We start from the raw sequence: 72089 nt of genomic DNA, 5'->3' as shown, positions 1-72089 counted from the left end.
TGGTTTCTCTGAATCTGTTCCATTAAGTGTTGGGCTAACAATTTTGCATATAGCAATTTTTAATAAAGGCTGAATATTGATGGAACAAAAATCTGAATCTTTGAGTAATTCTATATAATAATTGTCTTTATTATGTTCTTATTTTTTTCTACCATCAAAAAGGTTTCCTTGGGAAAAGAGGATAAAGTTCCACTGTCAGTTCAGATTCATACGTAGTTGACTCTTCAGAAAGATCCCTGAAGTTTTTACAGAAACTTAAGTTGCTTTTGAGATAGGTTTTTATATGAGCTAATTACCAGTTTTATGGTTAACTTATTTACCTAATTTTAAAGTGATTATAGTATATTTTGTTCCTAAATTTCAAAATATATTGCTAAAGTAACATGCTAACAGTTTCAGCAGTTGGAGCTGTCCATATATAGGAGGTGCTGTCTAGAAATATAATGGTGGGTTTTCCGTGATTAGGATGACACTTTGTCATGATAGAGAGACTTTGTAGGGAGCATTTCTGATTGACTTTTATGTTCTTATCCTTCTCTGGGATTCTTTATACTTTTAATCACTTGTGGAAGCTCCTAGTGCATGGATTAAGTGCTTAATAATTACAAGTGCACATTAATATGAACTTCCTTAAGAGAGGTGGGTAAATAATTCATTAAAAATCAGAATCAAACAAATGGAAATGAATGACTTGAAGAGACACCAAGAATCAGTCAAGCAAAACTAAAAAAAAAAAATTAAAAAATAGAAGATAAGTGGGTAAGAGTCTTTCCTCTTGCTATTTTAGAGATGTCCAGGTAAAATTAGTGACCAGATGTTCAGTCAATGTCACAGTATAAACTAGAATCTATCACTTATATCATTAACTCAATGGATTCAGTCCTCCAGGCTTGCAGTTCTACTGCTATAACAGTGTCTCTTTCCTAGGGCTGATGGAAGAAACAATTCTATTAGGAATTCTCTGGATAAAAGTATGTTATTGTAGACCATTTACAAAGAATGTCCTATAGAAAAATTCAACTCGGGATGAGCAAGAGTGGCAGGAAACAAGTGATTGGAATTGAATTCCAAGGTGATTTGCTTACAACAAAGGGATAGAACTAAGTTTTTGTGATGTCTGCACTCTTATTTCCATAATTTAATATAAAGGCCTGTTGTTATCAGAGAGCTCCTATTGTTATCAGAGAGGCTTACCTTTATGGTAAGAAGCCGGACCTCTGGTAGTTCCATTCTCAATCATCTTTTTTGAATTTCATTATCCCATGGACACATTTAGAAATTTGAATTGTAAAGGGATGATGCATTACTCTACTAGGGATTAGTTTTTGTAAGGCTATTCATTTTAGAAAGTCATTCATATTCCTGGGGCAACTTTTCTCTCACCCCATGAAAAGCAGTATTGGGACTGATTTAACAAGATTGTGTCAGCTAAGCTCGACTGATCTGGCTGCTTGTCAATCATTTGCTTTGGCAGTACAGGGCAGTAACTAGGTTAGAGTAAGACTTCAATTCAACAAATATTTATCAAGTGCCTAGTATGTGCCTGACACAAAGCCAAGCACTGGATATACAGTGTGAGCCTTATTGAAAAATCAATGTCACATGTGACCTTGAGATGATTTTTGAAGGAACTGAGGGATTCTGGGAAGTAAAGAGAAAGAACATATAATGGATGGCTGAGACCCTTTTCAAAGGCATGGAGATGGGAGATTGTCATACTGGGAACATCAAATAGTGAGGCTCTATTAAAGAGAGATCAATTCAGTCACAAGCTTTGAGCTCTGGTAACAGCACTGTCTTTTAGTAGCTGGGCCATGTTGGATAACACACTTAAGCTCTCTGATCCTCAGTTTCCTCATCTAGAAAGACTAAGAAACATACAACCAAAGAGGAGAAAGGTAAGTATACAAATAACTTATGTCAGAACTGTTATGAGGCAATCATTTTACAAGCCAGTAAGCTCTATATAAATCAGAGCTATTCTCAATCTTTTTTTTTTTTTAGATGCTGAGATGCTCTTACAATGTATAATCAATTCTATAGCAAACCATATATTAAACACCAAATTTGTGCAAGGCACTGAGCCAGGTCCTGGGTAGACAAAGATAAAAAATGACATAATGTATGTCCTAAAGCAGCTAAGATTTTCCTCCAAGGGTAGATGGGAGGTGGAGGTTGATGAGGAATCATCTTTTAAAAGGCAACATTTTCCCAAATCAAGACTTTCTAAATTGAGTGCTCCACTGCACCATCTTAGAACCAATCTGTAAAGCTCTGAAATAGTCTGACTTTCCCCAAAAGTCCTGTAACCTTGTGCGGTATGCTTAGATTTTCCAAAAATGGTTAAGAGAAAATAGCTTTAAGAAGCCATTGTCATACTTTATTTAAACTAGGTCCATTCCCTTACTGTCATTTTGTTTTGTAAGAGTAAATGCTACCTGAAGCATTCATAGGATCATGGATAGGCAAGCTGGAAGGGAGCTCTGAACTTATCTGGGCCAACCTTCCACTTGATAGTAAAAGCTTAAGTGATGTGCCCAGTATTGAAATAGGAGAGTAAAAATCTGCAGCTAGCATTTCTAACCCCAAACTCAGTGTTCTTTTTACCTCATCACATCACCTACTTTGTTGAATCGATTTAGTTCCAGTGTTTTGTAATATTTAGAAGATGAATATGAAGATACCTTAAAAATACAAGTTGAAAACCTCCCTGTGATGATTTCTTTTTTGGCCCGGAAAGCTGATTTTTCTTCTGAGCAAGCCCTCTAGCCTTCATGTCCCAAAATACTGCAGGAGAGCAGGAGGATTAAGTCGTTTTCTCACCAGTGGTGATGATTCACACTGGATTTGCCATACTCTCTTCCGCCTGGGAGCAAGGGCCCAGATTTGCAAAGTTGCCTGGCCCAGGGCTAAGTGTGCAGTCTGTGGGCCTTGGAACACAGTTCAATTAGCTGGCTGAACTCATGAACTTGGCTTCATTAGTATCCTGTTCTCCCCAGCCACTTCCTTCACAGAAATAGAATCCAATTCAGAGCAGAAAAGCAGAGGGGGACCATGGAGCCAAATCTTTCATTTTACACATGAAGGGATGATAGCCTGGATCGGTGAGGAGACTTATCTGTACCTTCTTAGGGAGTGAGAGAAAGAGCTAAACAACCAACGCTTATTAAGAACCTACTATGTGTCAGGTGTGACTTGTAGTAGAGTACTCCAGGTTACCACCCAGGGCAAGCGAGAACAAATTGTTCCAACAGCCATGAAGGTGGCCAAAGTCTTGCAGTGAGATGCTAAGAGCATCATCAGACATCAAGGGCTCCAAGGTCATCTCCTGTATCCCAGGCCATCACCAGTCATCTTGACTTAGGTCTTGCTACCAGGTTTCAAGGGCTCTTTGTGCTATTCTGCTCAGATCCAATTCATGTGTTGGTCGGGACTACTCAGTGATGTCTCTGAAAATGAAGGACAAACAAATAATTGGAACCACTCAGGTCAGGCAGGTGTTTGTAACTAAGCCCTCTCCAGTCCAGAACTCCAGGAGCCAAGAGGGAACTTTTATTCTAAAAGCAGACAAAGACGGTGCAGCTTCCCTTTCAGACCTTGTCCCTGCACTGTGATTCCTTTCCAGCCCCAACTGTGTTGGTATTAGACTGAGTTTTGCTATTTTGTCATAATTCCATGGCATAAAAATAAAAGCTAGATCTCAAGAGATGATAACATAAGGGGAGGACCCCTATATTTATAATAATCCAGAATAGGATCTTTGGGGTACAAAAATGCTCACTCCTTCTCTGGTATACCTGACAGCTTGGTTGCTTAGCTGGGAGCAATTGTGGAAGAGTTACAAAGCCCATGAAGGATCCTGACATGGTGCCCTCTCGATGCTTTGAGTCAAGTTGATGACAAATGATTTTGAAATATTCATAGAATCTATATCTGTGTGTGTTCTTGGTGAAGAATTCAGTTTTGGATCTCCCACTGAGTTTCACATTAGGATAACGAAACTAAAAAATTTGGTTCGGGTTCCCATATTCTGCTGAATAGCAGATGTGTGAAATGTATCACACATAAAGAGTGAAGCTTATTTAGAGATATGGAATATAAAGATAGTTCATTTAAGTTCAACAAATAATTGTTAAGCTTGTATCATTTCCCCAGTACTTAGCACGGTATCTGACTAAGTGCCTGGTAAATGTCCACTTATTCATTCATTTGCTGAATTAAATGCTAGGGATTTGAGGATCCATCAATTAATTAATCGATAATTATTAAGTGTCCACCATGTGTCAGAACTGTGCTAGGTTCTGGGAATACAAGTATAAAGAATGAAGAGTTTATAATTTGGGAGAGATGGCTGAAAAGAATATTCTGTCATTGCTTTTAATGGGATATTGAGGACTGGATAGAGGTGACTAAGCAGGGCAGCAGCCGAGTAGAAAGGTAAGCTGGTATTTTCGGGCTGCAGAGATGAGGATATGTCTGACTTTGAACTAGATACAGATGTTTATAAGGAAGAGATTAAAGAAAGCAGCTGGTCACTGCAGTTTTCAGAGCTGGAACAGAGGTAGCTTTTGGAGATGATGGCCTCTTTAAGAGGCAGGGGTATTTCTTATATCCATTTTCATGGAGCCCCCTGGGAGAGCTCGAACGTCTCCAGGATATGGGCTCCAGAAACTGCATGAAAGAAAGACAGTGAAGAAGGGAGATAGAAACCGTGTTATACTGAGGAAAAAGGAGTTTGCCATCCTGGTATCGACAAGAAGCTAATTCAATTCTGCTCAGCCTGTGAGCTTGGCAACAATTATCTCAAGGATATGTTTAACCCACATGAGGGATCCGATGACTCATAGTCTAAGCACCAGCAAAAGCAGAGAAGATTGAAAGGGTTCAGTTGGAAAAGGCCAAAAAAGAGCAAAGAGAAATTGAGTTTCTGACAAAAACCAAGAAGAGCACACAACCAATGTTGCTGTTGTCAATGCTATTGTAGCCAGTCCAGCAGTTCCAGATGCTGAAGAAACTGAAAGTATCCCATTGACGGTGATTGTCCAGCTTTCTATCTTCTTTTTTATATTTATGTATTCAAAACTAAATACAAAATAAGAAAAAGCAAAAATAGAAAAACAAAAAAGGAAATATATATACCCATCAGAATATCAGGGAAGAGTCAAAAATATATAACAATAAATTTCCATTTCAAGAAAGCACATATAATGATAAAAAAATTATATTTATAGCTGTCCGTTTTTTCTTTGCCTCCTTGTAGTTATTCTTTTATTCTCTGTTTTATACTTTTCACTTTGGTTTTCCCTCTTTCATTGTCCCTCAACTTCTCCAAGCAGATTACAGTTAAGAACAGATATATTTATGTATATGTATATACATATAAATATCCATATGTATATACACATATATACATACATCGAAAACAAAATTAATATAGCTTAGATATAATATACATCTCTCTCTTGATTAAATCTTTAAATTTGACTTTGAGATTAGTGTTTATTAGCCTTACTTTTTTTTCTCATAAATTCTACTCCTGATTCTTGTTACTGTGTTTGTATGTTTCCTATCCCTGATAACCCTTCTACTTTAGTTCTATTCCTTAATTTTCTTTTTTTTAATTTATTTATTTTAATACACATTATGAATCATGTTGGGAGAAAAATCAGAGCAAAAAGGAGAAACATAGGAGAGATAAAAAAAAAAAAAAAAGGAAGTGAATGTAGCATGTATTGATTTACATTCAGTGTCCATAGTTCTTTTTCTGGATGCCAGCTTTCTACCTTCTACCGTAGCCGTTCTCCTTCAGCAGGTGTCACAGACATGACTCAGGCTGGTGGCTTTGAGACCACAGTTTCTTTAATCAAAGGCATTTTCCCAAAGGAAGCCAAGCAGGGATGTGAGATAGACCTGGTTCAGGGTGGGACATACTTCTCATTTGGGATAGGAAATGATATCCTAGGACTTTGGACCAACTGTGATTCAAATCTGTGCACATCCAATGGGAGTAGCACCCTCATGCACTCACAGTATTAAGATTTCCTCTAGTGAAGGGAGAGCTTATTCTTGTCCAATCTGACAGAACGTTCTCTCCCTAATCCAAGTGAGAGAGTCTATTGCCCCTTAGCCAAAAGGAGCTTTTTTGAATATTGGGATGGCAAAAAGCACTTACAGCCATGTTTTTTGATCTCCATTACTCTATTAAAAGTGCTATATTGATGCAAAAGACACTTTTAATATAAAAGTTGGGGCAGAGATAACGATAGGGAAAATATACCATACAGATCCAAACATCAATTCAAATAACATTTCTTTGTATGCATTTCTCTTGAAGTTTAATTGGAAAACAAGTTAGTATATAATTGCTTTATGCAAGGCACTATTCTAAGCACTGAAGATATAAAAATATACATGACAGAGACCTTGCACTCAGGAAATTAACAAGGGAATGGTAAGAGGGAGAGAAGGAGGAAGAACTAGTGGTGGAGGGATGTAGAACGTGGCCTTAACCAGGACTAATAATGTTCTTGACTGGAGTGGAGAATCTCATGAAAATAACAACAAGGGATGTGTGGCTAGATTGGATTAGGAAAAAGGATACGAAGGATACTTTTGATGGCAGACATAAAGGTCTTACCAGTTGTTCAAGATGGCAGTTGGAGAGAAGGGAGTGTTTTATTGTTGTCTTTGTATCCCAGAACTTAGTATGATCTCAACAAAACACTTATTGATTAATTCTGGTTGTGACAACAACTTTGGCCAGGCTTAATTGGGACTTTTGACCCTTAACTCTGACCACATACCTTTTCTCTAAGAGTTTGAAATTGTTAGTTTAAAGCTATTCAATATGCATTTATTGTAAAAGGCACTATTCTGGGCAGCAAGGGCAGGAAATGGGGAAAAATCGTTAGTATACATCAACCGAAAGACTAGAGGCTAGTGGGAAGACAGAAAAAAAAAATGGCAATATGGTAGGATGTGATAAGAACAAAGCTAAAGTCCAGAGTGTCTTAGGAAAATATGAGGAAGGAGAAATGACTTCCAGCTGGCTTTATGGGAGAAGAAGTGTCCTGGCTTGGGTCTTAACAGAAGAGAAACAGCTCAAGCTTTAGGAATGGGGAGGGGGGCATTTTCAACTTGTGAAAATGCATGGGGGAGGAGAGTTCAGGCTGAAGAGTTAGTTTGGCTCATGTAAGGCTGCAAAGGTGGCTTGGAGCTCAGTTGTAGAGGGCCTACCTTCTAGATTAAGTCATTTGGGAGCCATCATAGGTTCTTGTATGGGAGGTTGACATGATTCCTTATTTCAGCAGGAGTATGAAGAAGCATGGGTCGGGAAGAGAATCTAAAGAGGTCCCTTGTAATGGAAGATGTGTGTGTGTGTGTGTGTGTGTGTGTGTGTGTGTGTGTGTGTGTTATGCAGGATACAGTGGATTTCTTCCCAGACTGCTTTGCTTGATAAGGAGACATTATACCATCATCACAGCCCTTATAATGGGATTGTGGAATATATCTTCACCAGAAAGAATGAGGAGGATAATGGCAGACATGAACCAAACCTACCAGATGGTAGCTGGGTAGCCTAGTGAGCAGGATACTGAACTCGGACTCAGGAAGAATGAATTTAAATTCGGTGGGATCTGCTTATCAGTTATAGGACTCTAAGTTGTCTCAGCCTCAGTTCCCTCATCTATAAAATGGAGGTAATAGCATCTACCTCACAAGGTCATTGAGAGGTAATCACTGTCAAATAGTTTCCCAATTTTAAATCATGAGAGAAATTATAGCTATTATTGTCAGTATTGAAAGTATATAGATTCCCTGGTAATTAAAAAGTCAGGGCAATGGCCTGCTAGGAAGGATGGAAAGTGTGTGAAAGTGGAAAAAAATGATGATTTTTCGATGGAGATTCCTAATCAAGTGAAAGGGAGGCCAGGCAAGCAAAGCTCCGGAGATGAAACTTCAATTCCTTTTCTTCTCCTGAAGTGACAGTAGTTAGGTATATTAAAAAAAAAAAAAAAAATCAAACTTGCTAAAAGTTACGGAAGAGGAAGTAAAAGTGGGAGCTGGTGTTTTAGCCCAAGTAACCTGGAGATTTCTGAATCTGTTCCATTGTTACTCTGGAAAGCATCCTCAACTGGCAGCCTTAGTATAGGGACAAACCTTCAGAGAAAAACTGTTTCCTCTTCCTTTGCTTTTGAGAGAGAAGTTCAAGCGACCCAGATCCTGAGCGGGCTGACAAAGCGGGGAGCTGAATTAGGAGGCAGTCGAGACACTTGACACACCATTTCTAAAAGAAGAGGCAGCCTTTGAGTTCCGGGAGCTCCGTCAGCGTTGCATGGCAACCGCCGACAAAGATGCTGCCAGGACCAGCAGTCGGTGTTTCTCACCTGTGAACGTGGACACTTCCATGAGGGGCGGGCAGGGAACAAAGGAGCCTGGGCGAACCTCTGCTTCAGTCTGTCTGCTCCCAGCAGCCCCAGAAGTGCCAAGAACCAAGCAGAAAAACACTTAGAAGCTGGAAAGCCTTAAGTCACAATCCAAACTTTTCTTGAAGCTTGAGATCTCCTCTCGGAATAAATCAGCCATTTAGCAATATTTGGGGGATTTACGCCCTAGTTAAAGGGGGAGGTGGTGTAGCATGGAGTAATGACCTGGGAGCTGGGAAAGCTCTGATTCCTCTCCCATCCCTGGTACTCACTTGCTGATGATTCCAGGTAAATCACCTCTCTGAGCTCTGGGAATCTCTATGCTTTTACATGATAGAGTAGATATCATGCCCCAAAATCATTTTCCACAGCAAGGAAAGTTGTCGCTGCCAATATTTATCTCTTATGCTGTTGTATATGTACTTCAGCTGATTCTCTCTGACTTTCTCACCTCTACCCCACTGGCTGTCCTTCCAACTGGTAAATTCCCCCCTCCTCACCTACCTCCCAGCTTGCCATCAAGTTCTCATCTGTGGAAGTACTCCTGCCAGCTATGGCCATTTGTAGTTTGACCCAGATCCTCTCTTTCTCTGGACTGCTTTTCCACATTTGGGAGAGGGAGGGGAACTGGAGAGGGTCCTGCCCCTTTCTGTTCCCTTTTTTTCCTTTTCTTTTTCCATTGGGATGCAAGCCTTTTGATGACAGGTACTCTTTATTTCTGTTTCCATTTGTGTTCCCAATGCTTAACACAGTGTCTGACACACAGAAGGCACTAAATTAATGCCTTATCTAACCTAAAGCAGAATTTGAAAATGTATGAACAAATTGAGCACATAATAATAAAAGATAATACTAATAACAAAAGCATAAAAGAACATTAAATTTTGACAAAGTGCTTTTCTTTCACTCTCTCACTGGATCCTTAAAACAACCCTGTGGAAAAGTCAAAAGGGGAGAAGAGGAAAAAAAAATGAGCAATTATGAAGCACCTACTCTATGCCAAGGGTTCTGCAGAGCACTTTATGAATGCTGTCTCATTTGAGCCTTTGAATGAGACAGACCTTATCACCTCCTTTATTTATTTATTTACCTATCTATCTAGCTATCAATTTATTTGCCTTTTTTTTATTCACAAAGAAGGAAACCAAAAAAAAAAAAAAAAAAAAAAAGACAAAGGGGTTTGCTTATGGAAGTGCTAAAAGTGGGATTCTAAGAACTCTTTCTTTACTTACATAAAGCCCCCCAATGCCTAGTCCATCAGACTTAAGAAGCAATCGAGCCTGAAACATCCTGTCCTGAGAGGATGGTAGACCCAATAGCTGCCTCAGTAACACTTAGTAACAGGGAGTCACCAAAGAAAGCTGGAAGGGCTCTCAAAGACCATTTAGTTCAACCACTACATTTTACAAATCAGGAAACTGAGGCTCAAGCTGACCGTCCAAGGTTCTTCGGCTAAGTGTCAGTAAGGGAATATGAACCTGGTTCTTACTTTAGAGTCAGTGCCTTTTCCCTTGTACCACGGACCTTCCTTTTCCCCTCCTCTTCCTCTGGATGCTCTCTCTCTCTTTCACACATAATGTGACCTGTACATTCACATGCTCATTGGTCCTTGGAGTGCAAATTCCAAATTGTCTATCCAAATTCCCTACATTTGGAAAGAGTTTTGTTTTTGTTTCATAGTTATTCATTTATTTGTCTTCTGTGTCACGTTTTTCCATCTTTGAACCTCCTGACAGAAGGTCAGGATTGTCCTTTGCAGCTGGTGAAGCAGCGAATAGGTCTGGGGTCAGGAAGACCCGAATTTAAATCTGCCCTCAGATACGTAATAAATATAAGACCATGGATAAATCACTAAACTTGCCTGCCTCAGTTTCCTCAACTGTAAAAGTTGGATGGTAGCACTTCCTACCAGATTTATTATGGGGATCAAATGTAATAATGTTTCTAAAGTGGTTGGCAGAGTGCCTGGCACAGAGTAGGCACTTAAATGCTTCTTCTCTTCCCTTCCCCTCGGCTTCTTGAGGTTTTCTCCTTTGTTTTTACATTGGAATAGGAACCAGACTTGTGATTTTGCTGATACAATGAATTGGTGTAGATAAATAAACTCCGCTACTCCCTTATCTGCAATTTAGGAAATATAATCTGCATGGGTAATATGGGATCAGAAGTTCCTCTTGAAAAGGAAGTAGGGAAGTGCGGTTTAGGGGACGCTTAATTGTTCCTATAAAACAGTAATAGTAGCTTCAGGGAATATGGATATGGGATTGGGAATGGGAATAGGAAGTGAGGATGATGATGATAGGATCAAGGAATCATGGAGATCAGGGAAAAGGTAACAGGAACCTGCACCTTACAATCTATTTTTGCCTGGAAATTTGTGGTTTTCCCATAAGTCTCAGAGCATATGGTCTTCTCTCCTCTGAGGTCAGCTCTCTCTCCACTACACCAGGGCTACTTCTGGAGTAACACTTTTATATTAAAGGATTTTTTTTTAACTTTTATAGAATCACCTCATTCTCCCTGATCACCTGGTAAAGGGGGGAAAAATTACTCTTGTCTCCCTTCAATCCCAAGAGGGAGACCTGCCCTCACATGGATAACAATTATATGAGCATGTCTGAAAACCAAACATCTGACACTCTCTGCGGGTCGCTGCGAAGCTCTCCCTGGTCTCCATTCTTGCTAGGAGGGAGATACCTCCCCTCAGCCTTGTAATGTAGTGTCTGTAGTCCTAGATCAGCCTGAAGAATAAAGCAAAGGGAGATATTCATCTTCCCCTTTATGCTGTTTTCAATCTAAAATAGCCCTTTGTCAAAGGGAACACTTTGAACTTGGACTATGAAGCTTCTCTCCAACTGACTCCAGGCCTTTCTGCTTTTCAATACCCAGCCTGGGCTTTTCTTTCCTAGAGATTGGAAAGTGACTCTAAAGAGTTGGCTGGAAAGTCAAAGATCCTTTCATATATTATCTGGGCTAACCAGCTGGGTGTGAGGAAAATCTCCCTAAGAAGGAGCAGCTTGGTTTCCCTCCAGGGACAGCAGACTCCCTGTCATGAAAAGTCCTCAGGTCAAAGCTATTTGACCAACTGTTTCTCAGGTGTGCTGATGACAGAATTCTGCTCAAATCTAGACTGGAGAAGATGGTTTCTGAATTCTCTGAGCCCTTGGGACAATGATGAACTTATCCACCTTCACCTCCCATTTCTGCTTCCTTTCCCTGCTCTCAGCAGTACCCTTTCCCCAGTTCCCTGGACCAGGATCGTTGTCTTGTGTTTCCTCATCTGTGGCTCTTACAGTTCATCAATAGTGACGTCATGACGAAATTTCCGTCGACTGGCTCAATAATTGATGCAGTTACATAACTCTCTAGTCTCCTTTTCAAGGGATCCCATATAACACAGAATCCATGGAGAATCAGAGGAGGAGCATAAAGTACAAGTTCAAATCTGGCCTCAGAGACTTGATGACCGTGTGTCCTCAGTTTCCTCATCTGTAAAATGAGCTGGGAAGGAAATGGCAAACCACTTCAGTATCTTTGCCAAGAAAACCCCAAGTGGGGTCATGAAGACTGAAATTATTCAAGAATAAACATCACTCGTCTCATTTACACTCCCCATATCTCTCCAGTCTAGTTATTTTAACATCAACTCTGTATCCCCATGCCTTATTTTCTTCTCTCACTGAGATTGCCCTGGTCCGTTAATCCAGACCATCATCATCATCATCTCTTCCCCTCCCTATTCCTGACTCTACATCCATATTCTACGAGTGTACTACTATTGTATAGCAGGAATAATTAGGTGTCCCAGACTATACCCCATAACTTGTGTCCATTCATGTTATATTTCCTAGTACGCCTGTGACAGGGACTTCTTTGGTGGCCAGGATGCTTCCCTAATTCTCCATCAGGGAACAAAGGATCTGATAAACTATTCTCACTCAGATTTATGACCTTGTACTATCGGCTCCCAGAAACCTTTGCATCTTGAAAGGGGAATAGGCAATACTTAACACAAAGTCACAGCTCTCACATTTCTTTTTATGAAATGAGAACCTTGAACTCAGTAGCCTCTGGGGTCCTTTCCAGCTCCAGAGTTCTGACTATAACTAGGTAGCCTTTCAGATACTTCCGGCTCCAGGTCCCAAAGAAGCTAGAGGATGTTCTACATTTCTACAGGATGTCAAGGCTCCACGGTGATTTTCAGCTATGTTAGAAGCTCATTACAGCACAGTTGCTCATTATATAGATCCAAAGATACTACAGGTCAAAATGGGAACTTTGAAACAGGGCTACTTATATTCAATAAAACCTGCTGAAAAAAAAATGGCTATCTTTGAGCACAGGCCCTTCCTGACACCCAGATGGAACCCTCAAAAGAGTTTAATTTTCATCCATTATGTGTTTCCTTAAATCTCTCTCCCTTCCCCCATCTGACTGGAAGGAGTTCGTTAACAATTGAGCAGCAATAATTTACATAAAATCATGATATTATTGTTTATAAACAGGACTAGAGGTCAGCCTTTTGCACTTCCTTCTGAGAAATGTGAGGAGCCAGCTGAACAAAGCCAGATCCTGGAAAGGGAGGTAATCTTGGGGAGTGGGAGGGGTTGCCTACAGTGAATGGACTTAACTTATTCAGTGGCCTGAATAATTCCTCAATTATAATATCCCAGGGCTTAAATACCACCTGATTATTACTTGCTTCTAATTGAGCACCAGAATCCTGGAGCAGCCCACAGTTAAAAAAAATATATATATATTCTAATACCATGGCAACATGGCCAGTCTGTGTGAAGCTGGTGAAGATTTTTCTTTTTTAAGTGCTTGGACTTCATATTCTGTAAACTCCAGTCAAGTCATTATCCTAAAAGCCCTCCTTCCTTCCCTTACAGAACACCGGAACTGCCTGGTGGGAAAGGGTGCAGCAAGGAGAAATCATGGTAGAAAGCCCACAGACTTAAAGACTGGCTTTCAAATCATCCCTCTTGTTGGCCATGTGACAATGGATGATGAAGTCGTTTAATCTCTATAAGACTCAGTTTCCATATCTATAAAGTGGGTATAACAATATTTCCATTATCTCCCTTTCTAGATTGAGCTGAGAAAAACTCCTTATAAAGCTAAAATGCTATAGAAATGTCAACTATAAATATATATTTTGCTTTATAGATGGAAGCTTCTCCCCCTTGAACCTTATTCCCTCTCTCCCCATAATCATCCTAATTCTAGAGCTTCAGGATATCTAAGAGTTTAAGCCATATAAGGCAAGCATTCTTCACCGATTTGGTGTGCTGGAGGGGTCTACTGATCCATTTTACCTATAATGTTTTTAAATGTATGAAACAAAATACATAGGGTTATAATAAAAAATGTTGAAATGCAGTTATCAAAATATTATTTAAAAAAAAAAAAGTTCAAGGATGTGAAGTAAAGTCAAGATGAGATCTTGACCCAAGTGGATGTGTGCTGGTTTGGAGGCTCCCTGAAAAGTCAACTTAGAACTTAGACTGTTCCAGATGATTCTCCCATGCAATCTTGCCCCTATGGCTTTGATTTCTTTCAGAGAAACTGCCTGTAGATCCTTCATACTTTGGAGTACCCAATTATTCTACATACTCTATTTGGAAAGATTATAATCCTCTAGAGGGTTCTGGGATTTCTCTGGCTTGAGATAGCCATTATATTTCATATGTAAGCCTACAATCCCTTAAAGGCCTTTGTTAGACAAGGGAAAGTCTGATGGCATTGAAAAGCTTACTTCAATCCTTTCTATATTTCTTGTAATTTTCAAGAATAATGAGTAGCATCATGGAGCTGGTGATCCTCAGGATAGTCATTTCAATGATCAGAGATCAGGGAGAGTATCTGGGTGCTAGTCCCAGGTAATTACTGATAGATTGCCTTGGCTCTTTGTGAAAAAAGGAGATTTTCAAAGCTGGTCTTATTGGCCTGCGCCATTGGACATTCCCAATTTAGCTGGAAGAATGACCTCAACTCAAGTGGGTGGAAGATGGAGATTTTACGCGTCTCCAAGGAGTCTCACAGTGTGAGATAAGGGAAGCAGAAGAAATTCATGAGATAGCCCCTGTGCTTGAGGTGTTGACAGGCTAAGATACAGCCCCCAAATCTGCATTTGTATAGTCTGATCTTTCAGCTTTCCTGGGGCTATGATATACTGTAAAGGTTATTAGCATGCAGCTTTTGTCACTTCTTCTCTCTGTTGTTCACTGGGCTCTGTCTGAATGGAAATCATTTGCATAACTAAATCTCCCCTTTTTTCTATTTCTTGAAGCCTGGCTTCTTTTGGGGAATTACTGTGTAAGGTAAATTATCCTAATGAAGTCAGTATGTATGAAAAATTAACAGATGTTTCTGAAAGTCTAAACCTATTTTGCATTGTTTAAAGTTGTGATTTAAACTCATCTGTCTTTGAATAGCTCTAAATGATTCAGATAAATAACTAGTCATCCACAGAGTGTGGATGTAACACACAGAGTGTGTTACTAGGGGAATACGCTACCCAGAGAAAGTGTGCGATACCAAATTATATTTTAATTTTTCAGGAAAATAGATTATTTTTGTTGTTTGACTCATTTACCATTTAGGAGCTAAGTTTTTCAGTGCTTTCGAGCATATATAGAAAATGAATACGCCAGAGAGATTTTTTTTTTTTTTTTGGAAGGGTGTTGAGAAATTTTCTTTTGAGAAATGGGATCATCTATTTCAGGGTAAGTGGACAGCACCCATATGTGAAGAAACATTTAAAATGCCATTTCTCTGAGACTCAGTTTCCTCATTTCTAGAATTAGGTGGGAGTAAACTCGATGACTTCTAAGATCTTTTTCCAATTCTAAATTTATGATCCTTTCTGAATTTAAGTATCAAATTAGCTCTGATTTGAGTTAATAGAATAATGGAACAATGACCCAATGCTTATGAGTATTACTTTTTTTTTTTTTAAACTAGGATACATTGAGACTTTTTTTTGAGACTAGTTTCTACTTAAGACAAATGAAAAGGTAGCACTTTTTTTAACTAAACCTTTTTTTTTATTTTCAAAACATATGCATGGATAATTTTCAACATTCACCCTTGCAAAACCTTGTCTTCCAAATTTTTTCTCTCCCTTTCTCCCACCCCCTCCGCAGTCTAGGGAGCCAATATGTTAAACATGTGCAATTCTGCAATAAATGTTTCCATAATTATGATATACAAGAAAAATCAGATCAAAAAGGGAAAAAAAATAAAAAAAATGCAAGCAAAGAACAAAAAGTGAAAACTACGTTGTGATTCATACTCAGGCCCTACAGTGTCTCTCTGGATTCAGATGGCTCTCTCTATCACAAGATCATTGGAAGTGGCCTGAATCACCTCTTTGTTGAGAAGAGCCATGTCCATCAGTATTGATCATCGTATAATCTTCTTGTTGCTGTGCACAATGATCTCCTGGTTCTGCTCACTTCACTTAGTATCAGTTCATGTTTCTCCAGATCTCTCCGAAATCCTCCTGCTGGTCGTTTCTTATAGAACAATAATATTCCATAACATTGATATACCATAACTCATTCAGCCATTCTCCAGCTGATGGGCACCCATTCAGTTTCCAGTTTCTGGCCACTACAAAAAGGGCTGCCAGAAACATTTTGGTACATGTAGGTCCCTTTCCCTCCTTTATGATCTCTTTGGGATATAAGCCCAGTAGAAACACTGCTGGATCAAAGGGTATGGACAGATTGATAACCCTTTGGACATAGTTCCATAGCACTCTCCAGAATGGTTGGATCACTTCACAAATCCACCAACAATGTATCAGTGTCCCAGTTTTCCCACATCCCCTCTTTTATCATTATCTTTTCCTGTCATCTTAGCTAATCTGAAAAGTGTGTAGTGGTATCTCAGAGTTGCTTAATTTGCATTTCTCTGACCATTAGTGATTTAGAGCACCTTTTCATAAAAATAGAAATTTCTTTCAATTTCTTCATCTGAAAATTGTCTGTTCATATTCTTTGACCACTTATCAGTTGGAGAATGGCTTGAATTCATATAAATTTGAGTAAGTTCTCTATATATTTTTAAAAATGATAAAGGTATCAATTAAGTCAATCCATCATCTACTTACATTTGAGGGTCTAGGGAGCCAATAAATCCATTTTTATAATGTAATTTGTTTATTCCACATGCCTCAAGTCAGAGAAAAATTGACAGTTTTATTAATAAAACTCTCTCAAAGAAAATGATTTTTCAGTTGGTTTTGAAACATTTTGGACTTGGCAAAGCCTATCTGGTAATTGCATTTATCTCTAGATGGACAGATATTCAAATATTTGTTTATTTTGCATAAGTAGGATCCAAACTCCTGATATTGTTAGCAATATTATCTTAATAATCCTAATATTGTCAGCTAGGTGCTGCTAAGGATAGTGCTGCAACTGGAATTGAAAAGACAGGAATGTAAATCTGGCTTCTGATGCTTCCTAAGGTGTGACTCTAGGCAAGTCACTTACATCTGCCTGTTTCAATTTGTCAACTGCAAAAGGTGAAAAATAATAGCACCCACTTCCCAGGAGCAAATGAAATAACATGCACAAAGTACTTAGCACAGGATCTGATATATATATATATATATACAGAGAGAGAGACAGAGAGAGAGAGAGAAAGTAGATACTTAATAAACAATACTTAATAAACATTAATTATCCCCCAGGACACATACATTGTATGTCATATGTTGTTATAGCACTATATATAATATAATTTATTCTAGTATATAATATACCATAGTTTATATATATTTAATAGCATCAGCATTTTATTGATATTATTGATAATTATATATACATATAGAAGTGTATAGATATGTGTATATGTATGTATACATGTGAGTGTACATATGCATAGGTATATTTGTAAATATATATATGTATGTTATATGTATGTATACATATGTGATGCAATAACAGGGCAACTATGTAATACAGTAAATAAAGTTCTAAACTTGGAATCAGGAAGATTCCTCTTGAGTTCAAATATGGCTTCAGACACTGGACAAGTCATTTAACCCTCTTTGTCTCAGTTTCCTCACTTATAAAATAAGCTGGAGAAGGAAATGACAAACCACTCCAGTATCTTTGCCAAGAAAACTCCAAAAAGTGGTCACAGCATTATGGACAAATGGGCATAAATTCATATACTGTGATTTAGGTAGTAGATATCATTATGTAAAATTAATTCTGTGACATCTATTCCAACCTAACCATCTTTCAAGGATTCTAATATCTGTCCAGCCTCTCAGGTTTTTACCTTGACCTCCTTCGACTTCCCAGTCCCACAAATCTTAGTTGACAGATCTTGGAGATTCTACCATCACATTTCTTGAATCTATATCCTTCTCTCTATTCACCACCCTAATTCACCTGCATAACCCTTCCCCTAGATTCTTGAAGTATGCTTCTAACTGCTCCCCTTGCCTCTTCTCTTCCAGTTCTGCTGTATCTTCCATACATCTGGCAATGTCATTTCCCTAGCATACAGATTTAGATCATGGTCCTGCTTATAAATTCCAGTGGCTCCCTAATAGAATTAAGGATCATTCAATATCATTTTATTTGGATCTCATCCTTTTCAATTTGTTTTGCACAAGTTCACTCAAGTACATAATTATATATAATGGCAATAGCAGAATAAATCTGTAACAATGCTAATAAACAATAAACCATATACATGTATATGTTTTATAGTTAGGTCAGTAACTATACACATATTAGGAGTATGCACTCAAGTGTTTTTTACCAAAAGGTAGATGCAATAAAAAAAATTTACTCTAGACAAGAAACACTTAGTTGTTGAATAATGGCTGATTTGTTTTGGTAAGCATAATTTTCTCACCAGTGGTTACATACGCAGATGAAATAATAGATCATGTTCTTTTAATCTTCATAGTGTGTGTGTGTGTGTGTGTGTGTGTGTGTGTGTGTGTGTGTGTATAAGTGTGTGTAAATCTGACTTTCTTACTAATTGTCTGACTGGAATTTGAAACCTGGCTTTCTGGCTTTAAGACTAATCAGTTTTCACTTACACGAACTGATGCTGAGTGAAATGAACAGAACCAGGAAATCGTGGTACACAGCAACAAGAAGACTATATAATGATCAATTCTGATCGACGTGGCTCTCTTCAACAGTGAGATGATTCAACTACTTCCATTTGTTCAGTGACGAAGAGAGCCATCTGCACTCAGAGAGAGGATTGTGGGAACTGAATTTGCTTTACAACATAGCATTTCCACTCTTTTAATTGTTGCTTGCTTGCATTTTATTCTGCTGCTGCTGCTGCTGCTGCTGCTTCTTTTTTTTTTTTTTTTTTTAACTGGTTTGATGTGATTTTTCTTGTGCAGCACAATGATTGTATAAATATGTATGCATGTATTGGATTTAACATATTTCTATCAAGTTTAACATGTATTGGACTACTTGCCATCTAGAAGAGGTCTTGGGGGAAGGGAGGGAAAATTGGAACACAAGGCTTTGCAAGGGCTAATGTTGAAGAATTGTCCATGCATATGTTTTGAAAAATAAAAAGCTTTCATTTAAAAAGGAGGAAAAAGAGAATCGTAATAAAAACCAATACTTCCATTGGCTCTGGAATTAAAAGAAAAAAAGATTAATCATCTCTCCATGAAAACCCAAAAAGGGAAACTGGATCTGACACAGGGATCACTGGATTGGAAGTTAAATCATTTGAGTAGGGGTTCTAGCTCTGCTGCTTATTACTCTTGTGTTCTGGAGCAAATGCTTTCTCCTTTCTGAGAGTTTGGTTCTTCATCTGGAGAATGGGCAAAATCACAAGAGAAACTCTTTCCTATTTTATAGGATTGCTGTGAAAAATTGAATTCAGAAGAGCAATAGTATAGAGGGAGACCATTAGGTGCAATGACTGAATAGTACAGAAGCTTTTATTGAGTGCTTAGTCTGTGCTGAGCTAAAGGCAGGAAATCCTTGGGGTTCCCAAGGGGCTCACATTCTCTTGGGGAGATGATGTACAAATGGTTGTCCTTTGTTCTCCAGGAGGATCAAAGTGACTTAATTATGTTCAAGTTGAGTTGTAGGGAGTCCCATTCACCGCTCTGAATCTCCAGGCTGGACCCAAACATCCCTAGGAACATTTGGGCATTTGGGAGCTTCTCCAACTTTGTGCACTTCCTGTTTACTTAGGCTAATTCAATTCCGCCTTGCTTATAGAGCACAGCATCTTCTCTGTGAGGGCCCGCCATAAATTATAAAGTCCTTAAGAGACACCTTGAGAGTGTCAAACAAAAGAAGTTGGAGTTAATGAGAGGAGGGAAATGAGTGACATCAGGGAGGACAAGGAAAGGTTTCTTCCAGATGCTTGAACTCAGGCTTGAAGGAATAGGGGGCAGCCAGGAGGCGGGGGTGACGGCAGTCCAGGTGTGGCAGCCAGCCCCAGAAAACGCAGTAAGAGCCAAGGCGAGGGATGCTCCAGAAGCAGCAAGACCGATTACACTGGAGCGTGTGGGAGGGAAGAATGTAGAGGAGGCTGCAAGGGGACCAAGGCGTCAGATAAAGCCAGAGGATTGCACAGTGCATCCCCGGGGAGATCAGGAAGCCACTGGAGTGTACAGAATGGCCAGGGGGGCTGACCCTGTCAGACACATACCTCAGGGAGATCAAAGTGACGACTGATGCAAGACAGATTGGAATGGGCAGAGAGTGTAAGTGGAGAGACTGGCGGGAATCAAGACCTGTAGGACTTGGAGTTCAGAAAAACTCATTTCTTGAACTGGACTCTGAATAATTTGGGGAAATTCCCAGACTCCTCATCTGTCTTTACCGGATGGTGATTTGCTGCTACTGAGGCCATTCCCAAAATAAGTGTGCTGCAGTGTTTGAAAGTTACTTATATTCTATTCTTTCTCATGCCCTTTTCCCTTCTTTGGCTTCTCTATATTATAGAAAGAAGCCATATTTGGAGTCTGATGGAATTTCCTGGTTTCCCACCCTACCATCCCCATTCATGGCCCTCTCCTATTTCCCCAGCAGAAAGACACTCTCCTAATCCCCTTCTACTACAATACCACAACTACTATTGATTAATGCCCTTTTCTGCCCCTCTGCCTCCAGCCATATTGGGGGGGGGGATCCTAGTACAACTTTACCCAATAGTCTTCTGCAATTTTCTTCACTCCAGGGAAACATGAGAGTTCCCACATATAGTACATATCATTTAACCTTTTGTTTAGAGTTTCTTTTTCTCCTGAGGAGGATATGCAATAATAATAAAATGCCCCATTGTTCTCTAGTCCCTTCTACCTTCTAGAGGGCTATGTTTTTAAGCAGACATCGAGAAACCAAGATACTATAAATATATTATTTGCATTTGTACTATAACTGAGGAAGCTTGCTGATAATTCTACTCCTCCTCATATCACATCATATATTTATCTACATAGGGCACGGTAACAATTTCATGTGTACAAAACAGTTGAAAATCCTGTGATGAAAGGTTTGGTATCATGGGTTCTTATTATAAGGTGCACTGAACTTTCATGATTTTTCTTTCAGTTGCTCTGCTGTGGTCTGAGGCCCTGGTAGGAACAGAAACCAAGGTCACTTAACCCTTCCTCACACCAATGATCACCTAAAAGATGGCTACCCTATATTGCCTGATTTTAAACCCGACCATGATGTCTTTCAGGCCACCTGCTATTTTTTTGATGAAAATTCTTGCACATCCTGAGACAAGTATGCTGTCCTTTTGAATTTTCCTTTAGAAACTCAAATAATTCATAAGCATAATGACATTAAACCCTTTCATTTCCTTCCTTGGTAAAATCAAATTTCCATTAAAGTTATGAAATTCCAGTTTCAGTAGAATTCTTTGTATTAACTTAAAATATTAAATGGAGCTGATTTCTGAGTGAAAGCTTAAGAAACTCCATATTTTAAGTTTAAAAAAAGACTTCTAGGAACTTTTCGATTTTATTGTTAATAGTAAATGAACCAAATATTAAAATATAATATTATTTATTTGACTCTTATCCTAACAGGCCTCTTTTTATAACAAGGATTTATATTTAATAGATTAATTTTTCTTTTGTATAGTTCAAAGCACTAAATAAAGAATTATAGTTTCCCAGAGTTGGAAGGGACCTTATAGGCCATAGATAACCAACTTTACTTGACCAGTAATTCCTCCGATGACATACATGGTGAGTGAGCATTGAGCTATTCAATGAAGATCATTAGTAAGGGAGAAAACTACTCCCTCAAGATGAAAACCAATTTATTTCTGCAGAGTTTTAGCTAGTTAGAAAGTTCTTTCTTGACAGCAAATCTAAATTGATTTCTTTGCAACTTTTAGCCACTATTCCCAGTTATCTCTACAGGGAACTAGGCAAAAAAAAAAAAAAAAAAATCCCTCCTTCACATGGCAGTTCTTCAAATACTTGAAGACGTTTATCACATTTCCTTTGGAATCTTCTTTTCTTCTGTTCCTTTAAGTGATCCTCACAGGACATGAAGTTGGGACTATTTACCACCATGATTGCTCTTTTCTGGATGCTCTTCAAGTTATCATTTCTTTTTTAAAAAATAGCCCTCAGAAGAGAATATAATATTCCCAATGAGCCTGACTAATGCATAATAGTAGACCAAATTGTTGACTATTTAGTCTTGGAAACCATGCTTTTCTAAATGCAGTCTATATTATCATTACTTTTTTGGTTCCTATTGGGTTGTATTCACATATTACATTTATAATACCCTAAAGTTCTTGTTTTCTTCTCAAACTCTTGTCTAGCCAATAATTTCCATCTTTTCCTTGTGAAGCTGATTTTTTAACCCAAATATAAGACTTTTCATATACCTCCACCAAACTGAATTTTCTCAGATTTCATCCAGTATTATAATTTGCTGAACTATTGTTGGTTCCTGGGTGTGTTTCCAACATGTTGGCCATCAAACCAAATTTGCACCATCTTTAAATCTGATAAGCAAAAAAATTATCTTATATCTTTCTCTAATATTTTGACAAAAAAATGTTCAACTTGTGCTCAAGGACAGCTGGAGACAGAGCATTCTGCTAGAGATCATTCAACTTGACATCAAATCATTAATAGTTAATATCTCTGGGTCCAGACTGACAATTCATTCTAATTCATTTGATCATTGTATGGCAAGTATCTCTCCATCTTTTTCTAAGAATGCCACGAGGGACAGTGTCAAATGTTTTGCTAAAACCTAGGCAACCATTTATAATATTTCTCCAATCAATCGGTCTATTAACTTTACTGAAAAAGAAAATGAGAGTAATCTGGCATGACCTGCCATCTTGGCTTTTCCTGATGATCCAGCCTCTGACATACTGGCTATATCATCCTCATTGAGTCATAGAACCTCCGGAATCTTGGTATCTTTTAATATTATATTGTTAGTTGTAAGGAAAGTACTGACTTTGGTGGAGGGACTTTCTATGGGAATTTCCTACAGCAGTGAAATCATAAGCCTAGTTCCTGTTAGAGCCTATAACTGATGGAAACAGAGTTCATTTCTTTTATTTCCAGGTAATAGTGTAGACAAAGCTAAGTATAGCATCGAGAAGAACCCGAGTTCCAATGTTACTCTGATACATACTATCTGCGTGATCATAGGCAAGCATACTCTGACACTTTTTATTCAACTTAAAAAATGGAAATCATAATAATATCTACTTCCAGGATTGTTCTGAAGATTAAATGAGATAATACTTGTGAAGCACTTAGTGTAGCACCTGGCATCCAGTAGGTCTTAGTAAATGCTTATTTCTCCCCAAATCCCAATATTACTCTGTATCCAAGCTTCATTAATAAATACTGTTAACCAAATAACTAAAGACCTTTAACAACTAGCTTCTTAATCCATTAAATTTACCAAATACGAACTCTAGGTTGTGATTTCCCCCTAAAGACAAGATTCAGTCCAATTCAATAAACACATATTAAGTACCTGCTGTGCTCAACAAGAAACCTGAGGTGGCAAAACATAGAGGCAGGAGGTATATATAGGTTTGGATTAACACCTTGTTTGGTTTTTGACTAGACTCTAGACTTCAAGAGATATAGGAAAAGAGAGAAAAAATGGGGAACCTTAAGTGTCATGCAAGGGAAGTAAGTTCTATGGGTAGTGGGGAGCTCCTAAAAGGTTTTATTTTTTATTATTATTATTAGTTTAAATATAAGTCCAAAATAGAAAAAGAAAATTACATTGCTATGTGCACAGCAGAACATAAGAGAAGATTAAAATTATAAAGCAATAATTTCCCATTTCTAGAAAGTCTAGAGAATGAGTACTACACATTGTTTTCAGAGCTGTCCAGCTTTTCTTTGCTCCCTTGAAGGTTTTCTTTTGTTCTCTGCTGGACACTTTTTATTTTATTCTTTTTTTCCCATTCCTCCCAGTCACAAGGCTACCATTAAGTACACACAACCACACATGCATGTACACACATCCACATACAGATATACATACATAGTCACATATACATACAAACATATATTCATACAAATATACACATATATATGCAAAGATCTCTATAATCATACAAATAGATACACATACACATTTGTATGCATTTGTATAAAGCTGTACAATGCTTGTTTCCTCTACTTTTCTCTGAAGGTGGATAATGTCTTCCTTTATAAGTTCAAATCTTTCCATATTTTTCTAACTCCACCATCTCATCATTCCAAGTTTATATTGTCTAGCTATTCTATATACTAATGCAGTATTGGTTACTGAAAGGTTTTGAGAAGGGGAGTGATAAAAACAGATCAGATTATAGAGAAACACCCAAAGAAGTAAGCATGCTTGAACTGACATATCACTTCAAATAATTTAAGCAATTGTCTTCTTGGTCTAATCAACTTGGGGAGGGAAGTGAAGGGAAGGAGTGAATCCTATTTTCTAACGCTAGAAAAGGACTTAAATCTTGCTTAGGCAGGACATTCCCCATGCCCCTCCCCAAAAGAAAACCTAAACTAAACTGGAAGGTCTAATCAATCCCTTGACTTCTCTTGTTGTCAGGCATTCAGAACGAGACTGTGTTTTTAGCCGGTGGATAGTAAGTAACCTATGTTGTGGTCCTCCATTAAAAAAACACACAATAACAACAACAACAACAACAAAAAAAAAAAAAAAAAAAAAAAAAAAAACCCTTCACTTTTTCTTTTTTCACAGAGAATCCAAGACTTCAGTCTTTAATCATCTGAATTCCCTTTTATATTGGCTCAAAATCATTCGTACACAAACCCAGAAAGGATCTGGGGAATTTCTAACGCTAAATCCGGATAGTGGTCTGGAGCAAAGGACTCCAATCTCAGCCTTAGAACTGGAAGTTAAGAAAAGACTTAAAACAAGCCTGGAGACATTCATTCAGCCTTGCTTTTGTTGGTCCTGGGTACAGTGATTTTTAGCCACTGATTATTACAGAAGGTTGTCCTTCTGACCTTCTCAAGGAGAGATTACCTACTTTAAATGAGATGATAATTATAAAGCACTTTGCACAATGCCCGGCACACAGTAAATGCTATTTCAATATTAGTTATGGTTATTAAGTCTCATTACCTACCACATCTTGGCTGACTAAAATTGAGATGCAAGCGGATAGCCTGGATTATATTAGATCTGGAAGCTGGTATCCAGGTATAGTTATTTCCCAGCAGAGGCGACAGGGCCTCCAAAGTGATATGCCACAGTGATATAGAGCAGAGAAGTCCATCAGAGCGCTTGGTGGGCAGCAGGGACAAGGGTCACCATGGGAGAGCAGCAGATAGATTTCATCACCTTCAGGCCCAGAAAAGGGAGTGTAATGACATTTCCAAGAGTGGGAGTGACCTTGCATCATAGAAGTCATCACTCGTCCCTCTGTGTGGGATCCTGCCTCTTGTTCGCTCCTCCCTTGAAACAGAATGGGTTAGTAAGTTTATGGTGGTAGTTGTGGGGGGGTGTTCCATCGCTCCTCTGAGTGATAATATTTGCTTGGATCCATTTGACTTCTGGCTGACAAGGAAAACTGATCACTTCAGTAGAGCTTCATCTGCTATAATAGGGGGTGGATACAGATCCATAGAGAACCTTGTATACAAACTAGGAGATGTCTCAAATGTTTTATCTAGAATATAGAGAATGAGAGTTGGAAGGTACCTTTTAAATCATTTAGTCTCGGTCCTTTTTTTACAGATCAAACTGAGGTCCAAGACCTAATTCCTGTGGAGGGTCAATGAGACAGGGCCACAACATCTTGTATTCTGCAATGTTTTCTATATCTGTTTTCCATATTTCTATATCCTTTTCAGTCTATTTAATAAAAAATGTTTATTTCTCTATCATCTTTCTCTCTCTCTTTCTCTCTCTCTCTCTCTTTCTTTCTCTCTCTCTCTCTCTCTCTCTCTCTCTCTCTCTCTTTCTCTCTCTCTCTCTCTTCCTTCATCCATATATCTATGTCTCTCTTTCATTTATCCATTCAAGTATCTATCTATCTCTCATCTATTTATCTGTGCCTCTGTCTATGTAGATAGACATACACACAATCTATCCACCTATCTTTCTTTCTATCTATCTATCTTTAGCTATGTATCTATACCATTTTGCTTCTTGGAATTCTATAATTTCATGTGCTCTTAGTTTGAGGAAATCAAATTAATCAGAAGTTCTTGCTATTTAATAAATATATATATGTGTGTGTGTGTGTGTGTGTGTGTGTGTGTGTGAATGCATATATTTATACATAGCTATATTAATAAGACATTTACCTCCTTCTTAGGAATCCTGAGTATTGGAAGTATGTTCTCCAGTCTCTCCCTGGGAAGAATCTGTCAGCATTCATACTTGGAAATCCAAGAAGGAGAAAACAATTATATAGACATTCCCCCATTATTCTAAAAACCCTTCTGTGCCCCACTATAATGTTCTTGGTTGGGTTTTCTGGAAGTTTTGGAGCAGCCTTCATTTCAGCAGATTAATCATCACAAGAATAACCAGATGTTAAAGTCCAAATCCCTTATTATCTCCTTCACAATCTAGTTCCCTTGACTGGGGCCCAGCTAGCTTTCTTGAGAGCCTTTCAGGAGTCTTGGTTCAGTGAGGGAAGTGCAGGAGGACAGGCCACCAGGAGCCTGACTGAAGATGAAATGAATCTCTCTCATTGGCTCCGAGAGCTTGAGCTCCCACCTCCAGTTCTCTGTCTTCTCTGGTTCTCTCTCCGAGCCTCTCGATCCCCCAGGAGAGCCATCAGTCACCTGACTGAAGATGGCTGTTATATACTCCATTATCATAGGTGTGAATCTTGTGGAACTATATTAAGTACTAAGTACATGTACTGAACTAGAGAACTATTAAGCACCATGCTAAACTAGATAACCATTGTCTCCTCAATTCCACTGACTTAATACCTTGTAAGAATCCTTGTTTCAAGTTACCAGAGTTCTGGCCCATAACACCTCACCTTATCCTTTGCCACTCTTCCTCTTTTTTCTGTTTCCTATTAATCTATATATCTTGGTCCATTGCTGTAAATCTGTAGACTTTTTGTATATGCTATCAATGATAGATAGATAGATAGATTTATTTTTCTTATGTATGTGCCATGTTTGTTTGTTTTTTTCATTCTTTATATTTTGTTTTATTATTCTTGCTCTCTAATGCTTCATTGGCTTCCCCTTGCCCAATTCTAATTTTCAAAGAATTATTTTCTTCTTTAAGACTCTGAATCTCCTTTTCTAGTTGGTTGACTTTCTTTTCATAATTATCTTGTTTTTTTCCTGGAGGGTTCTAAAGTTATTTTAGTTTAGTTTAGTTTTAGTTTTCCCTCAATCTCTCTCATTTGATTTTTGAAGTCTTTTTTGAATTCTTCTGTAAATTCTCTCTGGGCATATAATGTTATTATATTTTGGGGCAGAAGAAGCTCTTGGTCTTTTCATGTCCTCCTCTGAAGATGAATCCCAGTATTCCTTGTTACCATGGTAAGTTTATATGGTTGGGGTCTTTCTTGGATCCTTTGCCTGCTCAGTTTTTTAAAAAAATAAAAACCATTAGGATAAGCACCTCTAATCATGGGTTTGGCTGATGGTGCCTCTAGTTTCCCTTCAGCTTCCCCCTCTGAGTGGTAACTGCAAACCAAAAGCTCCCCACTCCTCCAAGTATCTGCAGCGCCCCCTCCCCACCCCCCCGGCCTTCTGCCCTCCTGGTATGCTGGTTCCATCTGGCCAGGGCTGGTTTCTACAGCACAGATGGACTGGAGATCCTCATCAGCAGAAATTCCCTCAGTCTCCACACAGACTCAGACTTAGACTCTACATGTGGTTAGGCTGATGCTCCCTGGGACCCCAGGGATTCCCCCCTCCAGCGTTTCTGCAAAGCTAACCTGGGCTTGTTTGTGCTGTACACCCAATTAATCCTCCTCCAGGGTCTTTCTTCAGATCTTATCAGGTTGTCCCAGGAGGACCCTGGTTCTGCCCCATTCTTGTTTGTTTTCATCTGATGATGTTTAACCTGGGGCATCATTTTGTTCCATCTGTGAGGAAATCTGAGGCACATGGACTATTCCCACCTGCCCGGCCATCTTCCCAGAATCCTCCTGCAATACAAGGAGCCCTTTGATTCCTTACTTGGGAGGATAACTCCAGAATCCTGGCCCCTTCCAGATAATTGGCCTGTATCTCATAAGTTTTCAGTATCTCTTATTTTATTTGCCTGTTTATTTTGCTTTTACCCCTAAAACAAGTTGAGACATTGGCCTCTTAATTTTCTCAAAAAGTTTCCATTTGGGTCCATGTAGCCTCAAAGAATCCAGAGCCCTCACTCCACTTGCTGCAAAAAGGTGCCTTAATTTAATATCAGAAATGGCAAGATTTGGGGGGTAACTTTCTCCCGGGAAAAAGGGCAAGTCCTGGTTTAACATCAGAGACTCCTTTGCCTTGCCTTTGGTTGACATTTTTATCTGTGAACTTTTCCCAAACTTCTTGCTGCTCATTGTCAATGAATGTTGGTATGGACAGAACTGGATTTCTGGGTAATGACTCAGTGCCTGGTAGAAATCAAAGGAAGGACTAAAATTGGGAACCCAGGAATAAGACCTGCCTCTGGGCTGAAAGATTCCCTCCGCCTTGTTTTCTGAGCACCTTTTGTTCTGCACCTGACTTCCTTTTAGGAGGTAGTCCTTACTTTAGTGGAAATAATCCTATTATCTCAAAGCTCCTTCTTTGTGATCAGATATTATGATTTCCCACAACTTCCTTTGACCCTGATGTGGTTTGCCATGAGTTATGTAAGTGTTCCTTCTATTGGCCTGAACTTAGAACCCAATGATAGGGGACAGGAATTGACTTCTGAAGGAAGTTACTTTTCTAGCTAGCATTAATTTGAACTAAGCTATCCTATCAAAGGAGCTTGGTACTTCACTTCTACCCTTGAGCAGGAATTTAATAATCTTTTTTGTTTTTTTAGCTGTTTCTTGTGTCCCCATTGGGGGTTTTCTTGATAAATATATTGGAATGTTTTGCCATTTCCTTTTCCAGCTCATTTTACAAATGAAAAACCAGCAAATGGGGGTAAATGACGTGGGTCACATGGCTAGTGTCTGGCTAGATTTGAACTCTTTCTGATTCCAGAATTAGCCCTCTTTCTATTGCCCCATCAAGAGGTTTTGGAGATTTTCTCTAGGTGAATGTTAGAATTGGCAGGCAGTCAGATTTCCCAAAACTACTCAGTCTGTATTGATATATGTTGCCAGGTAATTTCTTGTATCAATTAAGAAAAATAGGTCTGGGACACATCTATGTATGAAATCTTATCTGTGCCTCCATTAATAGAGCTTCAGATATCCAGTGATACATGGAACAAATGGGAATACTTGAGCCATACCAGGAGCAAATGTTCATTTCCAAATATTCACATTTTTCTTTCCAGTTTCTGAGCCTGGGAGGGAGAAAAAGCTAACCTTAGGTATTGCAGAAGAAAGAAAAAAAAAAAAAAGAATAGAACAATCTTCTCCAGTCTGCTTAAAATAAATCTTAACTCTATGCAATTGAAAAAAGTTCGAACAACCCTAAATTTATTGCTTTGATACTATCAAGATAAAAATTGGAATGTTGAAATAAACACAAAGGATAATCACCATTCCCCACCTCCTCTCTCAGAAGGAAGAGAAAATGAGTCTCAGCAGAGTTAGTTTTATTGGTGCAACACTAGGAATGAGGGTTTCTAAGGTGTCATGAGTTTAAAAATGAGGAAATTCAAACAGTTCCTCTTGATAGTCAATCAGTTAATCAATAGACATTTATTAAGTACCTACCATTGCTAAGAATTGTTATAAACATTGGGGATACAAGCAAAAGAAAAGACAGACTTTGTTTCCATCTAGAAAGGGGAGGCAACTATATAGAAAGTCTATGGCCAGGAGAAATAATTATCTGAAAGAAGGCAATATAATTAAGAAGAATTTGAAAAGGCTTCCAATAGGAAATGGGATTTTATCTGGGGCTTGAAGGAAACCAGAAGGTAAAGGTGTCATCCTGAGTCTGGAGGTGGAGTATCTTCATTTGGTGATTAATGCATCTCCAAGTGATTGATTAGGCAGGAATTTGAGTTGTCTACACATAGGAAGGGAAATGAAATTTCCTTGCATGAGATTTCTATGTCCAAAGAGATTTGTTAAAGGGTATCCTTTACAGCCAGTTGGAGATGGAAATGGGATGCTCCTACAGGTCTCCAAATCCTTGTCCAGGGCAGGATGATGGAGTGGCTATTTCCTGGATTAGGGCCATGGATCCATGTTGAGATTTACATTTATATTTTCCTACAGGTAAATATCATCTATGATATACTAGGGATGCTCACTGCTTCTGAGGGGTTTCAAGATGGCGACTTGGGCAGGGGGAGAGTAAGGTATTATTTGGGCAGTCAAGGAATGCCATAGTGCACAGAACACCAAACCTGGACTCATCAGAAAGATTTATGTTCCTGAATTCAAGTCCAGCCTCAGACACCTACTAGTTGTGTGACCCTGTCTAACTCCTTTTGCCCCAGTTTTCTCATCTGTGAAAAAGAACTAGAAAAGGAAATGGCAAACCTGTCCGGTATATTTGTCAAGAAAACCCCTATGAGATCATGAAGAATTGGACAGGGCTGAAACAATTATAAGCCACTGAAAAAAGTGTGATCTGCTTCCTTCATTTCAATATCTATGAGATCTTTTAGCAGAATAACCCCTGGAGAGAGAGATGAAAGTATGAGAGAGGAGTGCTTCCTGATTTACCCAAGGTTAATTAGCAAAGTGAATATGGAGGACCTTATCTGTGATTTCAGGTGCCAGGAGGCCATTGGGGCTCCAGTGTGTGCTTTATCTTTGAGATTCCAGAGTAAAGAAGAATATCACTGGCAATTACAAAGATTTGAGAAGGAAAACCATATCCTGACACACAGAATAACAAAGAAAAGAATAATTATAAAGGGCTGGCACTACAGAAAGCATTGTAGCAGTGAAAGCTTTGCTGGTTCTGCCCCAGCCAATGGAGTGAAAACAGAGTTTTTCTTCCTGCGGAGTATTCGTCAATGCCATCTGGAAAGGGCAGGGAGAAGGAGCCTTGCGGCAATCCAAGAGACACATTGGAAAGAAACGGGGATAAATGCAGCACTTTCTGATGAGGGGGCACCTTCATCGCCAAAACAAGGGGATTAAAACCAAAGCCTTAGATGGAAGTACCACTTATGTAGCTGTGATATTTCTGTGGCCATGTAGGACCTGAAAGCAGCTTCTATAGAATCTCTGCTGGACAGTTCTGAGGAGAGTTCATTGGAGGACCTACAGTACCTCCAAAAAAATGGGCCTTGGCGAGTGGGGTGGGAGTGGGAAGAGCGAGACAGTAGAAATAGGCAGAACCTAGGAGCAGCAAGAAGCCAGAGAGGGGGTTTTTTCCTTCCATCTCTTCAAGACATTGTAAGTTAAATTATATCTATCTGGTCTAGAAGCATCATTTTGTTCAGAACAAAAGCCCATTTCCTGATCTCTCTCAAAGATATGGGCAGATGAGGATAGGAGACAGTTCTCCTATGTCCACAAAGGTGCTCCCTTCCCACCAAACACTGGTTATACAAAAGACCACCTCAGATAGAGAAGAGTGAGAAGATCCATTTATCCATGAAATTAGAATATACCAGAAAAGATACATATGATATTGTTTTGGAGTGGGGAGTGATATAACTCAGTTTAAACTAAGAGAGAGGCCCTGTTTGGAAGGTTTTAGGGAAACTCCCTCCCTAAAAACTGAAAATCAGGGAGTAGCCAATTGATTAAAAAAAAAAAAAAAACTGCCAACATATGTGTCTGCTTCTTTCTCATCTGGGCAGTCAATCTCTACAAAAGTCTGCAATAAGGTATATCTCTGCCCAAGCTCTCACACCAGTTCTGCTGCAGGTATGCAATATTAATGTAGCATTCCCCCCATCTATTTAAAGTCTCCTGTACATACAGAAGCAAACAAAACAATATAATCACCTTGCAGGTAAAACTAACCTGTCTGTAGCACTGGAAATCTGGGTTATACAGGCATTGAGTGGTATACACTCATGGCTGTTGGAGAGAATTGCCCTTTGGCCAATGGACTGTTCTTACGTGCACCTTCTGTCCTGGATATATCTGTCAAGCTCAAGTCATTGTGCAGATGAGGCAACCGAAAACCTCCAGAGGGAAAAGACTTGGGCAATTTTTATTTGCTACCTGCACATAGAGTGTCCACAGAATGCTTGTTAACCTTGTAAAATGATTCATCCTATTTGGACAACCCCCACTAATACATTGCAAAAGCAATCTGTGTATATATATCCTCTATAATGAAATATGGTGAAATAACAGTCTCGAAAATGATTTTTTTAAAAAAAGTTTCTACATAATTTGTTATTTACACACAATCAAAACTACTAGGAAAGAGAAGTTTGGCAAAAAAAAAAAATCTACTTGCAACTGACAAACCCATTTTGATTTGTTATTTTTTACAAAAAGAGAAAATAAAATTGCCTTTTGAATTCCAAATAAAACTAGGATAGTATAGAAAGGGACTGTTTTTACCTACAAGGTGATTGGATTATTTGTAACAATCCAATGATCTTGGCAGGCTTTTAGGCTTGCTAAAAGGATTATGGAGAGGTAGCTTTCTTACTTGCTTTTTGGCAAAGTAGAGATTAAGTGACTCAGAAAAGTGTGTCCCACACAGAAATCTTGTCCAAGACACAATTAGCGCTCTTAGCGGTTTAATTTTTTTTTCCCCTCTGAGCAGTTTTAAACCATTTCTCAAAGGAGTCAGTTTTATAAAAGAATCTATGTTATCCGTTATCTATCCACATATGCATATACATATATATGGATTTATGGATGTATGTGTTTGTATGCATAAACACATCTACACACGTATACGTGTGTGTGCATGTATCAATAAGCTCAATCTCAACTTCCTTGGCACTTCCAGTCTGGTAAGGGAAATAAGATATTTATCACAAATACAATATATAATACGGTAGAATAGATCCTATACCAAATGCCCTAGCAGTTTATGAGGGAGACATTACCACTAGCTGGGGAAGATCTCCATGAAAGGAGTCTTTCTGAAAGAGAAAGCATTTGATCTAGTGGAGAGGAGAAGGAAAGTAGACCATTAGGGCTAAAGAGAACATGAGCAAAAAGGATGTTGGGAAGTCGGAATTCATTTCATTGAAAGGGTGTTTTGAAACTTCAGGATCCAGAGAATGATAAGAAGTCTAACTTAGCTAATATAGAAGCTACCTGAAGAAAAAGCTCACCTGGGCAGCCTGGGAATCTCACTCATTATCTTCTCTCCCCTGACTCTCACTCAAAAGAGCTCCTCCTTTGCACTTAGCTAATTCTGTCCATGGTACTTGGTCACTAAGAGTTGAGAGTTTGTTGTTATCTTTAAATATGTTTGTTCTTTTCTTTTTTCATATTTATAGCCATTTCCTAATTCTTATGGATTCTTCCTAAAAGTCTCTAATATCCATCTGTTCCTTTCTTTTACCATTGTTTCCAAAAGCCCAACCCTTATAATCTTCTACTAGTACTCTGACAATATACTTGGGATTACTCACTTTTCTTCTACCTTTTCCCATCCAATCCATACTATCACAGTCATCAGTTTTATTTTATTATTTTTTTTATTTTCAAAGCATACACATAGATAATTTTCAACATTCATCCTTGCAAAATCTTGTGTTCCAAGTTTGATTTTCCCTCCTTTCCCCCCAAGGTGGCAAACAATCCAATATACATTAAACATGTACCATTCTTCTATACATATTTCTACAGATATCTTGCTGCACAAGAAAAATCAGATCAAAAAGGAAACAAATGAGATAGAAAACAAAAAAAGCAAGCAAACCACAACAGAAAAGGTAAAATACTATGTTGTGATCCACCCTCAGTCCCCTGGGTGCTGATGGCTCTCGTCATTACTAGACCATTGGAACATACTATACACTCTTTTCAGCTATATCTGAGTCTTACTCTTCATCACGACTCAGCTTACTTTCTACCTTGCCCATATAATTTCCCAACTTGCAACACAGGTCCCCTTTCTGCCTTCCCCAATACTAGTTTCCCATAACTTTCCCAGTTTAACACCTAATTCCTTCATTATCAGCATAGAAAGCATGCTGTCAAAGATGACACTTGGGACTTGGAATCAGGAAAACACAGGTTTCAGTCCTTTACTTGATCCTCACTAATATAATAATGAGCAGGTCATGCAGTCTTTGAGCTTCAGGCATTATTATCCAGGATAAAAGATTTGCTACATCTTGTATTATTTATATTTCTCTGTACATCCAAACCAATCTAATAACTATTTATTAGCCACTAATTGTGTTCTAGACAGTTACATTTCAAGGCTAGACTCAGACATTTCATGGCTATGTGACCTTGGGCAAGTCACTTAATCCTGTTTGCCTCAATTTGTTGTAAAATGAGCCAGAGAAGGAAAGGAAATGGGAAACCATTCCAGTATGTTTGTCAAGAAAAGTCAAGTCAGACATGGCTGAAAAATGAATGAACAATAACATGTTCCAGGAATGGCAGGAAGTTCTGGGGTTGTAGTTAAGAAAAAGAGTCCCTGCCCTCCAATGGGAGCTGATGATCTAATGGAGAAAGACAGTGCATAAAAGGGGACCGGAAAGTGAAGAGAGGGGTGACAAGGGAATCTTAAGGAGCATCTCATTCCATGGAATTGAAACCCGACAAAAAAACAGATGAAAAATAGAGAATTTGGAGAAAGTTTTTTTCCACACAGAAAAGTACATATACAAGTCACGGAGCAGCCCCTCAATGTGATCCATGGACATTGAGTTCTAAAACTGGATGGGAGGATATAGCAATCTCCCTCCCCTATTATTTATTTGCTCTTTACTTTTATTTCAGTTTTCTTTGATGTTTTAGTTGTATTTAAATGCTTCTTCAGAGAGAAGAATCAGAGGATTATGAATTGAGGTCCTTGAGTCTACCTTCTCATTATTGAGGAAGAAAACCAAGGCAAAGATGGTTTTAAAACTTGCCTTTTAACAAGAGACTATCTGAGGAAAGGTGTTTTTTTTTCCTATTGTTTTACATGTAATAAAGTATTACTATATTTTATATAATAAAATGATTTTTATTTTTTTATTTTATACAAGTATAAAAACAAAGCTGTTATAAATCTATCTCTACATGTCACATTTAACATGCTAGGCCCAAGTTAGACAACTTGATGTGCTGTGTATAAACTTTTTTCCTATTACTAACATTTGTTTAAAAATCTAATTTAAATTAAAATGTAACATAAAAATTTACTTAGAGAGTAATGAGAAGAAATAATCCACTGACAGGGATTATAAATCAAATTACAGAATAGAAACAAGAATTAAAGGTTTGATCTACTGAAAGAAGTTTGTTTAGAAAGGGTGAGGTGATTTTTCTCAATTTTTTTTACCTTTGATTTCCTTTACAGATATAATAATTACAAATTGCACATATGTACATACATACATATATATGTATACATATATATGTATATGTATATGTATATGTATATGTATATGTATATGTATATGTATATGTATATGTATATGTATATGTATATGTATATGTATATGTATATACACACTGTGATGACCACATATTTAAAATCAGCCAGAGTCAGGAATTCAGGTTAAGGGAAAAATCTTCAATCTTTATTCTCAGTAGAGGTGAGGGGGGATTGCGATAGCAATATGGGCAACTGCAACAGGAAGCCAGCTAGCAGAAAGGGATCGGAGGTGAAGGGCGGTCTCAATAGCAATGCAAGCAGCTGTGTCAAGATGCCAGCCAGCAGTCTCTCTTTCCGCTTCCCTCTCCACTCCCCTGCCTCCACCCACCAAAATCGTCATTTCCTATACAACACATCAGGACTTGCACAAAGAGTGGGCGGGGCCATTTTTCTCCAAGCTTATATATTAATAGAGTATGGTCCAATTACTATTTAGCCTCACGTGCTTGGGACCTCAGTGCATCAACTCAAGCCTCAGCCCATTACAATACACATACACATAACATACACATTAACATCCTTAAAGTCTTATTTAATTTGATTAGTTAATTTGAACAACATACCAACAAGTTTTATTATATTAGTTTCATAGAGATGCAAGAACTAAGTTTTAGTTGACTTTAAACTCTGAATGAAATATTCAGAATTCATTGATGCCGTATAAGATGTTATAGAAAATATTAGTTTGAAATTGATATAGAGTTATAAAAATCAGATGAAGAGGTGTTATGAAGGGAACCTTAGTTTTGGAATCAGAACTTGTATTCAAATCCTGACGGCTCCTTCCTTCCCCTGTGACTCACTGGGCTTTGGTTTATTTACCTGTACAATGCAAGGTTTGGATAGGGTGATCTCTAAGGTCCCTTCTGATTTTAAACCTAATCATTTCATCGAATTTTGTCCTCCATCAGGTCAAGATCTTTTCGCGTCAACCGAGGATGTGGCCGTGCCCCCTGATTATCCCTGGTCCCAGGGAGAGTGAGGCTGGCAAATCATCTGAGCCTGGAGTTCTGAGTTGCGGCTGGGCTAAATGGATGATTCTGGTTCAGAGACCATCCCCAATATGGTGAGTTCTGCCCATTGAGGGGCCCTCAAGCTGTCAAGGAGAAGCAAATTGGGTCAGGTGGGCAAGTGAGTAGTTCAATGTTTCCAAGTCCATCAGTGTTATGGATCAAGACTGCGGATGACTCCCATTGTACCTGCACAAGATAGGGAGAAGATGAAGAGGAAGAAAAAGAGGCAGAAGAGGAGGAAGAGGAAGAGGAAGAAGAAGAAGAGAAGGAGGAAGAGGAGGAGGAGGAAATGGAAAATGAAGAAGAAGCAGATATCATCCATCTTCAAGTATTTGAAAGCTTGTCATGTGGAAAAGCACAGATGTCAGCAGAGAAGAATATGACTGTTCCAGATAAAGAACAACTTTAACAAAAAGAGCAACTGAGGCAGCTGGGTAACTCAAAAGACAGAGGGTTGGGCCTAGAGTCAGGAAGCCCCAAGTTCAAATTCAGCCTTTGTATACTTAGTACTTGTATAAACTTGGGCAAATCTCTCTATCTTTCCCTGTCTCAGTCTCTTCTGTAAAATGAGGACAATAATAATAATAAATAATGAAAATAGCACATAGGTCCCAGGATTGTTTTGAGGCTCACATGCGATAATATTTGTACAGCACTCAGCATACTATCCCACATATGGTAGATGCTCTCTCTATAAATGCTAATGCCATCAGATTATCGGCTGTTTCATCATCATTATGGATCTATAAGGAGAATGAGCTGTTTTGGCAGGGAGTGGGTTCCCTATCCCTAGGGATCTTCAAGTCTAACTTGAATGACATATTCAAGAAGTCATGGAAATATTTTTAGTCTGGTTGGGGTGACACTGGGAAGTCTCAGGGGATCCTTTCCATCCCAGTGATTCTGGGATCCAAATATAGAAAGAGAGCTGGAAGGGCAGTTACAAGGGAGAGGCTGACTTTTTCTAATTAAAGAATTATTAAGAGCCTGCTGCGGGAGGGGGAGGGTTGGTGGTGGCAAGCCTCCCAGTGCAGAATTAGGTCAGCCGGCCCACCCGAAGCCCCCGACCTCAGTGAAAGCTACAGAGAGCCAGGAGCAAAAAGGAGTGCTGGGCCAAACTCCAGATGGAGAAAAGGGGGGGAGGTGAGGTTCTGTCTTGTCCCCGGCCTCCCTGGGCCTTCCGTAGGTCTCATTCTCTCGCCCCTTTGCTCGGTTTTCATCCTTGAACCTTTCCCGGGGCTTCTTTCCCTGTTCACTATTTTCCCGGAGACAGTTAAAGGCCAACACAAAAGGAACAAATGGATGAGCAAGAGCAAGCGTGGCCGGCTGCCACCCACTCCCTGTGGAAGCACACTGAGCCCGGGGCCCAGCGAGGTTTCTTTATAAATAGAGAGGTGTGACTGCCATCCAAAAGCCAAGATATTTTTAAAAAAGAATTCCCTCTTGGGCTCCGAATGCTTTGCCCCCGCCCCAGCTCCAGATCCCGCTGTGCCCCTGCTGTCGCGATGGGGGGCCCTAGCCTTCTCCGGCTTCACCTGGCATCCTGGCCGCCCTCGCCCTGACCGGCTGCTCCAACGTTGGCCAGGCCGGTGGCCCGCTACCCGCAGCTCGGCCTTCCTGCCCCGCTCTCCGAGTTGGAATGGCTGGGACCCCCCCTTTAAATAAGCATTTGGTGAAAGGGCCGGCCCGGGCACGGAAGCACTCAGAGAGAGGCTGCCCCGAGAGACTTTGCAGGAGGGCGATTTTATGTCGCTGACTTCCCAGATTAGAGCCTCCTGGTAATCTTTTACATTTAAACATCTCTGTTAGTAAGAAACTGAATCACTCTCTGGCAGTGACCGGTGTGGACGAATGCCTCTTCCCGTCCCTCTCTTGATTTGTTTATTCTCCCTTGAAGTCGTTCGCATATGTCCCGTTTTCTTCCCTCAAATGGCCCCCATCCAGGCCAGGCCCTCACCTCACATCCTGCGGACTATTTAACTGAAATCTCCCTCAATCCGCCATACGCTTATTACATTAAGGCTCCTAAAGTTCTAGGTCTGAACATGGAAGCCTCCTGGGGTAAGGAGGCTCGTTCCTTCACCTGGAGCGTGAAGCCAGCCCCAGTCAGCTGGGCCTGAACCTCTGGCTTTTGTGTCCGAATGGAGTCATCGTTCGGCTGCCACTCGTGCTTGTGGCTGGGGAAGGTGCTAGAGACCATAGGATGGCACTCATGAGAGCTCCTTTGTGGACCCTGCCCTTGGCTCTCCAGCGAACAGACAGAGGAAAAGTTTTGAAAATCCAATTTTGATGCAAAGAAAATGGCCAATGCTCAAAGGAGGTTTTGTCAGATGTTTTCAGCATTGGGAAAGCATCCGCCTGAAGCTCCCTTGTGAGTGAGAGCTCAGGCCATCCATCGATCCTGTTGGCTCACATCCTCCCTCCGGATTTGGCTGCCACATGCCCTGAAGGTGTTCCTCAGTTTCTACCTGGTCTCCTTTCAGATTTGGCTGCCACGGCCCTGAAGGTGCTCCTCACTTTACACCTAGTCTCCTTTATTAAAACAAGTTCATCGAGGGCAGCAACTTCCTCTCTTTTTGCTTGTGCTTAGCGGAGCCCCTGACACAAGTGACTTGGACTTGACTTATTTAAGACAAGCACAAATCCTAAGGAATAAAAGTTCCCTCGGAGGTGCCTCGGAAGGAGGGGGCGATCAGGCTTTGAGTACACTGAAATGACTGGCCATTAGGTTTACCAAGGGGAACCTTAAAATAGATTTAGTTATATATGTAAATCCAGTTCAGATGGGTCTCCAATGTCTTCTGGCTTAAAAGATTCCACTGTGAGGAAGGAGGGGGCTCCGGGACAAGGAGCCAAAGCAGATGGCCTGATGAACATCAGCCGACACTTCAGGCGGCTGGAAGAAAAGGAGTCTTAATTACAATGAACAAAGCTGGTCATCTACCATTATTATGATATGAGAATTGACCATACAGTGGGCACTGACCTACACATCCCGTGTGATACAGTTCTGCAGCTTACAGTTTTTTCCTCTCTACATATTTATTTGTATATAAATATGTAGCCACAGGCCCGCCCCTGGTCATTTCCCGGGATTTCAAGAAAGGCTAATGTTCCAGCAAAGGAATAATTACAGCTATTTCACTCCAACTGTCCAAGCAGTATCTCAGATGGTTAATTGCCTCTGCTTTTCTGCCTGTTTTCCTGTTGCTTTCTTTCATATGTCATTCTGGTCCCGCTGCCCCAGAATTAAGGTTTTTTCACAGTTCAATGCTCCGCACTACATCAATGCTGCCACTAGGGGTGTTGTTATAATCAGCCAATAATTCATGTTTAAGGTCCCAGACTTACTGATTTGCTTCTTCTGTTTTCCAAACTAAAGACGGCTCCTTTTCATTTGCATCCACGACTTTTATATTAGCATTTATGGGGGGAAATCTTTTTAAAAAGAAAAAAAAAAGCACAATCACAACCAACAGAGAATTCTCAATCTTGTGTGTCAGTGGAGTGAGATAAAGTAGAATTCTATGTAGGCTTCCAACATTATTTTCCCAATTTCCTGACTGAATCAAAACAGAATGCAGACGTTGATATGGTAGGATTTGCTAACTAGGAAAGTATCAAACACTCTGAAAAATACCCTCTGTTGGGTAGAGAATCAGACAATAGCTCTGTCGAAGGTTTCCGTGGTCTCTGCTCGCTTCCTTTTTTGACTACAAAGTGAAGTAAGGTCTTCGTGCTGACTCCAGGTACATGATCACAGTTGGCACTGGGTTCTAATTCTGACTCTTCCATGAAGGAGATATAAGATCCAGGGGAAGCCCCTGTACCTTCTGAGATCTTTCCCTTCTGTTTATTCAATGAATGACTTAGCTCCATCATTGTTAAAATGTGATTCTTTGATTCTACAATATAATCTGATGGCATGTAGTCATCAGGGATGATACACAAAACATGATCAATTAGGAAAAGGTGACAGAAATATATATTGCACATTTCTACATTGACAAGCTTTTTGCTAATTTACCTAGGAATAATTGACTCCAGAACATTGTGTTAAGCATTGGGGAAGAGTCAAAGTTCAAATAAGATGTGAACCTTTTCTTCTTTCAAGGAGTCTCATTTTACAGTCATTCCTTCAATCATGTAAGGAACCTTGTCCCTAAGAGAGAAAATTTACTTATATGTCTTCTACATGTTCCTATAGTCTGAAAAGCCTGAAGCCAAGAGATTTACCATTGATATTTAAAGGCAAACCTGTCAACAAGCAATGAATTAAATGCTTCCTGTGCTCTGGTACATGCTAAGGATTGTGGGAAGCATTGACAAACATTATGAAGATTAAAACATAGTATTAGTTGCCTTTGAAGAAATAACAATGGGGACTTTTGTTGGGGAATTATGATGTATTGAAAATATGTTCGAAAGACGCTAGGATAAGAGATCTAGTTCAGGAGGGACCATATTCAGGAGTCACTCTACAAATACTTGGAGGCAAGAGATGGGATGTCTCTATAAGAAATAACAAGCAGACCAATTTACCTAAATTACATGAAGGGACAGACAGCAAGGAGAATAATAGGAATGATAATGGGGGTAATTTATATAGTTTAGAAATTATGTACTTACTATTTCATTTCCCCCTAATTACATGTAAAATAATTTTTAACATTTGCTTCTTAAAACTTTAAGGACAAATTCTCTCCTTCTTTTCCTCACTCTTCCCTAAGAAGGCATGTGATTTGACACATGTGTAGTCATGCAAAACATTTTCAGATTAGTCATATTGTGAAAGAAAACATTAAAAAAACGAAACAAAACCCATCAAAAATGAAGTAAAAAAAGAAATATGCTTCAATATGTACCCAGTTCTGTTCGTGGAGATAGACATTTTTCATCATAAGCCCTGTCTTGGATCGTTGTGTGCTTGAGAACAGCCAAATCATTCACAGCTGATCATCATCAAACATTGCTGGTATGGTGTGCAGTGTTCCCCTAGTTGTGCTCACTTCACTCAGCGTCAGTTCATGGAAGTCTTTCCAGGTTTTCTGAGAACATTTATTATAGCTCAGTAATATTCATCATAATCATACGCAAGTTGGCCAGCCGTTCTTTAATTGATGAACATCCGCTCGATTTCCAATTCTTTGCTCTTATTAAAAGTGCTACTAAAATATTTTTGTATGTACTGTTCCTTTTCCCTTTTTAAAAAATGTTTGGCTTACAAATCAAGTAGTAGTAGTTAAAGGGGATTTATTCCTGGTTTTATAGCCCTTTAAGTGTGGTTCCAAATTGCTTTCCAGAATGGTTGAATCAATTCACAATTCTACCAACAGTGCATTATGATTCAATTTCCCCACACTTCTTCCAACATTTTATTTTTTTGTCAAATTAGCCAGTTTGATAGATATGGGGTGTTATCTCATGGTTTTTTTTTTTTTTTTAGTTTGCATTTTTCTAATCAATAGAAATTTGACGATTTTTCATATGATTATAGATAACTTTGATTTTTTTTGTCTGAAAACTACCTATTCATATCTTTTGACCACTTTTCATTTGGGGAATGGCTCTTATTTTTATAAATTTGACTCAATTCTATTTGTATTTGAGAAATGAGGTCTTTATCAGAGATAGTTGCTGTAAATTTTGTCACAGTTATGATCTTATGTATTTTCCCTCATCCTATTTCCTCCCCTTTGTCCTTTTCTTGTATCTCCTTTCATTCTGTCCATCCTCAAAAGTAAAAGTAATTGGCTTCTAACTGCTTCCTCCCCCAATTTGCCTCCCCTTTGACCAGCCCCTCTTCTCTGATTTATTTCCCTTCATCCTTTCCCATAGAGTAAGATAGATTTCTATACCCACTTGAGTGTGTATGTTCTAGCTCCTCTTCCATCTTCCCCTCTTCTACTATAAAAGCTTTTTGGTGCTTCTTTCATGTGGAATAATTTACCCCATTACCTCTCCCCAGAACCAACAAATGGGCCCCTGTATTCTTTTGACCAGCTGTTTGAACTTCTTCTGTGGACTGAGAGTTCCAGAACCAGTAGCTGCCTCCACTGATCCAGAAGCCCTCCAAGAGCTTTTCAGTAAAGTAGCCTGTACAGGTGTGACCTGCACTGGAGGGCACCCCACTTTTACTCTAGTGTGACAGACTTTTCCTGCTGATCTCAGCTGAATTTTGCTGGAAATTTATTTCACCCTATCCTTTTTCTGGGTTCTTCAGCTCCACTATTCATTCTGAGGTATAATTTAAAGTTATTTGGAGGGGTAATCAGAACTTGATCAAGCACCTGCCTTTTTCACATCCTGGCTACCCCCTCTGCCCCCAGTTGCATGGTGTTTAACTACCAGGCTTCTAACTTTATTTTACAGGCTATAGGGAGTTTCTAGAGAATTTTGAATGAGGGAGAGATTTGATGAGATCCATGTTTGGTCCTGGTATGAGAAATGGATTGGAGAAACTGGAAACCGGGAAGCCAGTTAGGAGCCTATTGTATAAGCAGGAAATCATTGAGCCTAAAGTAAGTTAGTGGCTTAAGGGATGGCAGAAGGAGACAGAGATGGGAGATATGGGGGTAGAATTTATAGGACTTAGCAGTAATATATAGATGGGTTGGGAGGGGTCAAGAAAGACTCTAATATAGCAAACCTGAATGAGGGATGGAGATCGGCTCAACAAGGTAGTTGGAAAGAGGCAAAAGTCAGAGTTCCTGCAGTGCCTTTAGGGGATGCAGGGAGAAGAAGGCTATTGGTAATTTAGGAATAGAATTCAGGAGAGTGCTTACTGTTTGACAGCTAAATTTGGAAGCAATTTGCATAAGGTTATAATAGAACCCCTGAGAGCTGATTAGATCATCAAAGAAGAGAAAAGGAGAAAGCAGAATAGAGGACCCAAGGAAGAACCTTAGGGGATGTCTGTGTTTAGCAGGCAGGAAATGGCTAATGATCTAGTGGAAGATATGGAGAAAGAATGGTCTAAGAAGGAAGAGGCAGCCCATTACAAGGGAAAGTATATTGACTCTAGAGTCATAGGCTTTGGGTTCAAATCCTGCCTCCCTGACTTGCTACCTGTGATGGAAGAAGTCATTTCATATCCTCCAGAATTTCATTTCTCCATCTGTAAAAATGAGGTGTAGGGCTAGAAATGACCTCCGAAGTATCTTCCAGCTTCCAAAGACATCATCCAAGAATCATAAGATTCTACCATGTTGGAAAGGTTTCAAGTATGGGCCCAAGTGCAACCTAGTTAAATTTGTACTACCAGAAATTCATTCTCCAGCTGAGGATTCTTTTTTTTTTTTTCTTTTCGCCTTGACAATAAATCTGTGAAGGTGGGGCCCACAGAGCTGAAATCACATATGCTTAAAATCCTAAAGAATAGACCTTATGTTAAATAAATCAGGGATAAAGCCCCTTCAGAGAGCACCTTCTACAATGCTGCGAATTAACCAAGCTTCCAGGTGATGTGATTTATGAGCTTTCAAAGTTATATCTTCTGTTCAGTGCGTCCAGGACATTTGCAAAAATGAGAGCAATGTTGTGTAGCTGCGATGCAGTTATTTATATCTTATCTCTGCCAAACCATCCACCAATATACAGCTTAATTTCTGGTTTACCTTAAAATGTCTTTGCTCAAAGGTAAAGACTGGATAACAAGACAGCTGATAAAAATAAACAGGACAAAGGAAGGAAAAAAAAAACTCCGCCACCGCTGCCGAAACAAAACAAGAAAGCAAGGCACGAGAAAAAATACAAGAAAACTGACTCATGCTTGCTGCTTGTACATTTTAAGGTAGCTCAGGGCTTTTTACCTCAGGTTACTAGTTAGATAATCAGAGAACAGAGCAGTGGAATTGCAAAAGACTCCAGAATATAGAGCATCTTCAAGATGCTTTGGAGCCAAACTCCCATTCTTCATGTGACCAAACTCACTCTATGTCCAGAGATCGTCAAATAGGTTACAAGTACAAAGTGAGATTTGAATACAGGTCTTCTGATGCTCAAACCTGGTTTTTATCTCCAGTACCTGCTGCTCCAGTGCCATACCTTCTGGACCGGGACTTTTCTTTCTATGTAAATATATATGCAAATAGATTCCAAAAATGATTTGCATGTATATATGTATATTAGCTATACATATATATGTCTGTATGTTGTAGAGTTGCTTTTCAATTGTGTCCAACTCTTTATGATCCCATTTGGGGTTTCCTTGGCAAAGACCTTAAAATGATTTGCCATTTCCTTCTCCAGCTTATTTTACAGAAACTGAGGCAAATAAGGTGAAGTGACTTGTCCAGTGCCACACAGATAATAAGATTTGAACTCATTAAGATTAGTTTTCCTGACTCCAGGGGTGCTCTATCCACTGTGTCCCTTTTCTGCCCTCTGTACTATAATATACATATGTTTGTGTATATATAGATTTTTTTTTAATAATAAGAGTGTATTCCAAGCACTTAGTATGTCTTCTAAAATCAATTAAACGCTTGCAGTTCATGTTTTTCTATGTGACAGGCATGTGAAACCTAGCCACCAAGTTAGGAGCAGAGCCTAGATCTTCCAAGTTCCATTGAAAGACATGTTCTTATGGCACATGGTCTTTTGACAAACTAGTCCTATTGCAAATGATTCAACTTAAGCACTTAATCTTCTGATCCCTTCAAGTAAACCATCCAGGAACCTCCGGCTCTTGCCCTCCCTGCTGAAGACAAAGACCTCCCAAGAGTTTCTGAGAGTAACTTCTTCAGTTATTGGGTTCTAACCTGGCAACTTCTACCTTAATGGTACCTCTGGGGACTCTTCCAGCCCAGAAAGTATTTCTTTTCTTTTCTTTTCTTTTCTTTTCTTTTCTTTTCTTTTCTTTCTTTCTTTCTTTCTTTGTTTCTTTCTTTCTTTCTTTGTTTCTTTGTTTCTTTCTTTTTTTAAGGAGACATATTTTAGTTTCAAAAGATTCACGTGTACTTCCATCATGGTTATAATTTTCAGAAATTTGAAGTTTGCAAAAACTTTATTATTTTATGGAAGGGATGATGATTTTGAGAAGGAGCTAAAACCAAGGAGAAAGAAACTAACCCTAGAAATCAAGAGCTTTATTTTCATCTTGAGCAGATCATGTGGCTAAATCCTCTCAACCCTCTGTTCCTCAGTTTCTCATAATGCAAATGGAGATAGGATTACTTTTTCCACCTATCTAGTAGGATGAAAATAAAAACATTTGAAGATTTCTGGACAATTTCATCCCCTGCTTTGGTTTGTTTCATCACCTTTCTGTAAGTCAGTCTCAAATCTATACGTCCAAGTCTGATTTCACCCCTGAACTTCCATACTCTGTCTATTCACATAAATATCCTGCCAGCACTTTAAACCCATATTTCTAAAATTGAACTCATCAGGCTCTTCCTAAAACTTGGCCCTTCTGCTAACTTTGCTATTTTTTTTGTTGTTGTTGCCACATCCATCTTTCCACATCCCATGTTCACAAACTTAAGCATTTTGATTCTTCCCTAGCAATCTATGTATTCTCCATCTGTACCAAATTCTGTTAATTCTGCATCCATCATCCCTCTCCCATCTCCTGTTCTCCAGGCAAACAGCCATTTTCCTGGTTCAGGTTTTCATAACCTCTCACTTAGACTTTGGCAATTTTAACTGGTATATATGTTACTGGGCTTTCCCCTCTGAATCCTTCCTAAATAACCAAAATAATATGAAGACACAAGTTTAACCACATCACTGTACTGTTTGAAAACCTTCAAGATTTAAAAAAAAAGATCTTTAATTGAGAATATAAAACCCTTCGCATTTGTATCCAATCTACCTATCCATTGACATATTTCATTAACTAATCTGACGTTCCAATCAACATGAACTTGTAGCGATTCTTTGGCCATATGCTCTTAACATCATTGTTTCTATCCTGACCATGTCCTTCTGAAGGATTTCTCTTCAAAGTTAGCTCCAAAGCTATTTCCTGTGAGAAGTCTTCCTTCACACCACTAACTAAAAGTAATCTCTCCCTCCATTACTTTTTATGAGAGGATTAATTTTCCCCAATTTTTCCATTGTCCTTGTCCTTCTGCCACGTGTCTTCCTTATTTGTAGGCATTTTTTCCTTCTCTCATTAAAATATGAAATCTTTGAGTGAGTTGTCATTTAAAAATATATATTTGGTTAATCCCTAGTGCCTCATTCAGATAATGTGTTTGACTATCATAGGTGCTTTTGCTGAATGAAATGGAACATGTTGAAAGGAATGGAACGCACTTTTAAGAGTTCAGAAATAGTACACTTTCATATTTCTCATATTCTCCATGAGACAGGGCATTAGTGATTGAGAGAGTTTGGGATTTCTGGTCTAATAAAAACTCAGCAAACAAAAAAATTCAAAAGAGAATCCTTTATTTCCATTAACCCAATGCTCAAATACAGGTAGATTCGTTTTTGTCCCTCCTCCATTTTTCTGCATTAGAAGAAATTTATATTTTTCTTTGTTTCCTCCCTTTCACAGGAACGTATTTTTAAAGAATATATTTTTACTTTATCTGAACATATCACTTGCAATGGTCTGAAATTTAGTTCACTTTACAGCTGGCATGGGAATTTTGTGCACATAATTTTTTCTATATTGTTTTGATGCCGTGCTGCATAGGAAGGCAGATCTTACTCTCCTTCTACAAAATTATTATACAAGCAAAGTTTGTCATTAAGATTTTTAAATACTTTTTTCCCTTTTATCCTGTATCTCCAAACTGTATAGACATCTGTTGCCTACATTTTTCCCATGAAAATCTTTTCTAGGAAAGGACCCTATAGTGATAATTTATGTCTTGGCTTGAATTTAAGTCCAGTTATTTTTTTCCAGTTCAGAAAAACAGGAATTTTAAGCACTAGCTTTGCAATCAGATGGTCCTAGTTAAAATTCTGTGTTACTTTTCTACCTGTGTGCCCTCATATATTCACTTAACCTCTTTGTTCCTCACTTTGCTTACCATTAAAATGGATTGGTTAGTGCCCCGTGTCCCTTCTAGCTCTTTAGCTCTTATTGTGGAGCAAATTACTTTGTTCTCTGTAAAAGCCAGCAGAAAAGTATCAGCATTTTTTTCTCCTCAGATCCCAAATTATTGCTCCCAGTTTCCACAGTCTTTTTAAAAAGCATTTTTTCCACAGAAATTGTTTATTTTTACAGTTTGAATGATAAGCATATTTAGATTTCTATATGCACTCAATTCACTTTGTATTAGTTCATATGCAGTTTATTCACCCTTTCCCCAATTGATGTGTACTCCCTTAGTTGCCAGTATTTGCCTTTATAAAAAGAGCTATAAATATTTTTGTACACATAGAGGCTTTTCTTCTTCTTTTGATTCCTGAGTCTAAAGATGGCATAGTTTTAGTATGTTAGGAGGCAGAGTTCCAAATTATTCTCCAGTGACAACAATTCCTATCTCTACTAACAGTATATTCATATGCCTGGTTTATTTACCTTTCTTGTAGAACTTGTTACTCTATCTTTTTGTCTTTCCTTCAGTTTGATGAATGCAAGGTAGAACTTCAGAGTTGTTTTAACATACATTTCTCTAATTATTAGTAATTTACAGCATTTTCAAAACAAAACAAAACAAAAAAAAAAACTATGGCTATATGTTGGAAACAAGATGCTTCTCAGAAAAATTTGCTGCAAATCTCTCTGCCTCCCCCCCAAGAAGTTTTTTTCCCCCTCAATTTTGGCCAGTCAGATTTTAGCTGCACTGGTTTTATTTGTGCAAAATCTTTAGAATTTTATATAACTTGTCTAATATTCTCCTTTATTTTCTGTGATCCTATCTCTTCTTTTTTGTCTTGCATCCTTTTCTTATCCATATGTCTATGAAATAATTTCTTTTTTCTCCCACTAATTTATTTGTGATATTGCCTTTTATATCTAACTTCCACATCCTTTTGCAACTTATATTGCTATCAGGTTGGCTTTCCAGTTTTTTTAAAAGTCACTTATAATGGCTCAGGAACTCCGTCTTTCTAGCAAGACATTGACATATAGCTTACCTGGGTCTGGTGATTTGTTTACTGACTTTTTGTCAGTCACTTTTGTCCAAAAGTTAATTCAACTGGGATATTGATTGTTCCCTTGGCCAAGAAAACTAAACAAATCATGAGATGACCAACTCCATCTTCGTTTGGGTGTTCATTGTCATTATTATTATTGTTGTTTAGTTGTTTTTCATTCATGTTTGACTCTTCATGACCCCGTTAGTGATTTTCTTGCCAAAGATATTGTAATATTTTGACGATTCCATTCCCAGCTTATCTGATAGATAAGGAAATGGGCAAAAAGGATTAAGTTGTGATGGCCCCCTTAGCACCCAGGGTACTTTAAAATCAGCTGAAGTCAGGATAAGTGAAAGTCCTTGATCTTTATTCTTTGTGGAGGTGAATAATGATAGAAAGGGAGAGCAATTGCGAAACTAATCTGGCCAGCATTGCCTCTGGCTCTCACATTCCACCCCCTAAATCCGCTACCCAATTTCCTATATAACCCATCAAACTTGCACAGAGTAGGCGGGGCCATTCTTTCTCCAAGCATATACTAATAGAGTATTGTCCAATTGTAATTAGCCTTAAGTGCTCAGACCTCAGTGCATCTATTCAGCTTCAGCCCATTACATTAAGTGACTTGCTTAGGGACATAGAACTAATAATGGAGACTGAGCTTAATTCAGGAAGATGAGTTTTCCAACCTTCAGCCCTGGCACTCCATCCCTTGAGCTACTAGTTGCCCATCATCATCATATTATCCACCTTGTAAAGATGCTCTATCCTTTCACAGATTCTCAATATTTTCTTACTATTTCTTGGCAGTCTCACTTGTCACTAGTTATTACAAATTGTGCTGTATCTTTATCCTTCATTACATTTATTTCAGCTGAGGGTCATAGAATCAGATATTTAGAAATGGAGGAAACCTTGAAATTCATTCAACACATTTCCATTCTTTTTTAAAAACATAAAACAGGTTAGGACAGTGAAGCTCAGGTTACAGATTTGCCCAGTGGCAGATCTGGGATTTGATCCAAAGGCATAAAATCCCAGAATTAAAGATTGAGAGTTGGAAAGGATGTTAGGGGACATCTAATGGATCATCTAACAAGTGAGGAAATGGAAGACAAAAAGTTAAGGAACCAAGGTGGCACAGTGGATAGAATATTGGACTCAGAGCCTGGAAAACCTGAGTTCAAATCTGGCCTTAAATGATCACTAGCTTTGTAGTGCTGATCAAGTCACTTAATGTCTGCTTATCTCCGTTTCCTCCTCTTTAAAATGGAAAATAATGATGACATCTACTTTCCAGGCTTATTGAAATGATCAAATAGATAATACTTGTAAAGTGCTTTGCAAACTTTAGTGTACTATATGAAATGAGGAAGGAAAAGAAAATGATCATGATGTAAATTGCCTAAACTTATATCTGCAGTAACAAAGCCAGGATCTATATATGTTGTTATGAGCAATAGAGCTAATAATAGGGAATAAGATTCACTGTCCCTCGTATTCAGAGAGCACCTTTCTTTTTATGGGCTGAGACTGCTTCCTAATGATGGGGCCTAGGATAGGCAGTCATGATTTTCTGTTGCATAAACTGGAAGTTGGCTTAGAAGTCCACCATTCATCAGAAGAATTCTGTCTGTCACTTGTTGTAGTTGCTACTTCTGAGCTGATCCAGTTAGTTCTGGCATTTATTCTTCCTGGCAGGATGTTGATGACTTATTGTGTGGCCAAGGACAGCCTGTGATAAAATGATCAGCCCCCTGATGGGGAGTCAGCAGTGAGCTGGGTGTGTGGATGAGAAAATCAATACTCCTTCACCCCGGGGGACCACCTGCAGCAGGGAAGCAGTTGGCCATGGAAACCCATCTGAAACCGTCAAACAATTTCCTTTGATATGAGACTATAAAGGAGCTTCCTCTTCAAAGACAAGCCCAAAGACTGTTAGAATTTTGAAATATGATAGAGATGAAACAAAACAATATAAATGAAAAAAGTCCCAAGACAGTATCCGCCCTTTTAGGAAATTTTTCATCTAGGCCATATTTCAGTAACAATTGATTTTCCTCTCTCCAAAAGACCATTTTCTGTAATGACCGCGTATTTAAAGTCAGCCGGAGTCAGGAATTCAGGTTAAGGGGAAAATCTTCAATATTTATTGAAGTGAAGAGGTGAATAAAGATTGCGATAGCAAATATAGGCAAGAAAGATTGCGATAGCAAATATAGGCAGTTGCGACAGGAAGCCAGCTAAGAGCCGAGCCAACAGTGGAGCCAACAGTGGAGTCAGCCGTGGCAATGGCCGTCCCAAAAGTCTCTCCTCCCCTTCCTATTCCACTCCCCTGCCTCCACCCACCAAAATCGTCATTTCCTATACAACATATCAGGACTTGCACAAAGAGTGGGTGGGGGCCATTCTTTCTCCAAGCTTATCTATTAATAGAGTATGGTCCAATTACTATTTAGCCTCATGTGCTTGGGACCTCAGTGCATCTATTCAAGCCTCAGCCCATTACATCTCCCGCTTTCTTTTGTTTTAGAACACAGGTGATCATGCCATCCCTGACTCTTCAGGGAGGTCAGAGCCCCCAAGGGGAGGTGATCACACCCTCCCTGATTTCTCAGGAAAGGAGGTGAAAGCACCGAAAAGGAAGTGATCACGACCCCCCTGACTTCTCAGGAAGGGAGGTGAAAGCACTAAAAAGGAGATAATCACGCCCTCCCTGACATCTCAGGAAGGGAGATGAAAAGCACCAAAGGGAAGTGGGGGTTGCTAGCAGGTTTCTGGGCTCAAGGGTCTTATTATGCACAAACCCATCAGCATGGGAACACATAGCACATAGCAACAACGCAGAGACTATTAGTGATGACTCTCCCCACAGTCAGTGCAGGCTTGATGTGGTGTAACAAACATGAATTATGCACCCAAGTAACGGTATAACAAACAATATAAATCAACAGTATGATGTAAAAGATTGCCAGAAGTCCTAGAAGGAGAGTATGTAAACAGCAGTCACACATACACCTCTTCAGCAGCCAAGAGATAGTCCAAAACCAATCTATTGTCCATTGCTTCACATATCAGGGAATCCAATGATCCCCCCAAGTTTTTGAAGTCCAGCAAAAGTCTTTTTATGTCTTAGGGAATCCAATGATTCCAGCAGATTTTGAAGTCCTGTAACAGTCTTATCATTTCTCAGAAAATCCAATGATTCCTGAGGGCTTTAAAGTCCTACAACAATCTTATGTCTCAGAGAATCCAATGATTTCTGAGGGTTTTGAAGTCCAATGATTTTCTATGTCCATGAGTCAAACGCCATAACTGCCACACTCTTTCAATGGTGAGCACAATCAGCAACAGAACCACCCGATGTTTCTTGGGTCTTCTCCTTCGTTTCAAGGGTCTGCTCCGTCTCTCTGCGATGGACAAGGCGAATACGGCTCGTTGGCACCCATCTGATTCCTTCTCCACCTGTAGAGATACAAGCAAACCCTCTCCCCCAAGCAGTTAGCCTATCTGGTCCCTTCCATTCACCACTTTCTGGGTCTCTCCACATCACCTGGCGATTATCTAAAGATAGTGGAGCTGCTCGCACTGGACATTGCCCTTCCGGTGGGTTATAAAACCTGTCTGCCGGAGCCAGTGCATCTTTGTCAAAAATCAAGAAGTTAATAGTATAAAGTGCTAGATTTAGAAGCTCTCTAGGGTTACCTGTGGCTCCCCCTTTCTTTTGTTTTTGGAGCAGCGTCTTAATATCTCTGTTTCTCCTCTCTACTATTGCCTGTCCTTGAGGATTAAAGGGTATGCCAGTGGTGTGTAAAATCTTATACTGTGCACAAAAGTGTGCAAAATGTTTGGAGGTGTATGCAGGACCATTGTCTGTTTTTATTGCTTGTGGCACACCCATAATGGCAAATGCTTGCAGGAGGAATTCAGTGACCACTCGGGCTGTCTCTTTTGCTGCTGGTATGGCAAAAGTGAATCCTGAAAAGGTGTCTACCACAACATGGATAAAAGACAGACGACCGAAAGATTTATAATGGGTCACATCCATTTGCCAGATTTCATTGGGTCTCAAACCACGAGGGTTCTTCCCTGGAGGCAGTGTAGGAGCATGGAAAGGAAGGCAAGCTGTACAGCTTTTTACTATGCTCCTAGCTTCCTCTTTTGTAATCCCAAATTGTAAACGCAAAGCTCGAGCAGCCTGATGGTACTTAGAATGGGATTCCTGGGCCTCCTGAAATAAAGGTGTACTGGCCAACATAGTTAAAAGGCTATCTGCCTTTGAGTTCCCATCAAAAATAGGGCCTGGGAGTCCACTATGTGAGTGGACATGCAAGATATAAATCTTACCTGGATGTTTTCTCACTTGCTCCTGAAGTTCCTTAAAGAGCTGATATATATTAGAAGCTGCAAATTTTATTTGGGCTGTGGCAATTCTTTGTACCACACCTACTGAATAGGCTGAATCAGATATTATATTTATGTCTCCTGGGTAATAAGCGAGAGCTAACATGATTGCATACAATTCGTTCTGCTGAGTGGACTGAAAAGGAGTTCTGACTACTCTCTTTATGGTTAAATCATGAGAGTATACAGCACAAATATTGTGTTTGGATGCATCTGTAAAGATAGTTGGTCCTTTAAGGGGAACTTTAGAAACTTTTTCTTCAAGAATCCATCGCCAATTATGTAAAAGTCTGGTTATCTTTAATGGAGACCCATGTATAAAATTAGGAGCCATGGCTAATAAAATTTGCCACTCTGGGATGGTCTCACAACACACATTAATTTGTGTATTGGTGTAAAAGGTGTATATCTTATCAGGTCTTGCCCCAGACAATTGTACCGCTCGCTTAATGGCCTTTAACAAAATTCTAGCCACAAGCACTGGGTAAGGAGTAAGGCTTTGTTCTGGTTGTGCCGGGAGGTTCACCCACTCTATCACACTGTCTCCTTGATGAAGGACTGCTGTGGGTGCCTCTTGTGTGGCAAAAACTGTTATTTCCAAAGGCTTTTGAGTGATTCTCTCAACCACATTGGATAAAGCCAGTTCAACTTCTCTCAAAGCCTCTTGAGCTTCTTTTGTAAGCTGGCGTGGTGAATTTAAAGCACTGTCTCCCTTAAAATATCATATAATGGTTGTAACTGATAGGTAGTCAAGCCTAACACTGGTCGCATCCATTGGATATCTCCTATCAATTTCTGAAAATCATTTAAGGTGTTTAGCTTCTCTGTTCTTAAGGACAGTTTTTGTACTGTAAGCACCTTAGGGTATACTTCATATCCTAAATATTGAAAAGGAGCATGTCTTTGAATTTTCTCTTCAGCTATGTATAATTTGTAGTATCTTAGTGTTTCTATGGTCTTTTGCAGACATGCTTCTAGCATTTGTTCCTCAGGTGCACATCCCAATATATCATCCATATAATGTAATAGTATTACTTTTGGAAATGCTTTTCTTATTGGAGCAAGAGCAGCAGCAACATACATTTGACACATAGTGGGCTGTTTTTCATTCCCTGTGGCAAAAACTGTCCATTCATATCTTTTATAAGGCTCAGCTAAGTTAACGCTGGGCACTGAAAAGGCAAATCTTTTCATATCCTCCTTATCCAGAGGGATAGAATAGAAACAATCCTTAATATCGATGACCCAAAGAGGCCACTCTCTAGGCAATTGAGTAGGAGATGGAAGTCCAGGCTGAAGAGTTCCCATAGTTTCCATCTGTTCATTTACTTTTCTTAAATCAGTGAGCATCCTCCATTTTCCTGATTTCTTTTTTACAACGAACACTGGGGAATTCCAAGGACTTAGAGAAGGTTGTAAATGTCCTTGTTCAAGCTGTTCCTGTACTATATCTAATAAGGCCTGAATTTTATCGCTACCCAAGGGCCACTGTTCTATCCACACTGGTGTATCAGTTTTCCATTGGATAGGAACAGGTGAAAGTGTTGGCAGGCCTTCAACAGCAGCCCTGCTTAAAAAACCGAAGTACTCATTTTTAACCCTAATTGTTGTAAAACATCTCTTCCCCACAGATTGATGGGGAGTTTTTCAACTATAAAAGGAGTAAAAACTCCTGTTTTGCCTTCAAAAGTCCATCTCATAGGGGCAGCACTAACTTCAGCTGCTATTGATCCTCCTACTCCAGACATATAGGTGTCTGCTTTAATCTTTGGCCAGTGACTGGGCCAATTGGCACCTCTAATAACTGTACGATCTGCACCTGTGTCTACCAATCCTTCCAATGGTAGGCCATTTATATAGATCGTGAGCATAGGTCGGTCAGCCGTTACAGCTGCTGTCCAGTAAATTCCTGGATTTTGTGGTCTGAAGTCAGAAACTGGGTGACTATCACCAGGTTGCTTATTAGGATTCTGTATGAGTAAACCTGATGCTACTACGTCTCCTGGGTGATAAGTCACACATTGTCTACCTGTATTAGTGACTGGGATATTATCTACACATTCCCCAGTTTCCCACATCAGTGTGTGGATGGACACTGTTTTGTACGTACAAAAAGGAGGTGAGATGGTCAAGCCTACTGTGCCTGGAGGTAAGGGATCCATAGGCTGGAGAGGAACAGATTTCACCTCTCCAGGGGGTATCTCAGTTGTCCCAGCTGCATACAGCTCTATTCTCCCCAATTGTAATTCCCTTCTGCCATCAGGTTGCTTCCTGGCTGGTTGACTGTGTAATCCCCTTCTCCCATCATATGGCTTTCTGGCTGATTGGTCATGTCTGGATACTGGACTTCTAGGCCCTCCCTGGGTGCACCATTGGCTGCCATCATGCCCCAAGTGTTTTTTGCCTTGGGCCCTGGGGCTGGGCCCCTCATCCCGTTTCCCTGAATCTGTCTGCATTCTGAGGCCCAATGGAAGCCTCTGTTGCATTTTGGACATGGGGTTTGGGGTCTTGTTCTCCCACCTTGTTTTCCCATTCTATCTCTATACCAACATTGAGCTTTCAGATGCCCTACTTTTCCACACTGAAAGCATCTACGAGTCTCTCTGGAAGTCCCTTGCCAAGAGGGATTCTGTCTTCCCATGTTTGAATTTTGGGAAGTCTGCACCATAGCCTGGGTATAAAAGGCACCTGTGTCCACTGTGGCACAGCGTCTTATGATCTCCTCTAAAGGAGCATCCCTGCGCAGTCCTAGTATAATTCTTCTGCAAACCTCATTAGCATTTTCCTTAGCAAGTTGCCTTATCAAAACGTCTGTTATTGGATTTTCTCCATTTGTTCTTGTGATAGCTGTCTGCAAACGTCCCACAAAGTCAGCAAAGGGTTCATTTGGCCCTTGTGTTATTTTTGTGAAGGCCCCCCTCTTGTCGTCTTTACTGTGGAGGGAAGCCCACGCTTTGATAGCATTAACAGCAATTTGCTCATATGCTGCTACAGAATAATTAATTTGTGCTGCGACATTTGCATAAGGACCTGTACCTGTAAGTAGGTCATAGGTGATTGCAGCATGAACTCCACTTTGACCATTTTGTTGGGCTTGTATCCTACAGAGCTCACTATATTCAGAAAGCCACAAGTAGTTTTGTCCAGGTTCTAGGCATATCTTTGCTATAGATTTCCAGTCATCAGGGGTCAAGATTTCAAAAGACAAATTTTGTAATAGCATCTTAACATAAGCTGATGTAGCCCCATAAAGAGTGCAAGCTTTTTTCAGGTCTTTGAGGATATCTATATCAAAAGGAGAGTATCTTCTACTTTCTTGACCTGAAGAATCAAACTGTTGAATAACTGGAAAAATGTGGTGTTGGATTTCCAATACATTTCTCCCTTCTTCTTTGGCCTTAATTAGTGCCTTTTGCAATCTACTCAAAGGAGCAGCTGGACGCTGTGGGGGAGGGGCTGGATGCTGGGGGGGAGGTGCTGGTGCTGTCACTGCCCCCCCCACTACCCCTCCTCCCTCCATCCCAGAGGGTGGAGTTGATGGAGGAGAGTCAATTACCTGCTCCTCAGGTGGGGCTAAAGCTGCCTCAGATTCACCCCGCCCTTGAGCCTCACTTAAGTCTTCATGCCCTGTGGGGATAAGGCCATTAATCTGTTCTTTGTCTTCCTCCTTTACCTCAGGCTTCCGCATTTGGCCATTCTTAGAGTTTTTTCCTTTTCTCCTAAAACTAGTACGGTATTTTAAGGCCATCTGTATCGTATTGTATAAATAGAATGCCTCGAAGGGAACTGACTGAGGGTTGTCAATGTTATAATCAGAGATCTGTTGACCAACCAATGCCCAGTTACCCAGAGAGATTTGCTCTTCCTCTAAGAACCCAGGGGAGGTAAGTTTTAATGTACTCAAAAGTTTAGCTGCGTGTTCCCAAGATACAACTAGCCCTTCCTCTTCTATCAGGTCACGCATGCTTTTTATAACACCACTCCTGGGTGGGGCAGGGGTTGGGGGGTTTGGGGTGGGGGATGGAGAATCTTTACCTAGGATCTGTCCCATTTCAGCCAAAAAGTTACTGCTTTAGTCTTTAAGAAAATAAGTTCCCTGTTTGTCTTATACTCACCTAAGTTCCTGGTCACTGGAGACTTCTTCAGTGAAAGTAGGGTCCTTGGTTCCCACGCTTGGGCGCCAAATGTAATGACCGCGTATTTAAAGTCAGCCGGAGTCAGGAATTCAGGTTAAGGGGAAAATCTTCAATATTTATTGAAGTGAAGAGGTGAATAAAGATTGCGATAGCAAATATAGGCAAGAAAGATTGCGATAGCAATATAGGCAGTTGCGACAGGAAGCCAGCTAAGAGCCGAGCCAACAGTGGAGCCAACAGTGGAGTCAGCCGTGGCAATGGCCGTCCAAAAGTCTCTCCTCCCCTTCCTATTCCACTCCCCTGCCTCCACCCACCAAAATCGTCATTTCCTATACAACATATCAGGACTTGCACAAAGAGTGGGTGGGGGCCATTCTTTCTCCAAGCTTATCTATTAATAGAGTATGGTCCAATTACTATTTAGCCTCATGTGCTTGGGACCTCAGTGCATCTATTCAGCTTCAGCCCATTACATTAAGTGACTTGCTTAGGGACATAGAACTAATAATGGAGACTGAGCTTAATTCAGGAAGATGAGTTTTCCAACCTTCAGCCCTGGCACTCCATCCCTTGAGCTACTAGTTGCCCATCATCATCATATTATCCACCTTGTAAAGATGCTCTATCCTTTCACAGATTCTCAATATTTTCTTACTATTTCTTGGCAGTCTCACTTGTCACTAGTTATTACAAATTGTGCTGTATCTTTATCCTTCATTACATTTATTTCAGCTGAGGGTCATAGAATCAGATATTTAGAAATGGAGGAAACCTTGAAATTCATTCAACACATTTCCATTCTTTTTTAAAAACATAAAACAGGTTAGGACAGTGAAGCTCAGGTTACAGATTTGCCCAGTGGCAGATCTGGGATTTGATCCAAAGGCATAAAATCCCAGAATTAAAGATTGAGAGTTGGAAAGGATGTTAGGGGACATCTAATGGATCATCTAACAAGTGAGGAAATGGAAGACAAAAAGTTAAGGAACCAAGGTGGCACAGTGGATAGAATATTGGACTCAGAGCCTGGAAAACCTGAGTTCAAATCTGGCCTTAAATGATCACTAGCTTTGTAGTGCTGATCAAGTCACTTAATGTCTGCTTATCTCCGTTTCCTCCTCTTTAAAATGGAAAATAATGATGACATCTACTTTCCAGGCTTATTGAAATGATCAAATAGATAATACTTGTAAAGTGCTTTGCAAACTTTAGTGTACTATATGAAATGAGGAAGGAAAAGAAAATGATCATGATGTAAATTGCCTAAACTTATATCTGCAGTAACAAAGCCAGGATCTATATATGTTGTTATGAGCAATAGAGCTAATAATAGGGAATAAGATTCACTGTCCCTCGTATTCAGAGAGCACCTTTCTTTTTATGGGCTGAGACTGCTTCCTAATGATGGGGCCTAGGATAGGCAGTCATGATTTTCTGTTGCATAAACTGGAAGTTGGCTTAGAAGTCCACCATTCATCAGAAGAATTCTGTCTGTCACTTGTTGTAGTTGCTACTTCTGAGCTGATCCAGTTAGTTCTGGCATTTATTCTTCCTGGCAGGATGTTGATGACTTATTGTGTGGCCAAGGACAGCCTGTGATAAAATGATCACCCCCTGATGGGGAGTCAGCAGTGAGCTGGGTGTGTGGATGAGAAAATCAATACTCCTTCACCCCGGGGGACCACCTGCAGCAGGGAAGCAGTTGGCCATGGAAACCCATCTGAAACCGTCAAACAATTTCCTTTGATATGAGACTATAAAGGAGCTTCCTCTTCAAAGACAAGCCCAAAGACTGTTAGAATTTTGAAATATGATAGAGATGAAACAAAACAATATAAATGAAAAAAGTCCCAAGACAGTATCCGCCCTTTTAGGAAATTTTTCATCTAGGCCATATTTCAGTAACAATTGATTTTCCTCTCTCCAAAAGACCATTTTCCTGGTTCATCCCTTCGTTCTCTCTAATTGTTCTTTCTATTCTTTGTTCTCATAGTTTGATTATTCTCTCTTGCTCACAAAATTTTGTTTTACACACCTACACACACACACACAATTTATGATACACTGACAAGTTACATTTCTAGAGGATAAAGTATTCTTCTCAGGATTGTAAAGGTAATAAATCCCAATGAGTCGTGACTTCTAAATGTATAACTCATGAGCCCCCATCTGGTGTTCTCATCATTATCAATCAACTGTAAAACTATTAACTTTTAGGGGAAAAAAAAGTGTATTTGCCATGAAGATGTAACAAGAACAATAGTTACAAAAAAATCTTCCTCCCCATAGTGATATTCACTCTTCCTTGTTTATTCATTTGTAAGATGTAAATGTGCAAGATTATGATCATGAGATTTCCTTTGGATGTTTATTATCCTGGGTAAGTCACTTTAACCTGTTGCCTCAGTTTCTTCATCTGTAAAATGAGCTGGAGAAGGAAAGGGTCACAACACTAGTAAGTATCTGAAACCAGATTTGAACTTTCGAAGATAAGTCTTCCGATTCCAGACCTAGCATTTGGCTACTGCATCACCTTGCTTTCTCATCTCAGGATATCCATTTGTATAAAATCAGAAAGAATAAACAGAAAAGAAATAGAGGCACCATGTTCTCAGAGAAATATGGTGTCCCAATAACAGGGAAGGGAAGTAGCTCTTCTTCCCCCTAGCACTCATGTCAGTAGTTCCTATTTGATAGATTTTAGGGAAGAGAATTCAAAACCATTAGCATGCAGCTCTGGTGGACACCATCAGGTCCGACTCAGCCACTTCCGTCATCATGACTTCTGCTCCTAAAGCCAGTTAAGAGCCTCATCCACATTGCACCAGCTCTTTGTGTCTCCTAACCCCAAGTGGAGTCTCCGAGTTCTCAGTTGCTAGAATGGGGACCAGACAGGGTACATTTGTGTTTGTTCTATATAGCTCATTAGGAGAAATACAAACATGGATCCTCATTGGCCAGTTTCTGTATTACATATCTGTATAATATCCTAACACAAATATCTGCCAAGAATTATTCTGAGATGATTTGAGCCCACCCTCCTAATGTTTTTTTTTTTTTATTATTTCTTCTCTCTAATGAGTTTTACTAATATGTCTTAAATGGAATGCCCTTCCCAGACATACTTTATATTAGTTGGAACTCTGGATCAGATCAGGATCTGATCAGGATCCTGCAACTCCTTCTTAACCAACTCATTAATCTGCCTTCCCTAGGAAGAGAGGGACCAACTTTTTTTTCCCTAAAGAATCATGTTAGATAACTAGACAGGGAGATGATCATAGAATTATACAAGACATAATGCCAGGAATTGAGTGTAAAGAAGAGTTGGGTTGGTATTGGGTTCTCTATGGAATAAGAGGGAAAATAGAGAGAGAAAATGAGTGAATCTAAGGAAAGGTATGGACTTGCCATCTTTGTGTAGGAAGAGGCTTGGAAGAGAGGGGGAGAGAGACAGAGAAAGAGAGAGAAGAAACAAAGGAACTAATTCCTATTACTTTATTGTTAAGGACCATGCCTAAGTGCATTGTAAGGGGTAGGTCAAGTTTCCAAAAGCCTCCACAGCTGTGAACATCTGAAGGCGTTGCAAAGCAGCCTTTACTGACACAGGTGTTGCTTGTGGACTGGGAAAATAAATTGGAGGCAGAGGGAAGAGGAGAGAGGTCAGACAACACAACAGCCTCTCAGTGGGGAGGTCAGAGAACAGCAACTGCCTCTCAATCTCCTTGTTTCATCATCATCTGCTCACAAGAAGAGAGAACAATTCCAGGTACTGGTGTTTGGATACTGGAAACCACAGGAACAGTAGATAACACTTTATTAAGCTACATTTCTGTGCCCTTCTCATCAAGGAACTAATTTAAGTTCCTCCATTTACTTGTTTTGGGGCATTATTTCAACCTTTCATTTCAGCCTCCAAGATAATTCGCCAAGATTCTAAATTTCCAATGAGGTGCTGAATTACATCAATATAGGGAGTTTATACAGGTGAGAATTCCTTATATCAATATAATCCCAGATTTAGTCTTCATCCCACTCAACTGTTTTTTTTTAATTGTTTTTGTTTTTGCTGTTGGCATGCACGACACATACAAAATTGTGTCCCCATTTCTCCAGCTAATAATGATAAAACATTTACATGGTACTTTGTGGTTTAGAAAGCACTTTACACACCACACTATCCTATCTAGGTCTTAAAATGACTCTGGAGAATAGATAGGAATATTATTATTAGCATCATTTTGCATGTTACAAAAATTGAGGCTCATGAAAGTTAGGATTTGACTTTGATCACACAGCTAAGGAGTATCAAAGCCAAGATTTAAATCTAGGTTCCTGATTTGAGATCAGTTGGTCTTCCCTTCCAACAAAGCCCAGTCAGTGTCTTTGCTTATCTCAGTCCTTGGTTCACTTCTGACTCCTTATAACAGAAATCTAATTCTCATTCTTACGTGCAATAATGGTTTTCTCACATCCCCAAAGTGCCATTTCAGCCTTCATGGAAGATCCTAATATCAAGAAGAGTTTTCCTGATGTGCCTTTAGGAATCTATCAAATTGGCTTGAGTCTCACGCTGAGCCTTTAGAGAACTTCTCAGTCCAAATCACTTGATAAATGGCCTTTACAAACCAACAAAGGAGAGAGATCTCCAAACTATTTCCCACTCAAGTTTGGGAAGATTTCTCCCTGCAAAGTTTATGAATAAAGTACAGATTACATAAACTCATGAGGATTTTTAAAAATAATTTTATGAATATTCTTCCAGTAATGAAATTACTTCTGGTAATGCATGTCTCGGGTACATTTTATTAACGGGAATGGGAAAGTAAAATTGTGCCAATTTTGAAAAAAAATATTATAATGAACTTGATGAACTGAAGCTATTATGTGTTTAGAACATTTGGAACAATTGAAGCCATTAACAATGGTTTTTGTTTTAACAGAATTATTAGAGGAGATGCCTGATGAAATGTTAACATTAATGTTTGATGATAAATGCTAATGCACTTGCAACTAAACTATCACAGCTTTTGGGGTACAATGGCTTCCCTCTGTAATGTTTTGTCTGATATTCATGTACCCAGTGGTTTAGCTCTTTGGCTGTTATTGCTCATATGAAAGTCATGGCAGATCTGCTCCAGTGTCACATTTGGTAAGAGACAGCAAGGAATGGCAGAGTGAATGGAGAGTCAGCCTTGGAGTCAGTCCTTAGGGTTCAGCGCTTTTCTAGCATGGTGTGATGAGAGAAAGACACAATCTCCCAGTTCCTCCAGGAAACCATTCCCCTTAGACTAAAAATTGCTGTTGTTACCAGTCTGCATTGGTGGATGGAGATTTCCAAACCCCCTGGGTTCCTAATACTGGTAATATCTCCTTTTGTCTGCCTTGCTTCCTTCCTCCCTCTCCTTTCTCTGTCTCTGTCTCTCTGTTTCTCTCTGTCTCTCTCTCTCTTTCTTTCTCTCTGTCTCTCTCTCCCACATATAAAATAATCATGAAAGTACATATGTATGTATATATATTTATACACAAATATCAGACCTATAATTTCACCGGCATAAGAAACTTTTATGGGAGAAACTTTGTCTAACAATGTGCAGCAGGCTGCAGTGTATGAATTCAGTGTATGGGAAATCCGGAGAGTTAACGACTTTGTCCAAAGTAAAACAGCTTCACGTATCAGAGGCAGGACCGGAACTCAGGGATTCTTAACCTTGAGGTTAGTTCTCCATCCATTCGTCATAATAGACTGCAGAAAAGACAGGGAAAAACAGAGGGAGAGAGACAGGAAAGGAGACTTGGAGAGACAGTGAGGGGGGAGAAAGAGGAGAGTGGAAGAGAGACAAAGAGTGAAGGAGAGGGAGAGAGCAGAAAGGGAGAGGGAAAGAAATGGAGAAACAAGAGGGAGAGGGAGAGAGGGGGGAAAAAAAGGAGAGAAAGAGACTCCGCTGTCCATGAGCATATCTCCAAATCCTCTAGGAACATGTGCAGGTACTCCCAGAATCCTCTCTCCCTTCATCTAGGTGCATTATCCAGAGCAGACTCAATAGCACTAGTTCTTTCTCCCCTCCTTCTTTTGCCTGATTCTGGCTGTTTCAGAGGGACACCCCCCCCCCCCCAATGCTGGGCTTTCTCTTGGTCAGATGCTTCCTTATCCCTGTTTTAGGAGAGGCAGTTCCCTGCCTTGGTTTGCACACCCGGAGGCGGCTGCCCCTGACCTGCAGAGAAGGAGCAGCGTCTCAGAAAGGTCCCGTCGACCTTTTCGGGGCAGCCTCAGATGCGGGCCTTGCACACTCTGGATGTTCAGGTGCAAAAGACCACCACGGATGTTCCCGTGACAGTGACCATGCAAAGGAGGCCTGTCGGCTCCCAGTGGAGGCTTCCGGGACCCCCTGCGCCCTGGCTGATGTAGTTACATGGGGAGGCCATTTCTGTCCTTCCGCCTCTGGCCGCGGGGACACTCTGCTCGCAGAGTGAGAACCGAGGCCCGGGCCCCATCTGTCCTCTCTCCCCGAAGTTAGCTTCCATCCGGGGAGCAGAAGGCGGGCCTTTGCGGGCCGGCTGCCCCGGCGCTCCCTTTAATGAGGGCCGGACTCGGCTCCGCCCGAGAAGCCGAGCGGCAGCATCTTAGCCCAGATCTCCGGGGTACCTAAGGCTCCTTACAAAAGCTAAAGGCCTTTGGCGGCTGGGACTGGCTGCTGGGGATGGGGAGGGGGGAGGGGCGCTATTTCTAAAACTGGACATTGCTCCGACACCTAGAACTCGACCTAGAAGGCGTTTGTGGGCCTTTCCGTGCGTTTCTGCCGGGAAGAGAAGGAAGCCTTGTACATTGCAGGAGTGTGTGTTTGGGGGCATGGGGAAGAAGGGGATGTGACTAGGTTAAGTTAGCACCTCTCTCAGGCCTAGGGAGAGATTGCTTGGTCTTTACATGCGACCTGGCCCGGTGGACGTTTGTCATTTAGCAACGGAGAGGGTCGGGGTGGCTAGGACCGGTAGCCAGCTGCAGCACTCCCACTCCTTAACAAGAAAGATCGGAAAAGTAATTGTCAGTGTAGTAGGGAGCCATAGTGTTCCAGCGAGGGAGGGGCACGCCCGCCGGTTTCTCAGCCCCGAAACCGGGGAGCCCGTGCGCCTTCTCTGTTTTTGAAAGAGAAGACAGTTTTGCCTCCGGGCCTCGGCAGGCCGCTTCCTTTTGGCTGCTGGCCAATCCAGCGGGCAGGAAAGTGCAGGTCTGCGCCGTGCTGCTCCCCAGCCCTGGAGCAAGGATGGAGAGGGGCGGGAGATGGAAGCAACAGGATGCTGAACGGTTCCGAAAGCCAGCATGTGCAGGAACGTCTGGCCTGCTCCCGGCAAGCTCTGCGGCTCCATGCCTGTCACGCTAGCCGTTTGCACAGAGCCAGCCACACTCTAGTGACCCGTGACTAAGCGTTGCGGCCTAATCAAAAAGCTAGCTAGTTAGAGATCGAAGACCCACGCAAACTTGTGCGGCTGAGTGACAAAAAGAGAGCCGTCCGGGACCTCGGATCTGGGAGAGAAACAGCCCATTTCCCAGGTAGAAGCCCTCAGGGAGCACACGCGGGCATTTGCAGTGTAGTAATGTGGATGGGGGAAACATTTGTTCAATAAAAAACCCTAAAAGGTCCCATACACGAGGGCTTTTGTCTTCTCAGCTTTATAACACTGCCTTAGTTTACCTAAGGGATCCCGAGTCTCGTAGGAAATGATTCTGTCCAATTACCAGCAAGACTATTTTCAAAATTACTTGTTTCTTTATGATATGAGAGGCCATTTGCTCTGCTCCTGCTTATTCAGATCCTGCTTATTCAGGTTTCCGTATATAAAATCCTGGTTTTGATTCCAGTTTCATGGTCTCTTTGCTCTAGTTTCAGTCCTTCCCTTCACAACCTGTGCTCCCCTTTGTTCAGGCTATTAATCTCCTTTTATAACATCCTTTCTCTTTTCTAGCTTTGCATCCAGTGAAACGCATTACCTGCTTCCTGAGACAGAGGTGATGGACTCAAAGTGCAAAGAGAAAAATACATTCTCATCTACAGTCAATGTCTGAAATTTGTTGACAAATTTTTTTCTGAAACAAAGATTTTTTTTTTAATTTTTAATTTTTAGAAGAGGGAGTGAGGGAAAACTAGCAGCAGAATAGTTCCAAAAGAAAAAATAAAAGGTCATTGAAGCATTAAAAAAAAAATAACATACATAGATTATATGGAAGACTAGAAGGAAACACAGACAGGACAGCTTTGAAAGTTCCATGTTAAATTCATGATATACCTAAAAAGAAAAGCTAAATATACAGAGTAGAGATTTAGGGTTTCGGGTACAACCTTATTTTTAAAAATATCTTACTTATCTATCCATCTTCCTTTCTTTCTTTCTTCCCTCCTTCCTTTCCTTTCTCCTTCCCTCCTTCCCTCCCTCTCTTGCTTCCTTCCTTTCTTCCTCCCTCCCTCCCTCCTTTTCTCCCTTCCTTCCTTCCCTTCTATATAAAGAATAAATTTTAAAAGTCAAACAAATTGCCATCTTAATTAGGAGTTCTTCACCTTTTTTTTTTTCATATCCTGGACCACTTTGGCAATCTAGTGAGACTAATAATGCTGTTTCAGAATAATGTCTTTAAATGTTCAATATAAAATGTAAAGGATGGCAAAGGAAATCAATGATATTGAAACAGTTATCAAAATATTTTTAAAACCAAGTTTATAAATCACAGTTTAAAAGCTCCCTATCTAACTTAAATTATTGCCCACATGTCTTATTGTCTTATGCCCACAAGTCTGCCCTGACTTTTCTAGTTCCCAATAGAACAATTGAATTTTCAAACAGGAAGGAATCTTGTCAATAATCTGATTTAACTTTCCATATTAATACCCCCCCCCCACTTACACACACATCCATTTCACAGATTAAGAAATTTAATCTCTGATAGGTAATTTGGGAATTGGCCAACTTTCTCTAAAGTCTTATAGCATTTATGATCTTTATCCTTTATGCTGGCATTTAATTAGGTGAAATAGAAGAGAACAGAATGGAATAGATGCCTAATGTTAAAGGGGTGCTAATCCAACCCCCTCATTTTAAACAGGAAGATCTTATAACCAGAGCTAGAGCAGGAATATAATCAAAGGCATTTTCCAAGACACTAATTTATATTCTTTATTAAAGGCAGGTATCGGGACATAGACATCTTTTATAACTCATTATAGTGTGATACATCAGGGCTCCTTAAAATTTTTCTACTCACAATGATTTGTAGAATTTCCCCTGTGCTGGGGTCTACCATTATAGGTATTCCCCAATTTATTCTAGATCGTCTGTATAATCAGCCTATATTATATTCCATTTTCATATTTTCCGTATTTTCAATGAGATATGCTCTATTTCATTCCCCTCTTCCCAATCTTTATTTTATTTCTATTTTGGTTTGAATGAATATCATTCTGATATTTAGTATTTGTAAGATAGTTCAGATCTTGTAAATTCCTAGTGCACAGAGTTGGAGGGTATCACTGATAACCCCTTTTCACTTGAGAAAATTGACCTCAAATATTTAGGTATATAAAATAGTTAACAAATCAAATATTTACTGGTAATAGATCATAATTTTTTGACCTCTCAATTTAGTTACAAGAGCTCAAATGGGGTCATAATCCATAGTTTAAGAAGCTTTGCTAAACATGATGTCTACCGAGTACCCAGTAGGCGCTCTATATATGCTTGTTAAATTGCATTTCTATTTACATTCTGGGTTGTATTATGTAGAAATCAGGTTTGGGGATTTCAAATGACAGAGATAACCATAGCCACTTTTAACTAACTCTATGATTTATTGAAAAGCATGCCAATTATTAATTAGTACAACACTTAGTATTTATACTAAACATGTATAAGGTATATAGAAAAGTTCCTTCAGGTCAGAAGCTGTTCTAATTTTAGTTTGTATCTCTCTCAACAAATAAAGAACCTGACACATAGTAAACATTTAATAAATTCATATTTCAATTCATCTCAAGTCCCTTTTTTTGAGTCAGATTTTGGGAAATAAACTTATAGATTTGTGTAGCTTGGTGGCTCAGTAGGTAATGCTGTAAGTGAGGTAGACCCGAGTTAAAATCTGGCCTTCAGAAACTTACTGGCAGTGTGATCCTGGGCAAGTCACTTAATCCTATTTGCTTCAGTTTCCTCATCTGTAAAATGAGCTGAGGAAAGAAATGGCAAATCACTCCAGAATTTTTAACCCCCCAGATTAGGTCACAGAGAGTGAGACATGATTGAAATAACTCAACAAGACAAAGAAAGTTAGACCTTCCGATATAACAGTTCTCAAAAGTGTGATTCTCAAACCCCTGAGTATCTCTGAGAGTCTTCAGAGGGTTCTGTGTGGCTTAAACTATTTTCATAATAATACTAAGACATGATTCCCATATTAAAATTCTTCTTTTTCCAACTATATATTTATGAGACCAGATTTCTTCATCTTCTACAGTCAGAACCATGTATCAAAACAGATTGCATAGACTAATATATGAGAATCCATCTCTCTTCTATTAAGCCAAATATGAAAGAGATTTATAAAAAATATTTAAAGCAAATCCTTTCCTCACTTTTTTGGGAGGGGGATACAGTTATTTTTTATTAAAAATATCATTTATATTAAGGTGAGCTGGCTTGTCATTTAAGGGAATCAATACATTTTTTTTTACAATTTTCATTAGTTTAAAGTATGATAAATACTGATAAATATAACTTATATTAAAAAAAAACTTCAGGTTTCAATAATTTTTAAGAGTTTAAGGAGAATGTGAGACTTAAAAGTTTGAGAACTCTTAGCTAATCCACTTCTAGGAAATTCCATCCATCTTCCATACCTTTGATTCCTAGTAAACCAGAGAACTCACAATGGTTTGTAGAATTTCCCAGCACCAGGCTCTACCATAATAGGTGGTGATCAATTTATTCTAGATCTTTAGTATAATCAGCCTGTACTACCTTCCATTTTCATATGTTCTATATTTACAATGAGATATGCTCTTCTTCATTCCCCTCCTCCCAATGAATTGTTGGACTCTCATAAAGATATCTTTAATTTATTCCTATTTTGGTTTGAATAAGTATTATTCTGATATTTAGGATTTGTGAGATTGCTCCGATCATGTGACTTTCTGGGCCACAAAGCTGGAGGGTGTCGCTGATTTTAATCTCTTTCACATTATTACTATTCCAAGTAATTATAAAAAGAATGAGCCTCGCTTTGTTCCCTTCTCCTTTAAACTGAGTACATTTGCTCTTATGAATACATGCTTGCTGGAAGCTGACTTTCTCAGCAAACTCTTTAACTTTGTGAGTTTGGTGGGTACGATCTATATGAAGGCTGGTATGGGAAACTCATCAGCATCCCTCTTCTCCCAAATAATTGTTCCTGAGTCTGGGTAATTTGATTGAGGGGGAGATTTTCTTTTTGGAAGCTTAAGTCAAAGCTCCAATTCTAGATCTTGATCTCTAATCTATACAGATAAATCAGATTTGACTTTTCTGTCAAAGAGACTGAAGTTTGTGTCGCCTATAATCTGATGGTATTGATACCAGGAGATTATTATGTTTTGGTTATATGCTTAAAATTATGATAAAATAGTCATAAAATTTTATAATAAAATAACCTAATTTTTAAAGAATAAAATTATAATCAAAGCTATTTAAAATAACTAATAACAATTTTTAAATTTTATGCTTTTTGTTTCCACATAACCTATGTTCCCCAGTATATCCCTCTTCCCTAAACAGTTTTCCAAGAGAATTATCCCTTTTGTCAAAGAATTTTTAAAAGGAAAAAAAGAAAAATGGTGCAGCAATACTAACATATCAAGTAAAGTTGTCATTATATGCAATATCCCAAACCAATGGTTCTCCACAAAGAAGTGAGGGAGAGGCAGAATCGTATTTCTCTTGTGGATCCAAGCTTGAAATTTCACAACAGCTTCATTTTATATTGTTCTTTTGACTTTTTTATATTATTGTAGATGTTCTTTTCTTTTTCTTTTTCTTGGAGGATGTTATTTTCTTGATCTTAAATTCATTTTGCCTTAGTTCTCATAAGTCCATACTTCTCTCTATTCATTATATTATTTTTTATAACATGGTCCCTTATATTAATATACTACATCTTGTTTAGCCTTTTCCCAACTGATAAGCTTCTGTTATAACTTTTAGGAGTTCTAAGCCAGGAACGGTGGTACATATTTGTAATCCATGATTTTGGAAAGGCTAAGGCAAATTGTTTGAGATCAGATGTTCTGAACAGCAGTAAGCTAAGCCAATTGGATTCCTCCCCTAAGCCTGACACCAATATGGTGAGCTCCTAGGAGCAGGAAATTACCAGGTTATTTAAGACAGGACAAATTGGCCCCGGATAGAGAGATCAGTAGGAGTTTTGTCCCATGAGTAGTGACTGCGTTTCCAGCATCGGCAAGATAGGAAGCAAAAGGAGCCTTTGACAGTGGGGGACTAGTTATAGAGTTGTCATGCAAAACTATGAAACTCAATGAGGAAACAACTTGTGTGGGGTGTTCTGCTGGGGCGCTCTGTGTGTTTTGCTTTTTCTTTGATAGTTTGATTACAACTCGTGCATTTTTGCATTTGTCTGTTGGAGTTTAAATTTTATTTCAGTTTCTCACTTCTATATGATCTTTCAATGTAGTTTTGAAAGTCACTACTCATTTAAAAAGACTTTTGGAAGATGAATTGGATTTTCCCCCCAATATATAAATGATACATTTATAACATTGTCAGTCTTTAAGTTTTAAAAATTTGTTTATTTTTGGGGATCTATTCTATTGATGTTCAGACCTATGATATACTTGGTATCATAGGGAGAGATCCTGACTTGGAAACTTCCTTTGACATGCAGTTTAGCTACTCACCTTTAACTGAGTTTTAAAGAATTAGCTAGGGACTCTGAGAGGCTGAGAGGATCAAGCAAGATGCAGGACAGATACAGGACTTGAAAGCTAGCTCTTCCCAATATCATGGCTAGCCTTCTATACACTGTATTGCCATGCTTCTCATTTCACTGATAGAGCTTTGATCATTTAGTACATAAAACAAAACCAAGACCTCTTCAATTTGAAAGTCATTTTGAGAGGTCAATTATTGTGATTCATCGACTACATGTTGCTTACAATTTACTTGACATAGCACCTTATTATTTGAAGGGTAATTTTGCATATATTATTTCATTTTTTAATCCCCAAATTCCTACAAGATTGATAATTGTGACTGTTATTTTCATTCCACAAATGAGAAAACTGAAGTGTAGAAAGATTCAGTGGTGTGTTCAATTCATGAAACATATTTGGATGGTTGTTCTGTGCAAGGCATATGGCACAAACATTATCATGGACTTCAACTCAAGCTTAGTTGGAAAGATAAGGCAGATTTATAATTTATTTCAATAAAGATAGCTTCTATTTATATAATGTATTAATTAGTATATTAATGAGGATCTAGGGTGACTCATATAATCATAGGATTATAGCTTTAGAGTGGGAAGGGAGATTAGAATGATGGATGGTCACATAAGCAAAAACTTTTTGGGGTCCCAAGACTGAAGTCAGATTGCCGACTTTGTCATTTTATTTGGGAGGCCTAATAAAAGCTGAAGTATTTAAATTTGGCAAGACTATTCTGTACACCATGCTCAGAGTTGTTACTTCTTGTTATGGAAGATCACCTCAAAAAATTTTGTGAGGACCAATTCAAATACAGTGGAGGCTCAATTAGAATCACACAAGACTTAGTAGCACGTACATTGAAAGACCACAAGTCTTGGAACATTATCTCAAAGAACAAAAGTACTAGGGTTGTGGACAAAATATCACACCTAGCAAAGTTAAGCATAAGCCTGAATAGAAAAAAAAAAGATATTCAATAAATTTTCAGACTTTCAGGATATTTTTTTGGGCAACAAAGATCTGAATTTAATAGAAAGTTTGATATACAACATCCAAGAAAAGATGTACAGGAAACATAAAAAATTAATTGCAAGTGACTAGATAAGAAAAAATGGTTTATTTTTTATAAGTGGGAATGTAAATTGCATCTCCAAGATTGTCATTAGTAATTGGGTAGTTTAACGGAAAGATTGGGTAGGATTGAGTAAGGTGTGATCCTAAAAAGTAAAATTCTGTAAGTAAAAAAAGAGTAATTATCTCATACAAATGAGGTGTGAGAAGAACTGATACAGACAAATTAGATGGGGGAGAAGGGTGGGTAGTTCTAGAACTTTACTATCATCAGGAATAGATTAAAAAGGATACGATATATGCCTACACAAATAAACACATATACATATGTATGCATGTTTATAAAAGTCTTCCAAATTTAGAAAGAAAGGAGGGTAAGAAAATAGGGAATGGGGAGAGGACAAAGGAGGGATTTTTAGAGAGAATCCATTCACATAAGATCTGGGTTAAAGAGAGAACATCATATACATTTAGAGGGGGAATAAAAATCTAAATTTATAAAGAAATAAGAGGGTGAGGGAAAAGAATAAGGGGGGTTATAGAAGCGTGTGTAAATTAACCAATGGGATAAAGAGGAGGCGACATATATTTGGAAGGCTGTAAATATCTTCTAAATTCAGATAGAAACAAGAGGGCAAGGAGAAAAGGAAGGAGAGAGTTAGAGTAAGTAATAGGATGGCTAGGTAGTAGATTGAAATAAAGCAAAGAGTCAGGAGGGATAGGAAATAAGAAATGCAAACAGAGATCAAGAGTAGAATTTATTTGGTTAAAAAAAGCAGGCTTTATCTACACCCAGGGTAAGGACTGTAGGAATTGGATATGGATCGCAACATAACATTCTTGCTCTTTTTGTTGTTTGCTTGCATTTTGTTTTCCTATTCATTTACTTTCTTATTTTGATCTGATTTCTCTTGTGCAGCAAGAGA

Source organism: Antechinus flavipes, chromosome 6 (genome assembly GCF_016432865.1).
Source record: "Antechinus flavipes isolate AdamAnt ecotype Samford, QLD, Australia chromosome 6, AdamAnt_v2, whole genome shotgun sequence".
NCBI lineage: Eukaryota > Metazoa > Chordata > Mammalia > Dasyuromorphia > Dasyuridae > Antechinus > Antechinus flavipes.
Note: the sequence above shows the minus strand (reverse complement) of the source record.